Source organism: Triturus cristatus, chromosome 6 (assembly GCF_964204655.1).
Source record: "Triturus cristatus chromosome 6, aTriCri1.1, whole genome shotgun sequence".
Classification (NCBI taxonomy): domain Eukaryota; kingdom Metazoa; phylum Chordata; class Amphibia; order Caudata; family Salamandridae; genus Triturus; species Triturus cristatus.
Window position 1 is genome coordinate 801,903,635 of NC_140589.1, and position 72,089 is coordinate 801,975,723.

A 72,089-nucleotide genomic window follows, 5' to 3' on the forward strand; every position below is an offset into this window, starting at 1 on the left:
TACTGTAGGGGGGTCCCTGGGGTTGGAATGCCTGATGTCTCCCAGCAGTGCCCTGAGACAGGAGGGGTGGGGGCCTATCACTCCCAGCAGTGCCCTGAGACAGGAGGGGTGGGTGTGATGCACAGTGTGAGGCTGGATCATTGATTGTGTAGTTGCCCTCATTCCACCTGTGTCCTTTCAATGGCACGTACTGCTTTTGGCCTTCCCCCAGAGGATCATGTCCCTATGACAAAGGTGCAATGCGTTGGATGCATACTAGGCCTTGTTGTAAACAGTGAATGTGTTCTAATCTGTGTCCCTGTGACATGTGCCAGGTGTATTGATGTAGTGTCACTTGTCCATCCTCACAGGTAGACGCCTCTGCCAAGGAGAAGATATGGCTGGACGCCGTCAGCGCCGTGAGGAGTGCGGATGGTCGGAAGCGGCGCCTGCCCCAGGTGAGGAAACGCTGGCAGGATATCCGGTGCTGGACGCGGAGGATCGCATGGCTCCTGCTGGGGGACTCACCTGAGAGCCACAAGAACTGCGGGCGCTGCCGTCTCTCCCACATCCAGAAACGTGTGCTGGCGGTGGTCTTTCCTGATTTGGACAGGCGTCTACGGGAGATGCAGCAGCCGGAAAGGGGTAGGTACATGTGTGTGTTTGTTGTGTTTCACCAGCATTTGTATGTGCACTGTTCCATGGATACACTTCCAGGGTTTATGGTGCTGTGCAGATCATGTTCCCCTCAGTATTGCAGTGTTCTCCTGCCTCTCTTCCCCTCCTTGCAATGTGTTCCCTGGTCTGTGTGTAGTCACTCCATCACAAGGTTATGTTGCCTGACACCTTCTCCAAGTGTACAATGCCTGCAGCATCATGTGTGGGGGTGGTGTGTAACAGGTTGTGTGACCTTGCCTGTGCCCTGTCCAGTTCTGAACTTGTGGGTTCCATGTCAGTTGGCACTAATGCTGTGTCCAGACATGGGAGTTAATCTCTCGAGTGGCAGGCCTTCCAGCAGGCATGTCCCATGTGGTGGCCTGTGACATGATGTGCATGATTGTGCGTTAGGCCTAGTGCAGGGATGTTAGCATGTGTCGCAGTCATTCCCATTCAGGAGCATGGAGTTGTGTGCCCACTACTGTCCCCAGGGGCATATTTTCCTAGGTCTCATGTGTGTAAGCCGAGAATGTCGACAATCGCTGTGTCTACAGCATAGGTTGTGCTCTGTGCCATTGTCCCCTGCAAACATGTATATTGATGTGAGGTGTATTACAAGTGTCCACTGTACAGCCTGACCTGATTTTCCTATTACATACTCACGGTGGCCATTGCCTTTGTGTCTTGTTGCAATCATCTGATGCTGCCCATTTGTACATGATAATTTGCACTGCCGCACCTTGGGTAGTTTGTGTGCAATATAGAAGTTTAGCATCCCATGTGTATTTCACCCAGACTAAGAGATGTACGTGCTTCCTGTGTCTCCATTGATTTGTCTCATGTAGGGGGTGGGTGGTGCGGGCATGTCCGACATGTCAAGACCTGATAACTCCTTGCTAGGACTGCCCAGTGTGTGATGTTTGCCTGGACATACACTCAAGGTGCAGTGTGCCAGTCAGGGTGGCCATGTTCTCAGTATTTCCTATGCTGCATGTGCCTCTAGTTCCTGGATTTTGTCCCTGCTCATCCCAATTTCCTGCCACGCTGTGTGGTGCAGATGCAGTGCTGGATTGTCCCCAGGGCCATGCTCCTCAGTCAAAATTCCATATCATCTCATTTGCTATTGTGTGATGCTCTCCATGGATTTTCAATGGCATGGTGGGTCAAAAAACTGTGTCTTGCATGCCCTACATATGTACCTAGTGATGTAGATATAACTCTTCCTTTGTTTCAGGCTATGAACTGTTGCCTACGTAGATTTGACTCATGTGACTTATGTATACAGGTGTATGATAACTTCCTGTCTCTTCACCCTGCCCACAGCATCGTCGGGGGACACGGAGGGAGACATGGACACAGAAGGCGCGGAGGGACCGAGCACCAGTGCCAGCGGTGACATCAGTGCTGGCATTTCGAGTGGGACAGAGGCGGTGGAGAGTGACCCCGGGGACCTGTCGACTGGCACAACAGACTACGAAGCTGACGGGTCCGAGGGTGATCACTCCGAGTGGGCGGTGGCTGCACCACCATCTGACAGCAGCCCTACATCTGGCACCGCCCCCTCCATTGGCATCAGCCGCCCCCCACGTGCTTGTGTCCCTTCCCAGCGTGCCCGGTCCCCACATGTCTCCTTCCTGCCAGGCACCGCACCCCCTGCCCCTGTCTCCACTGCTGCCGCCAATGCTGAGTCTGTGGACATCCAGCGGCAGTTGCAGATTGGTCAGACTGCGATCCTTAATGTCCTCCATGGCCACAGCCAGGTCCTCAACAACATGGAGGCATACTTGGAGGGCATTCATTCATCGCAGGCTGACCAACGCAACTTGCTGAGGTCCATAGACTCCACACTGACTGCAGCAGTGGGTCTCCTGCAGCGCTACGTCCCACCCCCTACCCCTGCTCCTTCCACAATTCCCACTCCCATGCCTGTCCCACATACACCCAGACGTAAGCATGCACCCACCACAACAGACACAGGCACCACACCAGCAGGGAAGGTCCGCCGCACACCTCCTGACACGCACACACAGGGTGCAGTAGGCACACCCACTGGGTCGGGGGGCAAACGTGTGACACGCAGCCAGAGTGGGAGTCCACATTCCACCCAATCCACTCCCTCCAAATCCCCTCCCCTCAGCTCTCCTGGCCACATCTCCCCCAAAGACTCGTTCATGGCCGCTCTGTCCCTGAGCCCCACAGTGACGCCACCACGCAAGCGGTCAAGGAAGTCCTCGGTCAGGGTGCTTGAGTCCCCCCCCCTGTCCACACCCTCCCCCAGTGGCGCTGCGACCCATCCCTCTGACCCCCCCTCCTTGGGGCCTGTGGTTCCTTCGGGTGCAGGGGAGTCCCTGGAGGACCTTGCTAAGGTGTGCAGCGAGATCCTGGCCTCCGCCTTTGGCCCTGCCCCACCCCCTGTGGTGGAGTCCTCCATCCCTGCACCCACGACGCCTACCCTTCACCCTCCTGTCCCTGCGGTGCCTGTTTCTTCCCCCCCACATGATGCCCTCACCCCTGTGGAAGACGATGGATTGTAACTGTGCAGGCAAGCTAGGGGACACGCATCCCACTGTGTCCCCCATCCAGCTGGGACTCCTGGACTGCCCTATGGCCTTTGTTATAATTGGACTTACGTCATACTACTTTTTTTCTCATGCTGAATAAAGCTCTTTAATTTTGGCCTTGGAACACTCCTGCATTGCTGGCATTGCTGTTGGTGGGGCTGCTACATGGTTGTGGGTGTTGGTCATGTGTTGGGTGTGTGGGAAATGTAGTAGTGTGCTGCTCATAGGGGGGACCCTGGGATCTGTGTGCCATCACACGGTGTTAGCTACCTTTGTCCATTCATGTAAGCAGTTGCTGCATGTTGCAATAGTCCCAAGGTGTATTCCTTCCTCTGTGTACCCAGACTTCTTCCCTGCAGGGTGTCCCCTGACTTTGGGACAGAGCTGTGTGTCCATTAGCTGGGTGTGTGACGTAGTCCTTCACCTTTGCACATGCATGCTGAGCGATGTCTCCACCTGCATCATTCGTGGCATCCTTGGTAGTCATTGTACTTGTGTATGTGGCCTATTGACATGACTTCATGTGTACATGTCTTCTTTTCTGCGCTATGCATGCGTATACTCCCAGCATCGTACACATGTGGTACATGTACTGCAGGGTCTTTGTGCACCTGACTGACATTTGTGGGCATGGTATCTGTGACTACTCCACCCTTTGCGTTCCATGGGCACTGCTGGGAGTGATAGGCACCCACCCCTCCTGTCTCAGGGCACTGCTGGGAGGACTCTGCACCCACCCCTCCTGTCTCAGGGCACTGCTGGGAGTGATAGGCCCCCACCCCTCCTGTCTCAGGGCACTGCTGGGAGGACTCTGCACCCACCCCTCCTGTGTCTGGGCACTGCTGGGAGGACTCTGCACCCACCCCTCCTGTGTCTGGGCACTGCTGGGAGGACTCTGCACCCACCCCTCCTGTCTCAGGGCACTGCTGGGAGTGATAGGCCCCCACCCCTCCTGTCTCAGGGCACTGCTGGGAGGACTCTGCACCCACCCCTCCTGTGTCTGGGCACTGCTGGGAGGACTCTGCACCCACCCCTCCTGTCTCTGGGCACTGCTGGGAGGACTCTGCACCCACCCCTCCTGTCTCTGGGCACTGCTGGGAGGACTCTGCACCCACCCCTCCTGTCTCTGGGCACTGCTGGGAGGACTCTGCACCCACCCCTCCTGTCTCTGGACACTGCTGGGAGGACTCTGCACACACCCCTCCTGTCTCTGGGCACTGCTGTGAGTGTTAGGCACCCACCCCTCCTGTCTCTGGGCACTGCTGGGAGGACTCTGCACCCACCCCTTCTGTCTCAGGGCACTGCTGGGTGGACTCTGCACCCACCTCTCCTGTCTCAGGGCACTGCTGGGAGGACTCTGCACCCACCTCTCCGATTTCACAATATGTACGCTCATGACATACACGGATGTGGATGCGCTCCATGCATTCGAGGTGAGGGTACGTGTCTTACTTACACTGTTGGGGTGGGGGTACGCTCCATATGTACGCGGGTGGGGGTACGAGTCGTACTTACACTGTTGGGGTGGGGGTGCGCTCCATACGTACGCGGGTGGGGGGTACGAGTCGTACTTACACTGTTGGGGTGGGGGTACGCTCCATACGTACGCGGGTGGGTACGGGTCGTACTTACACTGTTGGGGTGGGGGTACGCTCCATACGTACGCGGGTGGGTACGGGTCATACTTACGCTGTTGGGGTGGGGGTACGCTCCATACGTACGCGGGTGGGTACGGGTCATACTTACACTGTTGGGGTGGGGGTGCGCTCCATATGTACGCGGGTGGGGGGTACGAGTCGTACTTACACTGTTGGGGTGGGGGTGCGCTCCATATGTACGTGGGTGGGTACGGGTCGTACTTACACTGTTGGGGTGGGGGTACGCTCCATACGTACGTGGGTGGGGGGTACGTGTCGTACTTACACTGTTGGGGTGGGGGTACGCTCCATACGTACGCGGGTGGGTACGGGTCGTACTTACACTGTTGGGGTGGGGGTACGCTCCATGCATACGGGGTGGGGGTAGGGTCCGTACATATCCGTCCCCACGCTGTGTGATGCTTGTGCGGGCCGTACCCAGGCCTTTGCCACGTGGGTACGAGCCGTCCCGCCATTGTTGGGGTGACGTGGGTGTGGGCATGGTTCGACTCGTACCCACGCTCTTCAGGCGTGGGTACGGGACGTACATGTCTGGTTGTGTTGCTGGTTCGCGTCGTGACGGACTTCCGTTGTGGCGGTCGCTGGCTTATCTGGACACGCCCCCACCCCCTCGTAGTGACCAGGGTATGGGAGTCAGGTATGTCCAGGGCATGTGTGCTGTGTGACTTTGGTGGGGGGTTTGTGGCCAGCCCTGGTCCTGCCACCCCCACCCCACCCCACTTTCCCCCCTCCCTTAGTTGTTCTGACCTTCTGCGGCGTCTGCGTCCGAACCTGTAGAGGAGGTCGATTGCTATGAGGGCCGGGATGACTCGTAGGTTCGGGTCCATGTCTGTCCGTCGCGTACTGGTCCTCCTTGTTCGCGTCGTCCTGTCGCGTACTGGTCCTCCTTGTTCGCGTCGTCCTGTGTGTCCGTCGCGTACTGGTGGTCCTTGTTCGCGTCGTCCTGATTTCCCGGCAGTTTTTGGCAGCCGGAAAATAATCACCGTGCGGGATGACGTCGGTGCGAATCGTAATTCCTGGTTCGTGAATGGCATGCTGCGAGCGTCCCGACGTCAGGTCGGCGCTTTCCCGGATCGCATTTGTATGTTTATTTGGTTCGGTCGGGGTTTTTTACGATTCTTACGGAAATGGTGTTCCCGTGCGAATCGTAATTCCATGTTGGTAGATTTTGACGACCGGGTACGCGTCGGACGGAGAATATGCTCCGTCCGACGGTTCGTACCCAGTTTTTACAGGATCGTGATCGGCACCAAAATGTACAATGGCAGCGAGAATAAACTTGGTCCGATACCACGTCATGTGGAGCAACTGTAGTAATAGCACATTCTCAGACCTTTGTTATCATGGTGCAGATTTGAGACATTTCTGTGTACCAATTATGTAATACAGAGAAGATGCTCTCCTGATAAGCACAAGCTCTCTTCAATGTGATTTTATTAATGCTGCAAAAATGTACACCTTTTCTTCTTGGTTTTGCCTTGGGACTTATTTATGTGGTGCAAGAGTGACACAAACCTTAAGTCCTATTATTGAACTCAGGCAAAGCCACTTTGTGTGACTTTGAATTGTTTTAAAAATCTGGGGTACGGCAATGCAGAGCAAATTGCTGAATTGCCTTACTCTGCTCCAGGGAGGAGTTTCCTGGGCGTTAAGGTGGGTAGTTCCAACAACTCGCAAAGTTTGTTACACAATCCCGGATTTACAAGGACTTGTGAACCTGGGAATGCGCCAAAATTGTAGGTGTAACGAGGAGAAATATCTTTATTCCTCCTCGTTTTTTCCTCTTTCTATATGTGTCACATTCTGCAGCACACATAGAAAGAGGAAATAGTATTTCAGGATTGTTTTTGTGCTGGAAGGTTCGCCATCCTACACAAAAGCAACCCTGCTAGCAATGGGGGCACCTTCGTACCATGGTGCAAGTGTCCCTGCATTGGTACTATGCTGCCAAACTGTTCCAGCACAAGATAAAAGGACCAAATGTACCGTATTGCATTAATGCAGTGCATTCCTGCCTGTTGGACCAGGCCCTTTTTTCTGGGTTATCCCCAAACATTTTGCCTTTCTCTTCCTATTTTTCTGACCTTCTTTTTGTTGGCTTATGGATTCTGGGAACTTTACTACTGCTAACCAGTGCTAAAGTGCATGTGTGCTCTCCTATAAAACATGGTCTGATTGGTTTACATCTGTTTTTGTAAATTAAATGCTACTAGTGAGCCTGCGGCACTGCTTCTGCCACCCACTGACGAAGCCTTTCACACCTGTCTCAGGCCGGCCACTGCAGAGCTTGCTTGAACAGTTTTGTGCCACTTTAACTTGACACTTTACACCTACTTGCCAAACCTTATACTCCCCTTTTGTTATATATAGGTCACTCTTAAGGTAGTTCTTAGATAGCCAAATGGGCAGGGTGCTGTGTAAGTAAACGGTGGACATGTGCCTTTATGTGTGGCATGTCCTGGTAGTGACAAACCACCTAATTTATTTCCCACTGTTGTGAGGCCAACTCTTCTCATAGGCTAGCATTGTGAATTCCCTTATACAATTTTAAGAAGTCATTCCTGATCAGCAAGGAGCAGTGTTGCCCTGTTTGGTAAGTTTAGAAAGGTAGTGATAAATCCTGCTTACTGGTGTAGTTGGGTTTTACATTGCTATTTTTTTAAATGCCAGTTTTAGAAAGTGAGCGGGAAAATGGGTAACCCAATAAACCCTTGGTGGCTTGGGTAACACAAACTGTTACCCAAGCCACCAAGGGTTTATTGACCGGTGGAGAACTGATCTGTGGAGTAACGGTAGCCAGGCGGACCTCGGCAACCCTTGACGAATGCAAGGGTTACCCTGTGCAACATTACTTGTATCTTGACGTGAATCAGACAGACGTCTAGAGTCTTGCAGTGTGCGCTTGCCAAAAGAAGGGCACTACCACGCTAAACCTGGGGTCTTCAGTCCACATAAAAACAATTCGTACTGGAGATGGTCTTATAGATGTTATCACAGCAAAGCCTGAAATGACGACAATTTAACCCATTTTCATTGTAACCATAATTTCAAGAATTGTTCATTGTATAATCAATGATGATTTGCCTGTCTTTAATGTTTAAAATGTGCTATGGCAAAAGTGCTCATGAGCCAAAATAGTTTTAGTGAAGAATCTCTATGTCAGTCACTTTTGTCTATCTGTGAATTCCCTTTTGTACTCTTTTAAACAACACAGTTTGTTTTACATAAATTTGTATTTTGAAAAGTATACACCCGGTCTATATTGTTTATTCATCTTTGTTGTGCACCTGTGTTGCGATAGATTAGCTTTAGAGTCAAATATTTTACTTTGAAATGTATTTGCAAGCAATCAAAAGGGGCTTAAAACTATTTAGTTTTGAAGATTACTGAAGATTTTCGACATCCAAAAGAATCCCTTGTTGGCACTGTTACCTGATATTAACTTTTAGAAAGTTGGCATTTCTCTGTGCTTATGACTCTTTAGGGGATATTTACAACACAATGTGGGAGCACGGTGTTACTCCAAATTTGGTAATACCGTGCTCCAAAATTTTTTAAATGCAGGGATTTACACAAATACAGTGCACCCCTGCATCTCCCCAAGCGCTGGCGCTAAAAAACCTGCCTAGTTTCAGCGCACGCACCCTTGTTCCATGTTGCATGAGTGCTTGTGCTGCAGGAGTGATTGTTTATGTGCAGGAAAGGACACCTTCCTGCACATAAACAATTTTGAAAGGTGATTTACTGTTTCAATGTGTGCTGCAGAATGCAGCACATATAGAAAGAGCAAAATACAAGGAGAAATTAATGATTTCTCCTCGTATCTCCATCCTAAGACCAGGTTTTACCTGGACTTCATTTTTGGCACTGCTCCATTATTGTAAATAGGGTACAGTGTCGAATAGCAATGGGTGCTGCGGCAGAACACCCCCTGCAACACCCATTGCACACCCCTTTCATGCTAAGTGAAGTGTGAAAAGGGGCCTTATTTACAAGGCAGTGTTAAGCCACTTTAAGTGGATTAACACCGATTTGTAAATAAGGAGAAGGGGAAATCGCCAACAGAACATCACTAAAGGTGATGTTCTGGTGGCAATATCCCCTTGTAAATATGCCCCTCTATGTTTTGCATCCTAACTCCAATACACATCTAGGCCTGGGTGACAGCTATACTTTGTGCATACTTTCCAGCTACAATGCAGGGAGGGCTGGGTATGACAGGGTTACATCTGCATTCATCTACATACCGATTGTCTTCCTGGGGTGAGAGAGGATGAGGATGCTCACACTTTAGAAATGTATAATCTGTGTCCTGCCCACGCACAAAGGGCTGATTTACCTCCCACTGATGTCTGGAGCCAGGGTTGAATGGGAGTGTTGTGGACATCTAAGGTTTCTTGCGAAGTTACCCCCTCCATCAAAGACATTTATGAGTATAAGTACTGGGGCTCTGACTACATGTTTTTAGACACTGAATGGGACTTGTAACCAGACGTTGCTGACTCTACATTCTGGACATTGCCAGAGGATTGCTGCGCTACCAGGAGGAATCGCCATTTGGGCTACTTGTTTTGGGGTGTTTATCTGCTGCCTACTGATTGCTCGGCTGCAGAAGGGACTGACACCTTTCAAATTGCTTTATGAGCTGGCCTGCTGTCTGCTCCCTGATCGTGCCCCCAGTGTTCTCCAAGGGCATGCTGGCTTGCCCTGTGTTTCTGAGGCCAGAAAGCATTATACCCAAACCTCCGATGCTGTGGGACTTTGCCATCTGTGGGTCCGGCAGGAGAGTGTGTCAGTGAGGATTTATGAGTGCCTGCTCTTTGCTTATAAGTACAGGGCATGCAAAGAATGCTATCCCGCCCACGCCTGAAGGGTGGATGCTTTGGAGGGCCCAGTGTGTGTTGATCACTTTTTGTACTCCACAAATGCGGCGTGTATTGCCTCAGTGCCAAGGTTAGCTCTGTGCCTGTGAACCCCAGCAATGGAAACACAAAGTGCAGGCCTTCGGGAAGAGGTGCCTTTCTGAGACACTGTCTCCCTGCATACAACATCTCTGCCAACTGTCAAAATCCCCCCTAGCAAGTCCACCTCCGCCAAGAAAGGCAAGGAGAGCAGGGCTTGCTTACCACTGGACTAAAGGAGTAAATGCTGCCGAGAGTGAGGAAGCAAGCTCTGGTCTCTTGCCGAGCAGAGTAACTGTCTGGGAGAATGATCAGCTCCTCCCAGAGACCCATGTGCAGTCCAGCGGACCACCAAAGATGCCCCAACCAGTGGGAGGACAGCACAGCTCACCTGTCTCCTTGCTGATCTGGCAGCCAGGTACTGTAATCCTTCTGTAGGACCTCCAAGGTCTCGCTGTAGCCAACGTGCACTCCTTGGCAGCAGTCCTGTGTTGTTTCTTTGACTTTACCAAACCTAATCATGGTTCCCCCACCGATAGAGGTCTTAGTGCTGGCACCAGCATAGCAATTTTATTAATCCCTGTGAAGGTGAGGGAGCTTTTGCATTCACTATCTTATGTAGTGCTAGGTAATTGGGACTGGGGGTGAATGTTTTGATTTGTTCTGCATTCCGTCCATCAATTTTGTATCTTTTGCTTTCTTGCCCTAAGTGCGCCAGGTATGCCCAGACGTGGGTCCTGGGCTCACTGTGCCACTGGAATCAAGCTATCCTGGCTGAAGAGGGGTGAAATCCCGAAAACCGGTCCAAGGATGCTTGTTTCCGGTCCAGGGAGGACCTGGCTTGGCAGTTCGGGCTGGACTGTTCCCATGAGGCACAGGGTCAAGACTGATTTGCATATGGCCAGGTTTAAATTGGGGTGGCATGGTGAGCAAAAGAATGATGGATTTAACCCAGGTCTCTTGACTGGGGGTGAATGTTTTGATTTATTCTGCATTCTTTCCATCAATTGTGTGTCTTTAGGTAATTAGGAGGGTCCTAACATTATTTCATCGTGCTGCCTGTATTTACAGGTGTATTCACTGGGATGCCTGTTTTCTCTATAAAGAGAAATAAGTGTGCCACATCCCAAACTTATGTTGTTCTGTTGTGATCCATGCACTTAAGGTGCCATTTGGTGGTCCATGTGTACTTTCATAATTTGATTTGCATTTCAGGCCCTAAGAATTCACTGCTATATGTCATTTTTGACATTAGAGTACTATATAGGAGGCTGCATAATATGTAGAGTGTTTATGATTCATGTTATTTTGGTCTATGTTATGTACAATATACTACATATTTTTATATAATCCTGTGAGGAGTCTCTTTTGTGGTGTATTCATTGTGTTTCTGTATGAGTGTGTTGAGCAAACACCTTACACATTGCCTCTGATGATAAATGTGACTTCTCTGCAACAAGCTACCAGAGGGTGAGAACAGGTTAGCTTTGGTGTATACCTTACTTGCCCTGACTAGTGTGGTGGGTTCTGCCTAGCTCAAGTACATTCCCTAGTCAACCAGAAACCCCATTTCTAATATTGATGATCGGCTGTGATGATAGGACTTGCGTTTGCCGGAGACCACAGTAACTAATTGTTGTACTGCAACTCTGCACTTAGACCATTGCGTGTTTTTCTCCTGTTCTCTCATTGGTCATTTTTATAGTTTACCCCTGCTTCAGCTGTAACACTTGGGACTTTTGTTTATTGGTGCACTCACCTGAGAATGGAATTATATCTCAGCTGGCTATCATTTTGTAGTATGAAGGAGCCGAGGATGCTTTGCAAAGAGAGGGCTAGCTGTGAGGGGACGTTCAGATAGCTTGCACCTTAGGTTAGCCTTTCATGGATTTGAGCTCTAATGCAGGAAAGCAGAGGCAAAAAAGGACCAGGAGGGTGGTGGGCTTAGAAAAGACCCTGAGGAGGAGCCAAAAATTAGTGAGGACTCTGAGTGGAAGGGATCCCAATCCACACCCCAAGTGGGCAGGTACTGCAAAGAGTTTGAGGAGGAGGGAGAAAATGACAGGACAGGGCCAGCAGTAGAAGGAGAGGACCCCAAAGATAGGGAGTCCCTTGCTGGGTCTAGTGCCCGAAGCAGTGTTTCCTACCACACCCTATTACCTGAGGAGCTCAGAGATAGACAGGCCGAGAGGGACCTGAGGTTGCTGCTGGCCCATCTGGCCATAGAAGATAGAATGGCTGAGGCTGAGAAAGCCTTAGTTGAGGAGAGGATGGTTGAAGATGAAAGGGCCTTTGCCAGGGAACAATTTGCTCTTAGGGAAAGGAAATTGGTTCATGAGCATTGTTTGAATGCTCTGGACTCACAAGCATTGCAAGTAAAGTCCAGTGGCAGCAGCAATATTGAATCCAGTGTTAAAAGTACCACGCACATACCTACAGACATGGTGCCTAACTTCAAGGAGGAGGATTTGATTGCAGGAGTATGAGAGAGCTCTGTCAGTGTGCAGGATCCCTGAGGAGGATTGGGGAACTGGCCTGGGGTATTATGTTCCTAAAGATGGGAGGGATGCCCTACTGGCCCTAGAAGGGAGTGATAGGCAGAGGTACACTTCCATGAAGGAGACCCTGAAAAAAAGTATGGATTCATCCCTGAAGAGTATAGGTTGAGGTTCATGGGCAGCAGAAAGCTGTCTCACTAGTCTTGGGAGGAATTAGTGGAGGGTTTTTGCAGATCCCTGGATGGGTAAAGGGTAGCACAGTAAACACTTTTGAAGGGCTGTACAATCTGATTCTCAGGGAGCACATGTTCCATTGTTGTTTTCCAGGGCTACGCAAACACCTCTTGAAGTGTAAGTTCTCTGACCCCAAAACTTGCAAAGGAGGCAGACCTCTGGGTGAGTACCAGAGGGTCTGAAAAGGCATTGGGAGTCATCCTACAGGGAGTGGCGTAGGTTACCTCTAACCGAGGGCAGGAGAGGTTCACAGGGCCCAGACAATTCCAAGTGTAGTGGGGTGGGAAAGGGTCCCATGTTCCTTCTCAGAGTAGGAGGATTGGTGGGGGTGGGCAAAGTCTGAGGGTCCCCTATGCCCTGCCCCAGAGCCTGGAGAGTACCCCAAGGGGGCCCCAGGAAGGAAATATAATCTATACCTGGAAACCATTCCCTGAGGGGGTCCCCATTGTGTCAGGAGAGCTTAGTGGGGACTGATACCAGCGTCCAAATTAGTTCTAATGTCTGGCAGTATCCCACCACAGAGGAGGGTGCAGATACCTAGATCGAGGAGTTTGAGGGGAAGGAAGGGCTCTCCCCTACTTCCTGTCCAGCCCATGGGTATAGACCCTGGGTTGGGGAGCTAGGTTCAGGGTATCACCCCTGACCTGGGGGAAGGGGTTGCTGCCACAAGCGTCCCTACAGTTTTGCCTTATTGAGGCTGCAGAACTCCAGAAGGAGGGGGACGAAAGACTCACCCCTGATCCCTGGTTCAACCCAAGGATACAGACCCTGGGTTGGAAGACCAGTTGCAGGATAGAACCCCATAACTTGTGGGAAGTGGAGTGGAGAGAGGGTGTGATGCACCTGGGGATACCGCACTCTCTCTGAGAAATCACAGAGGACGGAGACCCCTGGATTGCCTGGGACCTAGCTTTGGATGGGGCCCGCAGATAAGGTGAAGGACTTCCCATTGGTTTGCATGGTGGTTCCTGAGAGTAGACAAAGATATCCAACTGGGTTCAGAGATGCGTAGAACTCCTAGAGTGCCCCCAGAGTAGCAGGCCAGGGTGCATGTTCTATTGCCCCAAGCCGGAAGGTCCATCAAGATATTGATTAGTCTACCCTGGCTTTAGGCTTTAAGGGTGTCGTGTTGAACCTGGCTCTTTTTGCAGGGTTATCCTCAAACTTTTTTGCCTTACTCAGCCTGTTTTCTGACCTTCTTTTTGTTGGCTTTAGGACCCTGGGCACTTTAACACTGCTAACCAGTGCTAAAGTGCATGTGCTCTCTCCTCTGAAACATGATATGATTGGTTTACAATCATCTGTTTGGCATATTTAATTTACTTGTAAGTCCCTTGTACAGTGCTATACCAGATACCCAGGGCCTGTAAATTAAAATCTACTAGTGGGCCTGCAGCACTGCTTGTGCCACTCACTGATGTAGCCTTTCAAGGATGTCTCAGGCCGGCCACTGCAGGGCCGGTGTAGGCAGTTTACTGCCACTTTAACTTGGCATTTAAAACCTAATTGTTCAGCCTTAAAATATCCTTTTATTATACATAGGTCACCCATAAGTTAAGCCATAGGTAGCCCTGTGGGCAGGGTGCTGTCTAAATAAAAGGTAGGACGTGCCTTTATGTGTGGCATGTTCTGGTAGTGACAAACAGCCTAATATGTTTCTCACTGCCTTGAAACCTACTCCTCTCATAGGCTAGCATTGGGAATAACCTTACATATTTTAATTGGTAATTTCTGATCAGAAAGGAATAGCTTTGCCATGTTTGGTATGTTTAGAATGGTAGTTATAAATCCAGCTTACTTGTGTACTTGGATTTTACATTACTATTTTTGAAATGCTACTTTTAGAAAGTGAGATTTCTCTGTGCTTATGACTCTTTGTGCTTTGCACCCCGACTCCAATACACATCTAGGCTTGGGTGACAGCTACACTTTGTGCATACTTTCCCGACAGCCACAACGTAGGAAAGTGGTGGGTATGACAGAGGGTACATCTGTATTCATCTACATACTGATGGTCTTCCTGGACTGGGAGAGGCAGAGTGCATTCACTCTTTACAATTGTATAGGATGTATCCTGTCCTTATAGAAAAGGCTAATTTACCCCCACTGATATCTGGAGCCAGGGCTGGGTTGAAAGGGAGTATTGTGCAGTTCTAAGATTTCTTGTGAAGTCACCCCCTACATTAAAGACATTTATGAGTATAAGTAAAGAGGCTCTGACCCCATGTTTTTAGACACTGAGTGGGACATATAACCAGACGCTGCTCGCTCTATATTCTGCACTTTTCAAGAGGATTGCTGTGCTACTAGGAGGAACCGCCATTTTGATTACCTGTTTTGGTGTGTTGATCTGCTGCCTACCGATTGCTGGGCTGCAGAAGGGACTGCTACCCTCCAAATTGCCTTATGAGCTGGCCTGCTGCCTGCACCCTGCTTGAGGCCCAAGGGCATGCTGGCTTGCCCCCAGTTTCTGCAATCTCAGGACCAGAAAAGATTGCATCTTAACTCCATCCGCTGTGGGACTCTGCCATCTGTGAGTTTGGCAGGAGGGTGTGTCAGTGAGTAGTCACAAGTGCCTGCTCTTTTCTTTTAGGTGCAGCACATGCAAAGTGCTCTATCCTGCCCTGAGCCTGAAGGGCAGTTGCTTTGGAGGTCCCAGCGGACGTTGATCAATTTTTGAATTTCACAAAAGCGGCATCAAGGTTTACTCTGTGGCTGTGACCCCCTGTGAGGTAAATGCAATGTACAGGCCTTTGGTGAGAGGTGCCATTCCAACACCCCATCTCCCTGCACACAACATTCCTGCCGGCCATCAGAATCCTCTCTAGCACTGCCCCCTCTGCCATGAGAGACATGGAGAGCAGGGCTCACCCACTGCAGACCTATTGGAGTAAACGCTACCCAGAGGGAGGAAGTCAGTGCTGGGCTCCCGCTGAGCAGAGTAACAGGCCGGGAGATTGATGACCCCCAGAGATCTTTGTGCAGAACAGCAGACAGCTGAGGCTGCCCCCAACCAGTGGGAGGACAGCCCAGCATGGCCCACCTGCCTCCTTGCTTCTACGGCTGCCAGGTACTGAAAAATCAATGTCCGACCTCTAGGGTCTCGCTGGAGCCACCCGTGCTACTTTGCGGGCAGCCCTGCATTGTTTCTTTGTCTTTACTTGATCCTAATTGTTGTGCCCCACCAACCCCAATAGGGGTTCCGGTGCTGGCTCCACCGTACCGATTTTCTTAATCCTCGTGGAGGCGAGGGGGGTTCCGCATACACTACCTTATGTAGTGCTTGGTAATTAGGAGGGTCCTAAAGTGATTTCATCAAGTTGCCTATATTTACAGGAGCATTCAGTGGGATGCCTGATGACTCTATAAAGAGAAATAGGAGTGCAGGTGCACTACACACCATACTTATGGTATTCTGTTGTGATCCATGCATTTATGGTGACATTTGGTGATCCATGTGTACTTTCATAACCTGATTTGCATTACAGGCCCTAAGCATTTACTGTTATATGTTGTTTTTGCCTTGTATTATTCAGGATAAGAAACACTATATAAGTGACTGCATAAGATATACAGCTTTTATGATTCATGTCGTTTTGGTCTATGTTATGTACAATATACTATATAATTTTATATAATCATGTGTGTAGTCTCTTTTGTGGTGTATTCATTGTGTTTCTTTATGAGTGTGTTACGCAAATACTTTACACATTGTCTCTGATGATAAGCCTGACAGCTCTGCACCAAGCTACCGGAGGGTGAGCACAGGTTATCTTCGGTGTGTAACTTATTTGCCCTGACTAGAGGAATGGAGTCTACCTGGCTTAGGTGTATAGCCTAGCCAACCAGGAACACTATTTTTAACACTGCCTTTTCCCTGTGAAGAAGTGCAGCACAGGAAGGTGACTTGCTGAGCCGCCCTGTGACACAAAATACATAGATATGCCTCCTTATGTTAAGGAAGTATTGTTTATATTTTTTCAATATCTGTGTTACATTTTTAGTAGTTAGAAATTTTATTTAAGTAAGTTTAGCGTTTTTTAGTTCCGTAGCGGGTTGAGGGTTTATAGGGAAATAGGGTGGGGAGAAATTAATTATAATAATTTAATGGTTATTTTATATTTATTAATATTTATTTATTTGAGATTTTAGAGTGTTAATTGTGGGAAGTATTTTATCTGTAATTAAATATTAATTGGTTGTTAATTAATAATTCGGGTATTTGTGTACTTTATTTACGGTGCGGGTTGTTGGGTTTATTGGGGTAAAGAGTGGGAAGTAATTGTTTTCTAATTAATTATTAATTGGATGTTAATTAATGTTAATTAATTTATTGGTAATTAATTATGATAATTGTGTAATTTATTTTAGGTCCAGGTTGTGGGGTTTATAGGGGTTAAGGGTGTAAAGTAATTTTAGATTAATTAGTAATTTGTTGCTCATTTATATTAATTTATTGATTGAAAATTAATTATGGAAATTGTGTAATTAATTTTTGGTGGGGGTTGTGGGGTTTATAGGGGTGAAGGGTGGAAATTAATTTATGTTTAATGAATTCATTATTAGTTGTTAATTAATATTAATTAATTGAAAATTAAATATTGAAATTGTGTCATTAGTTTTAGGTGTGGGTTGCGGGGTTTATAGAGGTAAAGGGTGGGAAGTAATTTATGTTTAATTCATTAATAATTAGTTGAGCATTAATATTTATTAATAATTGATATTTAATTAGGGTATTTGTTTATATTTTTGTGTGTGGGTTCTATTTTTGTAGGAGTACAGTGCGGGGAGTAAATTAATGTTACTTACTTTATAATTAGTTGTTAAATACTATTAGTTTTTTTGTTGAAAATGAGTTTTAATTGTGTAATTCATCTTTTTACAGTTTAATTTTAGCTGTGGTTGTGGGGATTATAGGGATAAAGTGTGGGAAGTCAAATAGTTTTTATGAGTTCTAATTTGTTTTTTAATTAAAAACATTTCTTTAATTGGTAATTAATGATGTGCAATAAGGAAGTACATTTAAAAAATGTTTGGGGTGTGGTTTGTGAATAGTGTGGTGTTATAGGGTAGGAAATAAAAAAAGTAAACGTATGTAATAATTAATGTTTTTGTTTCTAAATATTTTCTAATTTAAAATATTTATTTGCTTGAAAATTATTTTTCATTTTATTTATAAAATATGTTTAGGTATTTTTCAAATGTATTTAACATTATAATATGTTTTTTTATATTACATATATTTGTATTTCAATTTTAATTTATTTTGTTTTTTAATTTTGTTGTTAATGTTTTGTTTGTTTTTAATTTTGAACTGACTGGAGTGAGAATATTAATTTTTACCCCTCCGCTATCAAGCACTTTCCGTACTGTTGCACTCATTGGAGTAGGAATTGTAATTTTTACCCATCCGCTATCCAAAACTTTCCCTACTGTTACAATTATTGGAGTGGGAACAGTAATTTTTATCCCTCCGCTATCCAACAATTTCCCTACTGTTCCACTGACTGGTGTGGTAATAGCAATTTTTACCACTCTGCAATCCAACACTTTCCCTACAGTTGCACTGATTGGAGTGGGAAAAGTACATTTTATCATGCCACTATCCAACACTTTCCCTACTGTTGCACTCACTGGAGTGGGAATAGTAATTTGTATCCCTCTGCTATCCAACACTTTCCGTACTGTCGCACTCACTGGAGTGGAAATAGTAATTTGTACCCCTCCGCTATCCAACACTTTCCGTACTGTTGCACTCACTGGAGTTGGAATAGTAATTTGTATCCCTCTGCTATCCAACACTTTCCGTACTGTCGCACTCACTGGAGTGGAAATAGTAATTTTTACCCCTCAGCTATCCAACACTTTCCCTACTGTTGCACTCACTGGAGTGGGAATATTAATTATTATCCCTCTGGTATCCAACACTTTCCCTACTGTTACATTCACTGGAATGGGAATAGTAATGTTTACCCCTTCGCTATCCAACACTTTCCCTACTGTTACACTTACTGTAGTCGGACATTTAAGTTTGAAGATTTTTAAATAGTTTAATGTTTTAATTTATAATAGAATGTTTTTAGATTTTATGTTCTTGGTACACACATATATATATTTATATATACATATATATATATATATATCCACAAAAGAGATGGAGTTCCGTTCGTGCACTCGGATCAGTAAATAGGTTCACCAGCTCACAAGGTAATTCAAAATTGGTTTATTAAATTCATAAACCTAACGTGACGCGTTTCACCCGCTTAGGGCTTGTTCACACACTGTGCTAGTGCAGGACACCGGCATACATATCGTGTCAGTTACAACAACATAAACAGTGACATAGGACTGGGCAGAGCATACTAGGCGCCATCTTGGAATGGTGTACTTTTGGTAAACATTGCAAAGAAATACGCGTAATATTGCATATGTTTTGTACCGACCACTAATAATCTCTCTTTTAACACTTTTTCATTATCAGCATATCAATCATGTATGGAATGCATTTCTCTACATATTATTTTATTTTATTTTATTTTGGTATCCCTGGAGCGCAAGGAGACTCTGATGTCTGTGTGCCCCACGTGGCTGCATTGAGCCTATGCTTCAGTGTAGGCGTGCGGATTGTGATCGATGCATAGAATTTAATTAGTGACTGTTTGCCAACAGACTTAATATTTAAGGGGATATGTTGTTAAGGATCTAAATAGAAATTACATGTATTCCCTGTCTCAATATTCCTTATAAGGACTGAATTTGTAAAAGTCTGTTAGCCCGGCACAGAATACATGGTTAAACCCTATAAATGGCTTAGTCATATGCATCCTTTACCTTTGCTCACATTAGACCTAAGGCAGTTGTCATAATGATCCTTTCAACATTATTTCATGAAACCGTATTATCAACCCTGCTTAGTGGGTGGTCTAGTGTAAATGTTGCTGATTCGTGGTGATGTCACCCTCCCTCCATCTTTGCATACATTCTTATTTTACTCCAATGTAAGCCTCTCGACCTGGTTTTAAAATCTCCTTCCAAAATCTGTGTACATAAATAATATAACAAAAATTATAAAATTAAAATGAATGAGATCTTATCTGAATTCTGGGACGCAGTTGAAGAAAAGGGTAGGGATCACCTGTCACGACCTCGAGACCCCTATATATATATATGTATAGATATATTTGTAAAATTTTATATAATTTTAAAATTATTAAATAACTTAAAATTAATAGTTTACTAATTGTTTTAACGTAAATATATATTAATTATTATGTATGTGTGTTTATCTTTTTTTAATTATCTTTATTTTTTATATTTTTTAAATCTATATTAAATCTACTTTATTTTTTATATGAATTTTATTATTTAAAATATTTAATATTTATTATTTTATTATATATATATATATTTTGAAGGGTACGGCGATGGGCACCTGCTTCACCCCCAGATACGCTAATTTGCATATGGGCTGGTGGGAGGAGCAGGTGCTCAAAGTCGACTATATCAGTGAATGGAAGGACCATGTCATAAAGTGGATTCAATTTATTGACGATCTTTTTATTGTATGGAATGGATCCAAAATCAGCGCAACAGTTTATGGATAGCATCAATGTAAACGATCTCAATTTAAAATTTACTGAACATATTAGTGCAACCAGTGTGACATACCTAGATCTGGAAGTATACATTTCACAGGGATCTATCCAAACACGTACATACAGGAAGCCTACCGCAGGCAATACAATTTTGCACACGGCCAGCTTCCATCCATCAAGATTAAAAATGAACATTCCATATGCAGAAAACTTAAGAATGAAGAGAAACTGCAGTGAAGCAGATACTCTGAGTCAAGCTCAAACTGCCCTAACTGATAGATTCCTGCAAAGAGGATACAGATATGAAACACTGAAACAAGCTAAGACTAAGGTAGATCTCATAGAGAGAAATGCACTGTTGAAACCCGATGTAGAGCAAGCTAAAGAAAAGAAAAAACAGACGCAGAATCAAATTCGGATGATTACTGGGTATAGTGCATACCAGGCCAAGGCGAGAGAGCCTGTGTAGGCACTGGTACCTAGTTAAACAGAACCCGATACTACAAGGGAAGGTCTCACGAAGACCGATGTTGACGTTCAATCGGGCGAAATCAATGAGGGATGACCTGTTCAAGACCAACCTGGAAGTCAAGAAAGGAGGTGGCTGGCTAAAAGTTAGCCCTGGCTTCCATAAATGTTTTAAGTGCAAAGCTTGTAGGTATGGTAAAAATGAACAACAAGTTAGTTCCCCTTTACTTAATAGCCCGTGGAAGCTAAGGAAACCACTGAATTGCAAAAGTGACTTGTTGTCTATATTTTAAGATGCTCATGCCCTAAAATGTACATAGGTAGTACAATCCATATGGTCTATGTCCGTATTTTACAACATTAAGGGCAATCAACAGCAATGATAAAAACTATGTGGCAGCACGTCACATCAATGAAGTGCATAAAGGCAATGCCAATGAATTGGTATACTTTGCCATTGATCAGGTCCCCAAAAATCAGAGACGGGGGGACAAAGAAAAGAAATTGCGCAAGTTAGAATCAAAATACATACTTATGTTCAATACCAAAAGTCCGCATGGATTAAACGCTGAAGAAGACCTACATGTACATTTGGTATAAACCGGTATTCCATTATAAAAGATTTGAATGTGTTTTTTTATTTTAATTTTAATTTTCAGAGGAAGGAAAAAGACTGTGTTTACTATGTTTAAATTTGTGAAATTCCTGTCAAGACAGACTTCATGCCTCTTAGATCAATTAGGGAAAAAAGGTCTTAAACAATATCTTTAATAAGCAGATCAGGTGAATAAAAATATTGTAGAATATTTGCACTTTATTTAAAATATGTTGCACATTATAAGTACTGTGAAGCACTTGCACTTTATTTATTGCGATATTTGCACATGATAAAGCATTTGCACTTTACTTAGCAACATTTGCACATTACATTTTACGGAATTTTTGCACCTTGTTCAACTATGTAATTTTATAGACACTGCTTTATAAAATGTTGACCTATACACATTTCAATATATTTTAACCTCCCTTGATATGGGTCTATTGGCAGATTGACTGGGATATTTTGTAAGGAACTCGCCTGATTGAATAATAAGAAGATGGATTTCAGGCAGGGGCACTGGCCCAGGAGACCCTCTATGTGATCATTTTGTGCGAGAAGTATAAACACAAAATACAGAGACAGAGAAATAACAGCAAATTGAAATAAGCAAACATTGTGTGACGAGACAGTTAAAAAATTGTAAGAAACGATTATATTCCAATGAAGAAGTCTCAAAATGAGAGCAATTGGAATTATATATTGTTTTTATCGGTGCATGATCAATAATGCAAGTTTGATCGATTTTGTCATATTGGTGATTTATGATGTCAATTTTTTTTAAACACCAACATAAAGTCACACAGAAAAAATGAAAGAGAGAAAAAAAGAAAAAAATGTTTAAGAAGTTTTATCTGTTCTCTTGTAAAAACACATGCGGAACTGGCAGTCTTTTTTCCTTGTCTATTTTAGAAGTGATCATGTGACTTATGAGCCTCTGTTTAAATGTGTTTGATTGTTTGCGACTACTCATGTGAACAAGGCAGGTGTGCCGAAACGCGTCAAGCAAGAGAATAATAAACCCGAGCTGGATAGCAGAGTGTACTCCTGTGTCGGTGTCCGATTCGGGATTGGTTGGAATATATACAAGAATATATATGGAAGAAAAATGCAAGCCAACACGATTCGCGGGTGCTCTCTGCCTCCTCACGGCGGCGGGCTCAATAGGTTTGCGCCCTCTAGGCTTGCACACACACACACATATATATATCCGCAACATTCTATTTGGAATAACTTTGGCACCGGTCGACGAATCCTCACTAAATTTTCAAAATAGGTGGGGCGCTACGCTCCGCTCCTACCCTGAAAGTCTCGGGGGGATTCGTCAAGCAGGGGCCGAGAAAAAAGGGGGGTCCCAAAACGCGTTTTCCCCATGCATTTTTCCATAGGACCTTTAGACACAGCTACAGCCCGAACGGCTGAACAGAATTACTTGAAATTTGGCAGAGAGGTAGCCATAAGGTCAAGGAAGTGCCTTTTGCAGGTCTGGTGTAAATCTGTTCAGTATTTCCTGAGAAAATAGCATTTAAAAGCATATATATGTGTGGGCGGAGCCTAACCACACATCTCATCCTGAGATCTGATTGGCTGTCAGCACTTCATCCAAGAAGTGTTGGCAGCCATCTTGGGACCAATATACATGATAGCACCTCATTAAAAAACATTGCATTTAATAGAAGGTTTTAAGACTTTACTTACATTATAAATCATTTGTTGATGGTACCATACTCATTTTAGGAATTGTGGTATGTTCTAAGGTGATTTCACCATGTGAAAAAGCCTTCTGCTGGGATATCATGATTGAGAGAAAAATATTTTCTCATGCTTTTACCACAGAGGTTTGGAAGGTGATCTATAGGCTAAACTGAGAGCTTATTTTCTGTAAATTCACATTATCTTTCTCAGTCATGTGAGAATGAAGTCTGACATTCTCAGTAAAACATGTACATCCAACAAGGGCAGAGACTGTCAGTTGATTCCTTTGTGTTCTACTGCAGCTTCCCAGAGTGTTCCAAAGAACTACTAGAGCGCTAACAGTCCTACTTATGATAAACGTATGGCACACCTGAAGCCATCTTGCTTGGATTAAAGTGGTAACTCTTAAAACATTTAATTTAAAAAGGAACAAAATGAGGGGGTTCATTTTTCCATAAAAAGTATGATTAGTGCTGCAGGAAGAAAAATTAGGGCACATTTTGAGTGACTTCTCAAATCCTCTTCTATTTCATTAAAAAATTCTGACATGCAGACTGAAACATGCACTTTCAATACCAGCAGCAGTTTTCCCTGGTGAGCAGTAGCTTTACTACAGTGATCTAATGAGCAAAAAGAGTGCTAACATTCTGAATTTATGGCAAATGTGTGACACATCTGAATGCCTTCTTGATGGAATCAAAGTAAAAAACTGAAAGTATTTCCTACTGAGGAGACTGCAGTAAATGAGGAAATTAGGAAACTTCATAACAAATAAGTCTCCCAAGATGGCCACCAGAGACAAAAGAGCCCAAATGTAGCCCAAATATCACCCAGATGTAGCCCAAGTATAGCCCAATGACAGAATGTCCCAGAATGTTCTTAAAAACAACTAGAGCGCTTACTGTCTTCATTATGACAAAAGTAAGGCACACCTGAAGCCATCTTGATTGGAATAAACTGGTAACACTTAAAACATTTAATTTAAAAAGGAACACAATGAGGAGGTTCATTTTGCCATAGAAATTATGATTAATGCTGAAGAAAGAAAATGAGGGCACATTTTGAGTGACTTCTCAAATCCTCTTCTATTTCATTAAAAACTTCTGACATGCAGACTGAAACATGCACTTTTAATACCAGGAGCAGACTTCCATGGTGCAGTAGTTTTACTACAGTGATCTAATGAGCAACTAGAGTGCTAACATTCAGAATTTATGGCAAATGTGTGACATATCTGAATACCTTCATGATGGAATCAAAGTAAAAAACTGAAAGCATTTCCTACTGAGGAGACTGCAGTACATGAGGAAATTAGGAAACTTCATAACAAATAAATCTCCCAAGATGGCCACCGGAGACAAAAGAGCCCAAATGTAGCCCAAAATCACCCAGATGTAGCCCAAATATAGCCCAATGACAGAAGTGTGCAAAACACTTATTATTTTGTGTTTTTGCAGTGTTATATAGTGCAGACTTGTCAGGTATTGGAGTGCTTTACATGAGCATTGGTTACATCACACAAGAACAAATTCATTTTGGTTGTAGACATGGGGAGACTAAGTGATTTGACCAGAATCACAGAATGTCGAGCTGAAGCAGAAACTTCAACCTGGTTCCCCAGTTGCAAAGTCTGCAGTTCTGGAAGTAACACCACATCCTCTCCCCTAAGTGCAACATTTAATCAAGTGGTCAACTGGATAAAAAAACATAAAGATAACAAATAATTTAAAAGTGCTTTGTCGCTATTTGAAAACTCAGAAAATATGTCCTTATTTTAGTCTTTTAGAGCACTAACCATAATTTTGATGCCAATAAGACCCTCTCATATATGTAATTTCTAAAGGAAATGCTCTAGGTATTACAGTTTTGATTACATCAAGATGATGTCAGGCGTTCCACACTTTTGTAATAAATATAGAATGTTAGCAATCTAGTTGTTCATTAGGATACTGTTGAGAGGCAGAGGCCAGGGGCACGGACTCTGAAAATTGAAGGCAGGTAGGAGGGTGCAAAGGCAACAATTTAACCACACTGAGCAGGCAGGAAGGGCCGTGGAAGCACAACAGACGATGGAGGGCAGTGGAAAGGGGGGCAGGGGCAACAAACCAACAATACAGGACTTGCAAGAGAGGCTGTTGGAGGGAAGATCTATTACGGGTCAAGGAAGCTAGGGGCGGTCCCCAGATCCCCGGGAGCCACCACAGAACTGAGCAGGAGAGTGAGTCAGGGACAAAAGGGGCACCTTAATTTGAGCCGGGGTGCCTAGGAACGCTTGCTCCAAAAATGAAGAAAACAGACATATGAGACATGGAATTGGAGGCAGAATACAATGGCAGTTTAATGAGAAGATGCAACTTCAAAGAAACCGCAGAATAGAGACATAAAGTACAAAATACAGAATCCAGATAATCATACAGCTGTCATAATATTCTCTGTATCTCAATTAATGTACTGACAGAGAGAGAGAGAAAACACATCTATAAATGCATCATGAGAAACAAGTTACACCAAGGAAAATGTTACCTAGGAACACTCACGTTTACTCTTAGAGCAAGCATTCCTGCAATTACAATACAAAATCTTTTAAATGCAAAAGTAAAGAGAACAATGGTTAAACATAACATGACATTTCATATAGGTAAAATAGAATAAGATACTTCAAGCAAAGCAGAGCAAGACATTTTAAGCAAAGGAAGACAAGAGCTCCCAGCTCTTGGGGAAAACCTGCACTGCCTGTTAACCTACATACAGACGGCGAGGTAGTCCGTCGATATCTGTGGGTGCTCCCTTTTTATATCATTTTGTGGGCTCCTTTGCACGCTACATCTACCTACGTATGCTACCCAAAAGCTTCGTCTGCAGATTTTACCAGACATTTCGTCATTTACCCACTTAATGCTGACAATGGACTGGGTGAAAAGGTCAGTCTCTCAGGCCAATCGCTTATCGTAAGTTCCATAGAGCAAGCAGAAAATAATGGGTATTGTACGGGAATTCAATATATTCATGTATAAAATCTCCTCAGTTCTCCTAACTTGACGCTCTGCGGTTGCCACTTCCTTAAAAGCGGGAAACCTGCCCAGGAAGCAAGTACCAGTCCAGGATGCAGCCTACTGTATGTCGACAGCTTCAGGGGGATGTTGAACTTTGATACCGAGCACGGAGCACTCGGGTAGGGTGGGGGCTACTAGTTTGGATCAGAAGGCCTCGCAGACCTGCCTTCAGACTGCTATACACTAAAATTGCAGAGCTATGGTCAATTTAACAAAGAGGCCTACATATTGAACAGAAGGGCCTACACAGGGGTTTTATGCTGGCTGAGTGGTAAGGATGTCTCAGGATAATTATATAGCAACACAGGACCCGCTGGTCAATTTAATACGGCCTACAAATGCAGCTGGCAGGGCAAGGACAAGGGTCTCATACTTCAGGTGTGGACAGAACGGGCCAGGGGACCCCTGTGATACAAAATCTACCCTCCTTCAAGGCTGTGGCAATGTAATAGACCATTGTGGGCAGAAGGAAGAGGCAATGGTAGTACAACCATACATGCCAACAGACCCGATTCAGCCAGGAAACGTCCAATGTTTTTAAGCTCAAATGGGCTTTATTTGATCTGTCTCCTGTCTACAATATCCTCTTTTTCAATGTAACTCAAAGGGGAAAATCAATACCCCAGTTTTTTTTCAAAATCTCCCTCTTGCCAAGTTCAAAATGTTCGCAAGTATGGTACATTGGATCATGGAAGGAAATGGGATAGGGACATGGACTTGGATAACAGAGGACAGGAGGGACATGGAGAGGTGCACCAAACTGACCCTGCAGGGCAGGCATCAGGGTTTGCAGCAGCACAATACACCACACAGGGCATGCAGGACGGGAGTGCAGCACAACAATCCATAGAAAGCAAGAGGGAGGGGACAGGACTATGCACATGGACAACAGAGAACAGAGGGGCAAGAGGCAATGGTAGCTAGCTGACCATAATGGACAGACAGGAGAGAAAGCTGCAGTATAACAGACCATAAAGGGCAGGAGGGACGGATCAGGGACATTACAATGGAACAGACAAGCCAGGAGGGAGGGAGTAGGGCTGGGGGCAAGGGGGCAGGGCAGGAGCAGCAAGATAGCCATGGAGGTCAGGCAGGATGGGCACTAGAAGCAAGACACACCATGAAGAGCAACAGTGAGACTGTGATGGCATACACACAGACCATGGAGGGAAGGTGGGAGGGGGTCAGGGGCAGCTAACTGACCACACAGGGAAGGTGGGAGGGGCCATGGCAGCACAGAAGACCATGCATGGCAAGTGGGAGGGTTAGTGGCAGCACAATGGCTATGATGGGCAAGAAGGAGGGTGGAGGGGCATGCACAAAGGACGATGGAGGATAGAAGGAAGGGTCAGGACCTGTGCACAGACAAGAAAGTTCAGGGGAAGGGACCTCACAACAGACCACACGGGGCAGGCAGGAGGAGCAGTTGCAGCACAACAGACCAGGGAGGGCAGAAGGGTGTGGCAGTACAATGGACCATGTAGGACAGGAGGAAGAGGATAGGGGCATGGCATGTGGACAGGCAGGGTGGAGGTGGCAGGGACAGGTTACAGTCATCTGACAATGCTAGGCAGGTGGGAGGGGAGTGGCAGCTCAACAGAACACTCAGAGTAGATAGGAGTGGCAGGTCCATGGGACATGGTGGGCAAAAAGGATGGAGCAGGGGCATGCACAAAGACATCGGAGGGCAGGGGGAAGGAGAATAGGGGCAGCAAGCTAAGCACAGAGTTTAAGCAGGAGGACAATGATGGGGCATAGAATTGGGCAATGGAGGGCAGGAGGAGTGGACTGGTACATCATACTAAATTGAGGGCAGTGGCAGCACATCAGACCATGCATGGCAGGAGGGAGGAGGCTAGTCCATGGATTCACACAACAGAGGATAGGGAGGAAGGGGATGGGGCAGCAAGCTAACTGTTCAGAGAAGGCGGGTATTAGGAACTTTATTGTTTTTAAAACATTGTGTCTGTGCGAACTACTTAAAATATGAACAAGTATGCAGCATAATCTCACTTTTATTCAGGAAGAAGAGGACGTTTGTGACTGTGACTCCGGGCTCACTTGGCAGAAACACCCCCTGACCCTCCACCCCCTATCGCAAAATGTAATGCCCGTGAAAAGGGTAGGTGAACACAGTGTTATATAGAACATAGTCCTGAGAGCACGATTGAAAATGAAAACTAGATATAGTGTATGGTATAAACTATGCACCAAAAAGTGTGATATAAGATGAACCGGGCGTGAAATATAATATGCAATACATTGTGCGCAATGACAGATTCATGGGAGAGCGCGAGATAGCACAGGCACTAGCGCGTGCTATGCGATATGCGCCTTGGAGTGTAATATGCACAGGGCAGTGTTGTCTAACCTAACTAGTCTCTAAAGTTGTAATATAAAATATGTGCTGGGGAGTGTAACGTTGCATATGCACTGTGACAAAGATATGGATCCCAGATTGTAATATGTATGGCATAGCACTGTGCGTTATAACATAGGCATCGAGAAAGGCACGTTAGATGGGGCAATATAACCCGCGCGAAGACAAGTGTGGCATGACATATTCACGGGGTGGTGTTACAGTGCACATGGGCTAGAGAGTGTCATAGCATATGCACTAGCTAGTGGAATACAACACAGAGGTGTGTGGCACTCGGCAGGCAATGGTGGGTGTAACACAGCATTGGGCTCTGTCAGGAGCACGCTGTGACTCTCAAGTGATGTTCGTCCCCTTTCCAGAGAGTAAAATAAAAAGTATTACACATCCGGCAGTGGATGTGTGTTTTATTAACCGTGAGGGGGGTTTCTTGCATAGTTTTGGTCGAATTTTTGTCGAATCCCCTTTGAATGGCTTGGTGTGCATGTGTATTAAATGTGCCCGTCAATAGCTACCCATGTTTGTATAAATAAACGACAAGGGTGTCTACCAGAATTAGGCACGGTAGGGCATCAGACATGTCAGAGCTTCACTAGTGGTGTAAATACATTCCACGTGGATTCATTGCATGCATAGTCGCCTTTTAATGAATATCACGCAAATCGTCATGGTGATAGGTACGTACGGTTTGTCCAGCATGTCCTAGGTGTGTCTATAAATATATATTTTTTTAAAATAATAAAAAACAGTGGCCGGCCCTGGGGATTGGGGTCAAAAAAATATAATTAGGAGACTGGCCCTGGGGGATGGGGTCATCAGGGCCAATAAATTAGAATAAGAAGGGGAACCAAACAGCCCCCCTTCTTAAAAAACTAAAATAAATAAAAGACTGGCATCGTGCCGGAGGCCATGCCCCCTCCGTGCAGCACTCTGCAAACGCGCCCCCAACAGGCATCTCCAGTATGCGCCAGGGAGCTGCGCTGCAGCCAGGTGTTCTGAGGCCAAGCCCCTTTTTACACCTCTCTGCAACGCAGCTCTGTGGCGCTTACTGGAGGTACCTAGTGGTCTAGTTTGACCCTAGGGACCCTTAGGATTCAGGGGGACTTAATCTCTCAACTTAGAACAGCCACAGGGCGCGTTTACACAGTGGTGAAGGGAGGGGACGGGGCCTGAGGTGACGTGTGCAAACACGCACTATGGCACGTTTTAAATTGGGGATATAATTTCCCTTCAATACTGAGGGCCCCTGGGGGCTAACTAGCCCACCAAGTGCTTCCAGTAAGCGCCACTGAGCTGCATTGCAGAGAGGTGGTCCAGGCCGTGCCACTTTTTACACCTCTCTGCAACGCAGCTCTGTGGCACTTACTGGAGGTACCTAGTGGGCTAGTTGGACCCTAGGGACCCTCAGGATTCAAATGAACTTAATCTCCCAACTAAAAATGGACACAGGGCGTGTTTACACAGTGGTGAAGGGAGGGGACGAGGCCTGAGTTAACGTGTGCAAAAACGCCCTGTGGCCTGTTTTAAGAGGTAGTTTTAATCCCCATGCCCTATTATACACTAGGGGCTTACAGAGGAGGTCATGCTAATCACAGGGGGACCCCAACGCATAATGTTCCCTAGTGTATGTAGGTGTTTTCACTGTATTCTAAGTGTCTTTTAACATAGCACTGGCTCTAGGACTGGTTAGTCAGACTCAGTTACCACCAGTATCCGTCTGAAAAAGTTGAGGGTACAGGATGATTTTGCAACAAGGCTTCTTTCTGCTCTTCTTTTTGTTCTTTCTGCACGTTATCCTTCTTCCTGCACTTATCTTCGTATTTGAGGACTTCTGTTGCTTCTTTCTGCACTTCTTTTGTTTCTTTCTGTGCATTTTTTCTTCTTTCTTCACATGTCCTATCTCTGTAGGCATAGTTAGAAATTAGCATTTAAAAAACCTTTGAAATTCACAGAAAAAACCATAGGTTTCAGGCACGTTATAGTTAGGAATTAGCATTTAAAAAACCTCAGAAATTCACTGAAAAAACCATAGGTTTCAGGGGTGTTATAGTTAGCTGGACTTTTCACTTGTACAAAACCATTGAAATTCCCCCGTTATAGTTAGTTCAGCTAACTATAACTCGCGCGCCCGCAATGCACTGCTGATGACGTCACATATTACATCACTCATGACATGGTCAGTGACATCACTCATGACATCACTGATGACATCTCAAATGACATCACTGATGACATCACTGATGACATCATCCTTGTGATAGAGTGGCAGACCTCCTCTTCCCCTAATATAACCTTTGATACACACATTCAAAAATAGAAATTAAAATTTTAAAAACAATGGACATACCAATACCAGTTACAACAACCTATACAGTAATTCTAAGATCCACATACACATCCACTCATTCACCAACAGTCCTATACAGTCACTCATACATGTACTCACTCATCATATGTACTCATACACCTATACATCCTGTTACACAATGCCACTCATCCATAGAGGTACTCACACACATAGTCACTCATGCTAATAAAGAATCAAACATACATTTACTTGCATATACAGTTATACACACACCACCACACTTACTTCTACGGAAACTTACACATATTTAGTCTTTTAAACAATCACTTATAGAAACACATACTTATTCATATAGGAACTCTTTCAATCTCTCACTGTCACATATACTCGCTTATATACACCAATAGTCACATATACTAGTTTAAAACATATGTAGTTACTCATAAAGACACTATTGAGACAGTCATTCACTCACTAACACACCCATACACTCACTCATCCACCCATAGAGTCCTGCACACATGCTGTCTTCAACACATACAAAGAGTGAGTCATTCATTCATGCACCTATGCACTACGTAATACCCCCACCGAACCATGCAGACACTCAGACTGATACTCATAAAACCAACTAATAACCTATATAAACACCCATGTAGCTACTCACCAACTCATGCAGCCACTTATACACAAAGTGAGAGACTGATACAGATATTTACATATTTAAACATTACTCACTAAGCCATGTATTCACTATGAAACACTTAATCAGTCAGTTACACAATCAATTTTTCAAAAACAAATCATCCATTTAGACACTTATATACCCATTTATTCTTCCATCGACCTTGAGATATACATATATAAAACATATTTAATTTTCAGAAACACACACATTCACTGGATGATGTCATCAGTGATGTCATCAGTGATGTCATTTGAGATGTCATCAGTGATGTCATGAGTGATGTCACTGACCATGTCATGAGTGATGTAATATGTGACGTCATCAGCAGTGCATTGCGGGCGCGCGAGTTATAGTTAGCTGAACTAACTATAACTGGGGAATTTCAATGGTTTTGTACAAGTGAAAAGTCCAGCTAACTATAACACCCCTGAAACCTATGGTTTTTTCAGTGAATATATATATATATATATATATATATATATATATATATATATATATATATATATATATATATATATATATATATATATATATATATATATATATATATATATATATATCTATACCAAGGTGTATTGAAGAATGAATGCATTTACATGTGCCTAAAAGAATTATTTTGTATGTATGTGACTGACTGTATAAGTGAGTGATTGAGCATGTCTTACTGAATGCATGGGTTAGTGACTAAACTGTGTAAAAAAAGTCTGTATTAGTCTCTCCAGTGGTGTTTAAGCAACTGCATGTGTTGCTGAATACCTACATGAGTGTCTATATAGGTTATTGATTTGTTGTCTGAGTATCTGTATGGGTCCCTGAGTGTCTGTGTGAGTGGATGGGTGTATGAGTCTGTACATAGATGTCTGAGTGGGTGATTCAGTGGTTGTATGGATTAAAAAGTGCATCTGGAAAGGGCTGTATGGGTGAGTTGGTGTGTCTATAAGTGTGTTGGTGAGTGAATAAATGTCTCAGTGGTATATCTGTGACTAACTACATATGTTTTAAGCCACTATATGTGAGTGTTGGAGTATGTAAATGAGTATACGTGAGACTAGGTTATTTCAAGAGTGGGTGTATAAATAAGTGTCTGCTTCTATCAGTGATTGTATAAGACAGTAAATATGTGTTAGTATCTGTATAAATAAGTGATGTGGTTTGTCTAAAAATAACGAAGTTGGTGTGTATACCTGTATACATGATTAAATGGGTATGTGATTCATTCTTTGTATTACTGACTAGGCGTGTGAGTAAATCTATGGATGAGTGGCAGCGTGTGACTGCATGTATAGATGTATGTGTGCATATTATAGTCCTCTATTGATGAGTAACTACATGTATAAGTGACTGGATATTTGTGTAGACCTAGGAAACAGTGAGCGCTATGCAGTATATGGCATTCTTCTCTGTATGGTTTCAAAAATAGCAGTCAGCATTTTAGAATGGGTGTATCAAAGTTTATATTAGAGTATCAGTATGTGCATCAGATTGTCACGTGGATGATGTCATGAGTGATGTCATCAGTGATGTCATTTGAGATGTCATCAGTGATGTCATCAGTGATGTCACTGACCATGTCATGAGTGATGTAATATGTGACATCATCAGCAGTGCATTGCGGGCGAGCGAGTTATAGTTAGCTCAACTAACTATAATAGGTGAATTTCTCTGGTTTTATATGAGTCAAATGTTCAACTAACTATAACGTCCCTGAAACCTATGGTTTTTTTAGTGATATATATATATATATATATATGTGTGTGTGTGTGTGTGTGTGCAAGCCTAGAGGGCGCAAACCTTATATATACATATATATATGTGTGTGTGTGTGTGCAAGCCTAGAGGGCGCAAACCTATTGAGCCCGCTGCCGTGAGGCTTGCATTTTTCTTCGGAAGACGCTCTTTGCCTGCACCCGTGGAGCTGACTGACGACGGACGCTGTTGTGAGACCTGACACCTCCCGTTAAATCGGCGGATCGGCAGTGATGTCGGGAGGTGAGTGGTTTCTTTCCAGTCCCTTGAAGTTCACACAGTAACCGGGCGGTGGCGGAACAGCACGGAACAGCATGGCTGACGCTGTCGGCTGCAGATGAGGAGAAGCGCACGGCATGTCATTTCTTTGCCAGGGGATTGTTTACATTACTTTCTGAATATCAGTGAAACATGAATCCGGGAAGCTGTGAGGCAATGAGAAGGGAAGCAGCTGAACTGCTGTTTATACCCATTAACAGAAACACTACAGATGTGGACAGATTGGGCAACAGCACAGCCAAAGACTCTTTAAGCAAAAGGAACTCTGGGATAAATTGCGGAAATGAGCCAAATTAGAACAAGCAAAGTGGTGGGAGGCCACCGCTCTCCAGAAGTATCTCGATTGCGAATGCATACCAAGAGGATTCCGCATTTTTATAACTCTCACATTCAATGACCCCGATCCGGAGTTGATTGAGAAGTGGGCGATGAATAATCACCAATGCTCAATGGTGCTGTTGAAGTAACTAGTTAAATATGCACTAAAGGACACAGCAAGACTGGCAGCTGAAATCAATTTATTAACCACTCAATTAAAGACCAAGTACTCAGAAAGTGAATTTGAGTCAGAAATGAAGAAACTGACCTTGAGACTGGAGAAGGCAGAAAAAGAGATCAAATTAAAGAAACAAAGAAAGTTCCATAGAGACCAATTGGATTATGAACTTGGGCAAATTTTTATGTTTGGACATAAATTTGATCACTTAAGGGAAACAAACCTGATAAGAGTGGATAAGAGGGAGCAATCTCAACATGTGAACACAGATGATCCATCAGGAGGTGTCATGGTGGAAAGTGTCAACCCAAGTACAAGCACAATGCCTGAAGGAACAGAAAATGCAGCCTCCACTCATCAAGATGAAGCAGGAGTAAAATCCAAAATTTTAAAGGAGTTCACCTTAATGGCGCAAGTCCGACAAGGTGAAGGAGGCCCGGGACCTCAAGAAAAAACAGCTCGCGGTCGAGGCGCCAGAGGAGGAAGCAGAAGAGGTACAAAGAAACAAAGAGTTCTAGACGGCTTCATGGGACTGACAACAAGGGGCAAATCGGCTGCAAAATGAAGGACACATTCACCGTGGTAAATTTGTCAGATACTTTATTGACATTTGATCATATTGATGTTTTATCATTAGGCCTCACTTTCTGTCCCACCAACAAATTTAATTATACTGACGGAACAATTGATTTGCTCAAAAAATGGTTTGAATACAAAGGAAAGGAGACAGTACCGGTTATAAAACACAACACCAATCTAACCATTGGGGATATGGATCTCTTACATACCATGAAGGCATTAGAAAGTGGTGAAGACAGTACTCAGAATCCATTAGAGAGTCTGGCTGATGAAATAATATCACTTGATTGCATTAGTGGTAGCAATTTTAAACCTAAATACAACTTTGTGCCCCAAATACACAATGAGGCCATTGAGGTCTTCGAGAAAGGGGTAAAAAAAAATGCAGCAATCTCACCCTCAAACAACAGAAGGCAGTCAAAGAACTGCAAGAAAACAAACACATTATAATTAAAAAATCAAACAAGGGTGGGAATGTCGTGATTTTGGCCGAGACAGATGCATTTAGATGAAGGCAAAAGGCAGCTAAATGATGCTGAAAGTTACTTTGTTACCAATAGAGCATGTTATGATACCAGTAATGAACAATACAAAGTCAATTTGATAAAATGGAAAAATGAAAATTTATTGAGAGATGATAAGTACAAATATCTTAACTGTGATTATCCCAAACTGGAGGTATTGTATTTATTGCCCAAAATACACAAAAACAAGTCAAATCCCTCAGGGCAACCAATTATGTCATCCATAGGAAGTACCTATGAGAATACATCAAAATATGTTGATTATTTTTTATGTCCATATGTACAAGCCCTTCTATCATACGTACAAGATACTGGGGATTTTCTCAGACTGATGAATGATGTAACGTGGGAGGAAAATATGTTATTAATGACACTTGATGTGAACAGTTTGTACACATGCATACCCCATAACCTGGGTATGGAAGCTAGTTGCCATTTCTTAAAAAAAGTGACTTACCTTATTACATGCATACTGATATTCTTCTCAACACGAGGTATACATGCCTAACAAATAACTATTTCCTATTTGGTCATATAATCTATCGCCAAACCCAGGGAATGGCAATGGAAACCTGCTTCGCCCCCAGCTATGTGGGTCTGTACCTAGGCTGGTGGGACGAGCAGGTGGCCAACAGCATCACGGCATTCACCCAACACGTCGTCCTCTGGGCTAGGTATATAGATTATGTTTTCTGTATTTGGAGGGGGACGGAAGGTGAAGCTACACAGTTTGTAGAAACATTGAATGACAACCAATGCAATCTGAAATTTACTAGCACTCTACATACTGAATCCACTGAGTTTCTGGATGTAGAAGTTAAAGTCAAGGGGCCCGATTCACAGAACTAACTTAAGACAAAATCCTGAACTTACTACCATTTTGTTATTCACAGAAGGCACTTACTCATTTTGGTATTCACAGAAGGCACTTACTCATTTCGGTATTCACAGAAGTTAGGAGTCCTAACTTTAGGACTCCTAAATGCCTTCTGTGAATACCGAAAGTCTTAAAATTAGGATTTTTCTCAGTTTAGTAGAAGTATAGTTAGAGCTCCTAACTTTAGGACTCCTAAATGCCTTCTGTGAATACCGAAAGTCTTAAAATTAGGATTTATCTCAATTTAGTAGTAGTAAAGTTAGGACTCCTAAATGCCTTCTGTGAATAGCGAAAGCCTTAAAATTAGGATTTGTCTCAGTTTAGTAGTAATACAGTTAGGACTCCTAACTTTAGGACTCCTAAATGCCTTCTGTGAATACCGACAGTCTTAAAATTAGGATTTTTCTCAATTTAGTAGTAGTAAAGTTAGGACTCTTAACTTTAGGACTCCTAAATGCCTTCTTTGAATACTGAAAGCCTTAAAATTAGGATTTTTCTCAGTTTAGTAGTAGTAAAGTTATGAGTCCTAACTTTAGGACTCCTAAACTGAGAAACATCCTAATTTTAAGACTTTCGGTATTCACAGAAGGCATTTAGGAGTCCTAAAGTTAGGACTCCTAACTTCTGTGAATACCGAAGTTAGTAAGTGTCTTCTGTGAATACCAAAATGAGTAAGTGCCTTCTGTGATTATGAAAATGGTAGTAAGTTTAGGATTTTGTCTTAAGTTAGTTTTGTGAATCGGGCCCATGGATAACAAACTGGAAAGCAAACTGTTTCACAAAGTTACTGCCGGGAACAGTTTGCTTCATGCAAATAGCTGTCACCCAAAAAACCTGATAAATAGTTTACCGTACGGTGAGCTCGTAAGAGCGAGAAGAAATTGTAGCTCTGAACAGCCGTTCCAGGAGGAAGTGCCAAACGTTAAGATCAGATTTATTGAAAGGGGTTACCCCAATAAAGTGATAAAACAGTCATGTGAGAAAGCTATGGCAGTACAAAGAACAGAGATGTTACTAGTGAAACACACAGATTTGAGCAAAGAAGAACCCATTCGATTCATAACCATGTATAGTAATCAATCGTGGGAGGTTAGGAAATGTCTTAAAAAATACTGGCATGTTCTTAATACAGATGAGACATTAAAGAAAAATATAGGTGGGAATCCTATGATTACTTTTAGAAAATGCACGCAATTAAACGACATACTATGTAACAGCACTTTGCAAACTATAAAAGTTCCCAATCCCATACAGGTTGTTTTTTATGTGGTTCATGCAAAGCTTGCAAAAAGAGCATGAACCACAAAGAGATTAACTTATCCCAAGACCAGAAACCATTAATCATCACTGAGTATTTAACATGCAAATCGGATTTATTTTGTGTATGCTTTGCACTGTCCTTGTTCATTGATATACATTGGCAACACTATCCATCAAGTTAAACAACGGGTCCTGGAACATATGAGGGCCATTGCCAATGAGGATAGGTAATATCCGGTTGCTAGACATTTTAAGGAGTTCCATAATAAGAACAGCAGCCTTTTACAAGTCTGTTCCTTAGATAGAATCACTGTATCAGAAAGAGGAGGTAACAGAGTGAGGGAACTCAGACATTTAGAGGCAAGAATGATTATCAAGTTTGGAGCCATACACCCAATGGGATTGAACAAAGATGAAGAATTAGCGGTCCATTTAGGCTAATAGTACCCAATAACAACGTCCTCCACCAAGCTGGATTTTATGTATGCTTCTCGTATGCTTAGTTTTGTTTGTTTTATTTGACCACATTGTATTGACTGCGCTGTTTTTATTCTTGTAGGAGATGAAAATATCAGCTTGCCGAATGAAAGGAATATAAAAGAGCTGAAATATCTAATCAGTTTAAGATCAAGACTGAAGATATGTTTTGAGTAAGAACTTTGTTGTGATTTGTTCAAGTCCACTTGGGCAGGATGGACAATATATTGGACTGGGCAGGTTTGTGATATAAAATCTGGATAGTTATTGAGCACCAGAACTCAATTGGCCCACTGGGGCAAAATTGACAATCGTTATTATTATTTTTTTTTATGACAAACCTGTTGACAAAAATGTCCTTTAATTTATATTAGATTTATAATGATCTATGTAGGTTGAAATCACATGAAATGCACTCTGCGAATGTACAGTTTAAATAATCACTGCAGCTCTATTGAATTCTATAGAGAAGGTGACCACTTCAAAATAGATAAAATGTTTCCTGTTTATGACTAAGCATTGGGATATGTAGTCCTACTTATATTGCTGTACATATGCACTATATGTAACTGATCGACACAAACAGTCTTTGACCGGCGACCAAGGTGCGGCGTTTGTTTGCCACTTGTTTGATTAAAATATTCATGCTTCAATGGAATTGTGCTTGAAAACTTTGGTCTACTGACATTGGATTCACTGTATATATATATATATATACATATATATATATATATATATATATATATATATATATATATATATATATATATATATATATATATATATAATCTACTGGCGGTCACCAGTAGATAGTTATAGTTAGGACCGAGTTTCCATAGGAAATCTGAAAATTCTATTTTGAATAACTTTGGCGCCGGTTGATGAATCCTCGCGAAATTTTCAAAACTAATGGGGCACTCCGCTCAGCTCCTACCCTGAAAGTCTCGGGGTGATTCGTCAAGCGGGGGCTGAGAAAAAAGGGGGGTCCCTAAATGCGTTTTCCCCATTCATTTTCCCATAGGACCTTTAGTCGAAGGTACAGCCCGAACGGCTGAACAGAATTACTTGAAATTTGGCAAAGAGGTAGTCCTCAGGTCAGGCATGTGCCTTTTGCATATATGGTGTCAATCTGTTCAGTAGTTCCTGAGAAAATTGTAGTTAAAAATACATAAATATCTATAAGCGCGCACCTTGCACGCACCGTGCGTGCACGGTGCGCGCACCATAACGTGCGCGAGCGTAATTCTGATTGGTGGTTACATGTCAGTCAACATTCAAATCGGTCGAAATCAGGAAGTGTCGGCCGCCATTTTGTGCGTTTTGTGTGTGACAGTGAAAAAGAAAGGTGGAGAACGTGAAAAGGGGGCAGGGTAGAGAGTTCCTGACCCCCGAGCCTTTGTCAGGGGGTCCCTGAAGGACCCCGAAGGGTGAAAAAAACATTTTTTTTTTTTTCAAAAAATCGCAGGGTGCGCGCACGGTGAAAAACCTTTAAAAAAACAAACATTTTAAACGAGCCATTCCATATTACAGGATACAGTCAATCTATAACTATATACATAGGTAGTTTATTGTAAAATAAATATATAAAAAATATAATAATACATACATAAATTAGCATTTAAAAAACCTTACAAATTCACTTAAAAAACCATAGGTTTCACACACGTTATAGTTAGGAATTAGCATTTAAAAAACCTTCCAAATTCACTTAAAAAACCATAGGTTTCACACATGTTATAGTTAGCTGGACATTTCACTCGTAAAAAACCATTGAAATTCCCCCATTATAGTTAGTTCAGATAACTATAACTTGCGCGACCGCCACTCTATCACAAGGATGATGTCATCAGTGATGTCATGAGTGATGCCACTGACCATGTCATGAGTGATGTAATATGTGACGTCATCAGCAGTGGATTGCGGTGGCGCGAGTATAGTTATCTGAACTAACTATAAAGGGGGAATTTCAATGGTTTTTTACGAGTGAAATGTCCAGCTAACTATAACATGTGTGAAACCTATGGTTTTTTAAGTGAATTTGCAAGGTTTTTTAAATGCTAATTCCTAACAATAACGTGTGTGAAACCTATGGTTTTTTAAGTGAATATATATATGTGTATATATAACCTACTGGCGGTCGCCAGTAGGACGATATAGTTAGGAACTATTTTCCATAGGAAATCCGCAACATATATATATATTAATATTGGGCGTCATGGATGACACTTGTCCTGCTATTTTCCTGTTTTAATTTGGGTAATAAATCACCTGCTTCACCCACTTTTCAGCGTTGTGGGATTGTTGATTTGAGTTTTGGAGGCGAGAGGTCCGTGCCTGCATTACGCTGAGAAGAGAGCGGAAAGGACTGTTTCTATATATATAAATATATTTATACATTTACATATAAATCGATATTTTGTACAACTATAGGGCATATTATCAAGACAGGAGATAAAATTATCGCCGCTTTAGCGACAGAAAACTGCCGCTAAAACGGCGATAATGGGCTTGATAATATGCTCTATGGAATTCCAATTGAAGCTCAGGTTAGGTGTCCTTCACATCTAACATGGGCTTTAATTGGAATTTCATAGAGCATATTATCAAGCCCATTATCGCCGTTTTAGCTGCAGTTTTCTGCCGCTAAAGCGGCAATAATTTTATCGCCTGGCTTGTTAATATGCCCCTATATTTTTTACATCAATATTTTTTTTCAAGATTTTTGCTCTTACCTTTTTAAGAATAGGGAGTCGATATTTTTGCATTCAATATTTTTTCATCGATAATTTGTCAGTGAACCGTGCTGTGTGGATGTTCCCTTACAACATCCATGGATTTTGACGCATTCTCAGATTTACCAGAAGTGGTAGACCTGGGAATGCGAAAAAACCTACGCCTCTCCAGGTGAGGAATAGCAAAGAGAAATATTTTTATTTCTCCTTGTTTTTCCCTATTTCTTTGTGTGAAGCATTCTGCAGCACACAAAGAAAGAGGAAAACGCTTCAGGGTATTGGTTTTGTGCAGGAAGGTGCCCCTTCCTACACAAAAACAATCCTCCTACCAACGCAGGCTAAACCATGCTGCAAGGGTGCCTGCATTGGCGCTAGGCAGCCGAAAGGACATCAGAGTAGGGAAAAAGACAGGAATGCACCCTACTGAATTAAAAACAGCAGTGCGGTGCATTAGGGTGACTTGCTGCATTGCACTGCATGACTTGGCCATAAATAAGCCCTTAAGTATAATAGGTCATTTACTGCCAGTGTTGGGGGAGGGGCATCATTATCCAATAGAGGCTGCGCTTCTGTGAGTCATGGCCCTTCTTTTCACTCAACAATGATAATTTACAGCATATTCCACTTTGCTCACCTGCAAAAATATATTCTCTCTCTTTCTCTTTCTTTCCTCTCTGTCTCTCTCTCCATATATATTTATTTGAAACATCAGGTGCATCCTATGTTATATACAAACAAATTGGAGAGGAACAAGGAGGGAAAGATGTTTCCTCTTCCAGTAGCCTAATCCTCAGCCCGCCGCAGGCAGCACAATCTGCACTTTTATTATGACAGATAATGGTTCCAAGCGCATGACAATGAGATAGAAAACATTCTTCACGAATTGTTGTTTTCAAGATTCCACCAAGTAGCATCTAAATTCTTCTAGTGAATGATTTAATTTTTAAACACGTGCCTCCATCCTTTCCCTGCACGCCCAGGCGCAGCATCAATTATTAATCTGTCTTTGTTTCCTCAAGGCGAATTAGACATAAGGTCCTTCATGCATATTTTAGGCCTTCTGCAAAATAAACAAAACTTTCAATTTACTTTTAATTGCAGCCCCTGCACCCAGAAGTGACAGATGCAGAAACAACTAAATATGAGAATGTGCTTGACAAATTAAATTGAAGAGAGCCATCAAACACTCACCCAGACACAAGTCACCAAATAAACCGGTGACACCACTGTTGCAGTCCATTTTATGTGCTTTTATGGTGAGGCGACAACAAAGAAATGCAAATACACCTTACATATTCCAACTTTTTTTTAGAAATAAAGATTTTCGAGGGGCCAATTTTTTTGCATTTCCAGAACATGCCATATCAGCACTATCCAACGACAATTTCAAAGCTGGCGTTGTTCCTACACAATTCACTTTGCTGAATGTCAAAACCAATAGGGTCTATTCACATGAGCGAGCATTATGAGCAAAGGAAATAGTACGGAAACAGTAGTATTTTACATACTCTTATACGTCTTTTAGAATCTGTCCTGAAAGGTCCATATTAGTAAAAGTGCAAAGATGGCACAGTCCAATCTGTGTGTACTAGTTGAATATGAATATTCTCTGAATATTTCTAATTGGCTCTCATATTAGATGTTTTGTGTGCCAATTCTTACAAGCATGTAAAAATGGGTGCACTATTGCTACAAAAGTGCTCCAAATGTCCCCCAAATGCCCGTCCGAATATGGGGGCAGATTTACAAGCCCCTTGCGCCACTTTGCGTTACTTTTAACATAGGAAAAGTGACGCAAAAGTGGCGCAAGGGGCTTGTAAATCTGCCCCACGGTTTTGTAGCACAGAATGGCCATATCTTCAATATAACTAGAGGGCTGCTTTGGAGTGTAAAGCTCCCCATTCAATATTTCAACATAGCAAGGAGATTCCTTTCCATTCTTTTAAGGCAATGCTCTCTGTTTCAAATATCAGTATGTTACATACATTGCCAGAATATTGAGTACTCACTGTTGTGTGACAAAAAATATGGTAGCAAAAATATTGACAGTCAAACTATTGCAGAAATGGATTTTTGTACTCAACACCAGACCCTTCGAACAATTCCCCGCCACAAACAGCCTAATGCCATGCAGGTGTGTGGGGCATTGTTGGACACGTGAGAGTTTGGCACAGGGCTTGGCTGGAGGAAGCTGTCCCTATGGCCAACCCCACACCATGCACGGAGATGGACATCTTACATTACATTAAAAACATTGAAATTCAGGGGACATTATAGTTGGAAATTGCATTGATGTCTTACTTTACATCTTAGAAATTCATTGAAAAAAACAATGGTTAAAGGGATGTTATAGTTAGGTGAAAATGTCAGTTGAAATATGGTATTTTAAACTAACAAACCCACTGACATTCACCAGTTACAGTTATCTCAAGTAACAATAACTTGTTCCCTAAAGTTACTATAACTTGTGCCTCGCCATGCACTTCTCACATATGACATCACTCATGGAATTTTCAGTGACTGTATTGTTAAGATCCCTAATGACACCTGAAAGCACATCATTGATATCAACACTTAGGATGCTAAGGGTGTGAGTTATAGTTACTTTAGTGAGCTATAACTGGTGAATGTCAGTGGTTTTTAGACTTTTCTGAGTCCAAAATGTCATGCTGTCAATTAAATTTTCACCTAACTGTAATGTTACTTCAAACTTAATTTTTTCAGTGAATAAATATATGTAAGGGATATAACTCTCACCCTCGCCATGTACTGCTAAATAGCTCCCATATTACATCATTCATGTGATGTTCTAAGACATTACAGAGAGCATCACTGCAACATATGAAATTACATCATTGATGACAACACTGTGCACTGCTGGGGCGAGAGTTATAGTTACTTTAGGACACACGTTGCAGCTACTTGAGATAACTATAACTGGTCAGTTTCAGTGGTTTTGTTAATTAAAAATAGTAGGTTTTAACTGACGCTTTCACCAAACTATAATGTCACTTTATCCTTTGTTACATGTTAACCGTAAAAGAAACGGTGAAGGTTGCAACTGAAAAGCGTTACATCAGGTCACATTTTCCATAGGAAGAAAGTCTTTTGTTTTGCTAAGAAGTTTGGCACAGTTTGTTGAATCTTCATAAACTTTTCAAACAAAAAGGTCATGCATCTCAGCTCCTTCCTACAAAGTTTCAGGTTGATCCATCAAGTGGGGGCTGAGAAACTAGGGCCTCTCAAAACACTTTTTTCCACATGCAACATCCATAGGAATTTTGGGAAGCAATACAGAAAAAACAACTGAGCAGAATTACACTAAATTTGTCAGAAAGATAGATCTTTACTCAGAAAGTGTGGTTTTTGTGGTTTGGTGTAAATTTGGTCAGCTGATTTGGAGAAAGCTTCAAAATATAGTGATATCTGGATAGTTGGTACCTCAGTACACCTGTGACCCGGCAAATGTTTAAAAAAGACCGTCCTGATAGGCCAAAAGGACTTTTTTCCCTTCAGACTTTTCAGTCCCACAGGTCTAGCTATGGTCTCTTGGTTTAGAGTGCTCTCATTGGCCAGCCACAAAAAAACACAGAAATGCAGCAGCCGTCAGGAATTGGGAACTCAGTCCACGTGTCCTTTGTTTAAAGAAATAAAACATATAAGGGGAAGGATCGGGGTTACCCTGACCCCCAACCCATGTAGAGGAGTGGCCCAAAAGAAAAGAAAAATTGGGCATCGAGTCCTGCAGTAGGATCCAGCGGGACCTCCCATGAGGTCACACAGGACTCCTGCAGGACCTAGCACAAACCTTCCTCAAATATTCTGAAGAACAAAAACACAAGGTTTAAAGTGAAGATATAGTTCGGTAAGGAACTAAGATTTTAGCATATATTAACAAAATCCTAGAAATTTGTAGAAAGAAACAAAGCTTAAAGTGACATTATAGTTAGGCCTTGAAATAATATAAAAACTAATGTTTAAACCCCCAAAAAACACTACAAATTAACCAGTTATACTTTATTGAGCTAGCTAAAACTTACTTCCTAACAATGCACGGCGTATAACCTCAAATATTACAGCACTCATGACATATTAAATTACATCATTGATGACATCACTGATGAGGGGTCTCTCCTTGCAACTCTCCTCGCATCTTAAATCTCCCTGGAGAGCACAGTTCCTGATATTATAGTCCTTCTATAGTGTTTACTTTCTTTTTCTTTCTTTAGTTTTTCTTCCATTCCTATTACTTTCATTAAAAGTTCTTCTTCTCATTTATGTTTCATTCAAGTGCTTTCCTTTCATCAAAACTTTTGCCCCTTTCCTGTTTCGAAAGCTCCTGTTGTCCGGAGAGCAGAAACTGGATGTGGTTGGAGCCTTGTGTTTCCCCAGGTAAGTGCCTCCAGCCTCTGGTAACCCAATCACATGCATTCCATTGCAAATTTGCTTGGTGTATTACGCTTCCTTTTCTTTGAGGAAAGCCATGGGTTTGAATGTGATTGTTTTAATTCCCAATGGATATACACATTCCATTGCATATTTGTGGTTTACAAATTAGGACTTCGATTTCCGAGTTTGCAAATATTATTGGAGCTGACTTTGAAAATTCAAAGATATATTAGAAATGTAGCACATGGAGGCACTATTGCCTGAGTACCATCTCCTGGCAGAAGTGGAACACTAGAATACCTCTTATTCTAAGGTATCCCATTAGCAAGTGCTCTTCAACCAAGTTGTCTATCAATCTTGAATTGAAACACAAGCAATTCACCTAATCACAAATGCCAACTTTCACAACTGTGGTCGCCACATGTTTAAGTTGACCTCCAGTTCAAAACCAAATCTTACAACTCCCTGATCCCAGTCTATCAATTTCTACATATAGGGCAAGACTAAAAGGGTAAAGCTTGAGAACAACATAGACTAATCAAAAGAGGAAGAGGCACCTACCCTCAGTATAGCAAGTACCCATTTTTTAAATTACTTTTATGGCCCTGACCACAACTTTTACCTGAGAAAAATTGTTGGTTTAATTAAAAAAGATGTTAAATTGATCATATATGAAATTCCAAGGCAGCTGTCCTACCATAGACCAGAGAAATGTATAGTTCTTCCACATTGATAATGATATTACCATGTGTGATAAGTACCCCGATCCAGTGTGGTCAGATTAGATCAAATACAAATTAAGATTTTCAAAGAATGTAAACTGAACTATCTACTCCACGAAAAAACAGACAGTAGATGGAAAGAGCACTACCTCAGTAGTAATGTATTAGATCTGACATCCTTGGTGTGGTATTCCCACAAATGTTTTGCCTTCGCCGCTCCTGCCGACTGAATTTGGTTTTGTTGGCTTTATGACTATGTGCACTTTGCCACTGCTGACCAGTGCTAAAGTGTTGGTGCACTCTCTCTAAAACATGGTAAAATTGGCCTACACCTAATTGGTTTAACCACAAAAGAGTACGAGGTAAAAAGAAATACGAAAATACATTCTACCATATTATTTATCCCTAGGCAAAAAACCAGATCCAGTGTTTCTGGATGAAAGAAGCCTTACCCACACAATGTGGCATGCTTTATCATAGGCTTCCTCACCCTACCCCGGCAAGATAGTACTACCAGGGAGGACTCAACCACAAAATTATGAAGGCGTTCTTGATAAATATATTTTCCTGGATAAATACAGTGATCCAGCTAAAAATGCCTTAGGGAAACCTTTTGGGATATTCCTTTTTTTCACAGGTACCATAGGCATGATTAAAAAAAACAGGGCATATATTAGGGTAGTAGGACCCTCACATCCAATAGTCCATTGAAAGGAATATAATCTTCACACCTATCATACTGCTGGAATGCCTCTGCCCCTAAAATAGCCTAACTAGAGGTCTTTGGAATTTGTTAGGGTGGTTAAAGGTCGTGCTAAGGACCCTTCCTAATCTAGCGCAAGAACAACACATCTACATGTCGATAAAATAAACATTGCATGCCTTACTGGCATGAAGGGGATCACCTAGGGAATATCAGTAGTGTAAAATAAATATGGTTGGCAAAGTTGGAGTAGTGAAGTGAAGTCACCACACATTACTTTTAAGGTGACACTGCAAGACATTGCACACTGCACATGTGGACTCTTGATTTGGTAGAGATAAAGAAAGCCATGCACTCAATCATGCATCCTAAGTAACCCAACTTGGGCGAGTACTTCACAACATGGTCCAAAAAAAAGGGGGATGCCTCCTATAGTCACACTGCATCTGAGGAACAAATTTGTGATACTTGGATATAATTAAAAATGAATTGGATAGTCAGACATAATCCAGTCAAAATTGAAAAACGCTGTCTATAGTAAGAGTGGTGCTCAAAATATCCTTAACACGCTTCCTAAAAACTTCTGCAATGATTCATATCTTTGGAAAGTCAAACGTTATGAGTTCCAAAAGAAAAAAGGTGCATCATGCCCATCAGCGAGTAACTCCCAACACTTAATTTGTCAAGGAGTGGCATCTATCCTTACACCTACTGCGAAACTCCCTGGTCTGCCAAGAGATAAACAGAGATTGCTGGAGAAGTCGTAATAAGCAGTGGTGGATGCCATATTGGGGCTTGGCTACCGCTCACAACATAGTCGCTTACCTGTCAGCCGCCAATTGTGGCTGTCTCAAAGAACAGAAGGGCTTACCTTTGGATGGCGATAGAATGAACATGCCGGGCTTCATGGGAGATGTAGTCCTTTCCCTCATTGTGCCCGAAAATCACGTAATTTCCAAGATTGAGTAAAGCATTCTAGATCGAGAGGTGAACTAGTTGTAAATTATTGGCCTATAGAAACAGGGTATATCTGCCTTGGACTGGTCACAAAATGGAGTATAGTTCATATGTACAAAGTGCCTATTGTGGTTGTATCACAGGAAAAAAAGAGCTTACCTTTGGGCGGAGTTAGAACAAACTTTATAGGAAGCATAGGAAATGTAGTTATTAATCCTGCCACTCAGAAAACATGTAATTTCCATCACTGAACCATTTGTTCCTGGTAGAGAAATATAACAGTTGTGGAAAATTGTCCTATAAAGAAATTGAAAAACATTTTATTTTCTCTAGTGGCACCCATTGATCTTATATTTTATAAAATCATAGAAAACTTATAGTGCCCAATGGTCTTTACTTATATGCCTGAGGAATTTTTTTCCATCGGAAGTTATACTTGGTTATTATTGATAGTAGGGACCATGAGAGAAATTTTATCTGAGAGGGGCCAAAGGTTGTGTTCCATCTAGAACCCATAGAATTCAGAGACAGTCCTTAGACAGCATGATGGTTGGCTAAGGAAGCATCAGGGGAGTTATAATAACCCCAGCATATACCTACATTTTCCATGAGCACATGGCCTGGAAACAAACTTAGGGGCTCATTATGATGGCGGAAGGACCGCCACTGCCGGGCCGGCGGTGAGGTCCGCCAGCCCTGCAGACTGCGATTCTCACACTGCCATATTACAATGGCGGTGGGATTCAGACCGCAGCGGAGGAAAAGCCTGTCCGCCATGGAACCGCCACAGGCAATCGTTACGATTGCCCGGCGGAGCGGTCTGTATCCACAAAATGGTGGCGGTGCCTAGCAAGTACCATCCGCCAAATTATGATGAGGTCTCCAGCCAGCCTTTCCGTGGCGGTGCAACCGCTGTTGAAAGGCAGGCAGAGTTTGGTTTTGGGGGCACGTTGTGGGCCCCCCTTGTGTTGAGGGAGGTGAGGGTGCACTGGGGGGGGTACCCATGGTACACCCTGACATTTTAGTGCACCAAGCGGCAGGCACAGTGTAGTGCCTGCCACGTAGTGCAGTGAAATGCACAACGTTCTCATTTTGACATTGCGGAGGTGCTGCTGTCAGCAGCCACCGCCTCAATGTTAAGGGTGCGGAACAGGACCGCCACGGTCCCATCATAATAGGGTATGCTGGACCGCCACATGCATGGCGGACGGTCCCGGTTTCCACCACCATGGCAAACGGAGCCAGTCCGTCAGCCATCGTAATGAGCCCCTATGTTTGTAATGAACCATGCTCGCATTTAGTGGGGATAACCCATCAAATATAATCAAGGGGAAAATTGAACACAAGTGTAGTGTATGCTCCCAGGGTATTTGCTTCAGAAAGCAGACATTTTAAATTGACTCCATGGAATGTCTTCATTGAGACCCTTACTTTCAATCCCCAATCTGTAAATCTAGTGATTTGTATTTCATAACTGAGAGGAAGTCATGTCAGAGTGTAGTATCTGTAGTTTTTCAATGACAGGCCATTCAACGTCATTTGCAAATTGTTTCTTTTGCAGAAAATGTCTGGTAAACTTTGTAATATCTTTCTTACATCCGATGGTGCTGTGATGTTCATTAATCCTAATCTTTATTTTGCAGGTCGTCTTCCTGATATATAAGCGGTTGCATGGACATTTGATGACATAAATGATATTGGTGGAGTTACAATTCATAACCCCCTTCAGTTGCCTGGGGAGACCTACCTCCAGTTTAGCTGTCTTTTCTGTGAATGGCCCACACTACAATTACCACATGGGAAATGGTCAATAATGGGTGCCTAATTCCAAGGAGTAAATGGTCTAGTCATTCTTTCCTGTTTCTTTGGGGAAGGGTGAACCAAATTATCATGCAGACTTCTTGCTTTCCGAAATAAAAACACTGGATTTTCAAAAACCAGGGTACCTGAGCTCAAGATACTCCAGTATTTATTAGCCACTTTTTTTTACATTCAAATGAACATGGGCAAAAGGTTGTAAGTTAAATTAGTTTCTCCATATTCTTCTTAACCTGTGGGGTGAGTAGCTGTTCCCTGTTGTTATTAGCTGCCCATTTCCTAACTTTCATATTTGTATTTGATAGCTTTTTCAACCAATGTTTTGATAAGTTTATCTGCATGTTTCTCGTAAATTCCTTTGTACCATTCCATCTCAAGCATAGGAATCGGCTGAACTGAAGATTCTCCCTTAGAGAGCAGGGGTGCAAACAGTTAAATCTTAATAAGCTGTTCCTATCAGTGGCTTTATAGAAGACCTCCATTTTCAGTATCCCATGTTTTGGGTACATTCTTAAATCCAGAGAACCCAAATCTGGTTTGCCATTGCCATAGTAAACTTCAGATGTGTATCAAGGGCATTTATTAATTCCCCAAGCACTCTTACATCCTCAACTGTGCCTCTCCAAATCACCTGATGTATCAATATATCTTTTCCATTTTCTATGAATGGGTCATCTCACTGGAAATGAGTTCAACCTCAAAATAATACACATACAGACGAGTCAGGCTTGGGGCGAATGTACTCCCCATGGAAGTACCATGTATTTGCAAAAAGTATTTCCCTTCAATTTCTAAATAATTTCTGGTTAAATCCAGGTGTGCACAGTCAAGTATAAACTCGGGTGGGGTAATTGAGTCCCATTCAGTGTTATTCAGACGTCTCACAATCTCCTGCAAGGAAGATTCCTGTGGAATACTGGTATATAATGATTCAACATCCAGACTTACCAGTACATATTTTTCAGGGTCAATAGGTTAAGTACATCTCTGGTCTTTTAGAAATGATGGCATTTTTTGGAGCAAGGGTCCTAAGAAAATGTCACAAAATTGAGAGAGCAGTTATAGTGCTGAAATGATGCCTGATACAATGGGGTGCCTATGAGGAGGAGACATGTTCTTATGGACCTTTTGTAGAAGTATGGAATTCTTGGTTGTCTGTTGATCAACAAGTCCATTTCTTGTGTCGTAATGCAATGATTGTCCAATCTGATATTTACTAGAATGCGGGCTTCTTCAATGATCTCTGTAATTAGGTCTTTGCGAAGACCCAATTATTTGGGCAAACATTCAGTGTGAGAGATAGCTCTTGGATGAAGAATGCCACATTATATGGGTGTGGTTTCTTCATCCAGAAACACTGGTTCTTATTTGTCACCTAGGGATAAGTATTACTGTATAATGTCTTTCCGTGTTTCTTTTTGCCCAGTACTCTTTTGTGGTTCAATGTGTTAGTTTGGAGAATGTACAGTGCATGTTTTGCTCCTCTCTCTATCCCCTTTTGTGATTAGATGATTTCAAACAATGGCTCAACTGTGAGATATGTTAAGGTTTAAATAGCATGCCCTTGAGATTGTTCTTTACATTAGTGGATTATCAAATTTGTAAACCGCTATGGATTGATTATAACTTGATGATGAGGACATCTTATCAATTTTGTCAACACCGTCACTTATTGGGGACACATCACTCACACAGATACTCACCAAACTGAATGACTGGGAATCACTTACTGACCTTAAGAGTAGACCGGTATAAACCTTACTGCATGGGGCCATGATAACAAGCACTTGAGAGGAAGTGCAATCCCCAGTGGATTAATAGTCACCAACGACCCAATGATCGTTCTAGAAGACAAGGACTTCAGGAGGGACAAGCCGCTTATTGCATGGAAATGCACATGGGATTGGTAAGTCTTGATTATTAACACTACGTAAAGACTTTCAGACTCATTGCTGATCAGAATCAAGACCAGCAAGAATGCACTTAAGTCCTAGATTTGTATATCTGTATTTAACAAGAAACTTGATACAGTCAATACAAGCACCACTGAGTACAAAGACTTTTTGACACAGTCCAAACATAATACAATTCCAGAAAGATCTTAAGAAGTTTTCCCATGAAACCATATACCCTTATTCAAAAGAGGACTGACATCAAAAAATTTGGTTACTCTGATTACTTTTTACAAAGCAGTATCTCCTCTGATTCTGATACCTCTACAAATGAGAAAACAAGAATCAAAGGCAGACGTTTACAAATGCAGAAGTTTCCTATGGGCAATTGCACACCCGAACCTCAACCCCAGTAGGATTGGAGATCACCACAGGCATATGAGTTCACACTTTCCCTGTCTCATCAGGCCTTCCTATGGCACTACCGGAAACACCCCTTTTCTAACAGAGGCAGGGGCCGTGGAAGAGAAAGAAGAAAAGACAGAGGGATCTCTTGGAAGGATAAAGATCAGGAATTGAATAGGCCACAACAGAAGGAACCAATCACGGGAACAAGCAAGTTGCAGCACCCGATACGGAAATTGTGATCAATTTGAGTGAGGGAATTATCAGGGAGGCTGAAAGTTGAATTCTGAATAAGGGCATTGGTTTTGTTCCAATACTGAATGATGACCCTTTTAAACTCAAGACTAAAGTGTCAGACTTTTAAAGGGAAAATCAAATTGAGTATTTTTTAACAAACAGGAGGTGAATGCCATGGGAGACACTCCTGACACAATTACTGGCCTCCGCACCTAATCTACTTTTAAGTCAGCTACACATGAAACACGCCCTGAAATTCTGACATTCGAACAAGCAGTTGATCAAGATCTTGACACCCTCAAGAAGAAAAAAGTGTTCCAGAACATCAAATAGGAAGAAAGAGAAGCCTTACAGACATTGTCCAATGACTCCTCTATTGTCATCAAACCAGCCTATACGTCTGCATGTTTTGTTCCCTCTCTCTCTCCTTTTGAGATCAAACTAAACCTAATTGACACATTTAATATACTTGTAAGTCCCTAGTAAATGGGTAAGACCTATACCCAGGGCCTGTAAATTAAATAACTTTAGTGTGCCTTTCTCTAAAGTAGGCCTTTAAAACTCAGGCCTGCCATCACAGCCTGTAGTGCAGTTTTAAACTGTCATTCGACCCGTCAAAATAAACTTTTTGCCAGGCATAAACCTTCCTTTTTGATACGAATAAGTCACCCCTGAGATAGGCCCTAAATACCTATAGGGAAGGGTGCATTTTATTTAGGGCATGCATGTTTACATTTACATGTCCTAGTCTCCCATTGACTAACTCTGGGTTACTGCTTACACTTAAATGAATTGTAATTTAATATCCTCTTTAATGGTGATGTTGGATTTTATGTTACATTTCTGAAAATGCCCCTTTTCGAAAGTTGGCATTTTCTTGTCCTTACCATTGTGCCTTCTGCCAGTTCCCTGGGTCACACAACTGTAAATGGCTCTGCTGTTGGGGTTTATGAATTCCTTTTTGGCAGTGGCAGTGGGGCTTAGGTGTGGACAGGATGGCCATCCTGGCAGGGTAACTGGAAGGAGCTGTACCCAGATTCATGTGCACTTCACAGGGGTCTACCACACACACAAATGACTCTGACACCAGGCCTGCCTGCCTTTGTCATCCCCTGACAGTTTAGAGCCTTCATCATGGGAGAACTTCCCAGAACCAAATGTGGAGGTAAGACAGGAAGCCTCCCACAAATGATTGGCTGGCATCACGTATAATTATTGGACCTCATATGCCTCTCATTTGCACTCCCCTGGACCTGTAGATATTACAGAAGAAGGACTGCCCTGCCACTCAAGGGCTGCCTTGCTGTCTTCGATGGAAGACTGTACTTTCCTCCCAGGCTAACCTGAGTGACTCCAAGAGTCCCTTGGCTGACCTCCTGTATGAATTAAAGGGACACAAAGATCTCCAGGGGCCTCCGCATTACTGCCCAGCTGACCTGCTTCACTGGATCTGCATGAAACCCTGCTGGCCTCTGCTCGAGTGAGTCTCTGGGCCCCAAGAGGTGCTGGATCCTTGGCTGGTATAAGTGTGTACTCCCCCCGGTGCAACTGAACGTTTATCGGAACCGATTAAACACAAAGCATCCGGACACAGGACTCATCCAATAACCCAGTTTCTTACAGAATGTACTGATTGAAAATGGGAAGCCTCTGTTGTCTAATAGCTAAAATGCTGGGTTCATATATTCTCATTGGTGCTGCTCGTTTGACTTTTTCCATAATTCATAGATATAGCTGAGGCGCTAAATGAAAAACATTCATATCTTGTAATCCAAAAGTTTGCAATTTATTTTTTTTCATTCAATTATTCAATGCTTTTCTCTTTTTCGGGGAAGTGAAAATCATTTGCAGCTGATTTAGCCTTAAAATAAGGTTACGGTAAACTAGAATAACTTGTGGGCTAGCTTTGTCAAGAACTTCAGGAGCCCTAGCTTATCCTAAAAAGAATATCTCAGCAATCCTTGATGTGCTACTGATGTGTAACTTTGTCATTGTAAAATTTTAAAATATCTCCTTTGTAGGTCTTGCCTAGACAGTGCATGCGCTGTCTCTTTGATACTTTTTGTTTACTATCAGTGGGCTTACTGCCCACCCATTGTTTATCATTGGTCTGCTTTATTGTCCCTCTTATATACCTGCTTGTATGTGGTCAGCGCGTGGTAGCTTGACCTGCTGAACTCTTCTATGGAGCATGGCCAGAGTACTTGTGTCATTTCACTGCCTTTCTTGTGGGTGCTAGGTACTTTTTTATTTAGCTTTCACCTGTATTTGTGAGTGCATCTCAGGCACAACTTTCTTGCATTTCTTTAACTTTAGTGTATTCTGGACAGATCCAGCATGTTATTTATTTAGATTTCACCAGTGTTTGCGAGTGAATCTTGACCACATCTTTCCTGCGTTACTTTAACTTTACTGTACTTTGTACATATCGAAAATTTTATTTTTCATTTATATTTAACCAGTCTTGGCAGTGGACCTAGGCCATGTCCTGGATTTGAACTATTTTTGGTTTATAAAAAGCCAGCATATGCTTTCATGTTTGCAGTTTACAGCAGGTACACGCTAAATTATTTGCATAGAGGAGACTTCAATTATTGTTAAACATTCACTCCAAGTGATTGGTAACGATTCTATGTCATTCACTTTAAACTGTCTTTGATACTGCATGTTAACTTTGTTCTCAGTTGTATTACTTGTTAGATATTGCCTGATTATTTTTCTATGCCTGGTTTGTGAGTGTAATTTTTATTTTTATTTATAATTAGTTTTGTCCTGACATTTAACTATAAAACAAGCATATATTTTCATGTGTGTGCTGTTTACATTAGGTGCACTCCACATGCTTTTCAAAGAGGATAATTTATTTATCAGTAAGCATTCAATCCAAGTAACTGAGGCTGTTTTCCTTTTATACATTAATGCCTACTTATCATTATGCTTCCTTCAGTTTGATTGTCTTTTCTTCCCAATAACAATTTATTTATTTCTTGAACCACTTTCTAGGTAATACCATCACTTGGTTTCAAACTGGGTGTCAAACATTAACTCAAGTGGTAAATGTGAAACAAATTACTTTGGAAAAAAGAAAAAAGTGCTTTCCCCATTACTTCTCAATGATTAATATTATTATTTTTAAACCACATTTAGCAACTCATGTGTGGTGATGTTGTGGCAACATCAGGACTTGACCCTCATTTCTCAGCTTCAAGACCAGTACTCTGCCCGTTACAATATGCATAACAATGCGAGCCACAGAGGTGGTACTCCAACACTACATTAGTGATTGGGAAATAAGTTATTTTCTCATAACCATATTTCTTACAGGCACACTGACATTTATTGTTTTGCACAAGATAACAGGGTGTTGAGCCGACCTTGGAACGTGAAGCTGATTTTTAATTGTATGCTTACTCTCCTTACAACTCCAACCATACTGAGCCCTTCACGAATAGGCAGTCTGAAGACAATGATACCCTGATGAACCTTTTATCCGCTGATAGGAAGGGTAGAAATTAGGATGACCAAACTCAACAATAGCTGTCAAATTAGGACCATTAATTAAAAGACAGCTCACAAGTTAGAAATCAAGTTTAGATACACCGATCTTAAAAACTATGCTGTAGAAATGAAGAATAGTGACTGGTAGACCCAACCTCCTGAGGAAGTTAAGTCGAGTGAGAATTATACAAACCAAAAGCTCTGCAATCGCAAAGCAGAACGAAAGAAGTAAAACCAGATGTTCTAATAGGGCTCGCTGATTCTTTCAACAATGCATTTAACTGAAGCACAGTTTGAATGGAAGAATCAACAGGACACAATGATAGACTCAGATAGATATTTGAGGGCATTTGGGCATTGCATTAATGAATAAATTTCATTAGAATAAGCACTTTCTTAAGGACTGTGGTCAAAAATATCACAGCTTGCATTAAAGCACCAAGCGTTTTGGAAAACTTTTATAAAGTAGTTTTAAAATTCAGAGTTACAAAGTCCCACATCCCTTTAAAACAGAAGATTCTATAGGAAAAAGAGGAAAGTTCAGGCTTAAAGTCCATTAAGGGCAAGTCCATTGGCTTAGTGCTAAAGAAATGTTATGGAACAGAAGGTCTCAACTCATCAGCTACCAATTGTAGCGCCATCAAAAGTCCAATGTAAAAGATCGATCAGCATAGCATCTGGATCTACAATAGGAAAAATCAGAATGGTGGTTGTTGTCACTCCTTTGGGGTTTCTTCTTTTATAGAATTTTAGCAGTGTCCAGTGGTGTAGCATCACACCACCATCAAAGGACTATCACATGTCCCTGTTCACATCATGTCATCTGACATGACTGAAACATCAAGTTGGTTTCCAATGCTTCTCATGAGAAGCGAAAGTTTGTGAGTCCCCACAGGCCTAACATTGGTTGAAAAGAAATACAAAGTTGCATCTTATAGACATAGCTGAAACTCTACTCCCATGGGAATATTTAACTGTGAACATCAAAAATGCACAAAAGACTGTCAGGGTGTTGTCATGTGCGGGACAAAACAAGCAACATTTTACTTGCAAAGAATGATCCATTGTATTAAATAAGTGAAAAGGTCAGCCCTAGAAAAAAAGTATTTCATGAAGGCCTTTAAGTTAGCATTGCACGTTTAAATGATATGCACTTTAACTTTACTTCAAATATAATGAAATTAAATCACTTCAAATGAAGTATGTATAAATTTATAAGGAGTTTTTACAAAATATTATTACATAGAAATGGCTAACATCAGAAATACCCTACTACCACAAAACTTTACGATAGTCTTATAAAAGCATGTTTTCAAATTACATTCTACTAAAATCATTTAGTATAAATTTACAAAATCTCAAGCCTGTACTTCATTGCTACACAGCTTTGCACGGACTTTTCTAACGGGTAAATTCCCAGCAAAAAGCATAAAAATCACTAATCCACTTCACACAGCAACAAAATTTCCATCAATATAAGTTAATAAGCACCATATGAACCAAAATGTCATTAGCGCAACTTGTTTATATGTATTGGTGTCATCTTATAACTGTGTTTTCTTCATCGCATGTTTTAAAGCATGCTTTTACGGTGCTTCCACTACACTTGTCTCTGTTTCATGTATCATTGTGTCTAACATGTGCAACACGTACTTTCAACTTTTTGTGTTTTCTGTGTAAATATGTGTTGTGTATTATAATATTTTTAATCATACTGGATAAAGCCCCCCTCTGATGGCGAATCAAGCCATCACCTTATCTACCGCATCAGATTTCTTCACAGATTATGGGTGTGTTGTCTTTATCCTCTTTCGTCTGCTCTCCTCTAAAGTTTTCAGTTCATCATAAAATTACCATTCTGTGTCCTCCATTTCAAGCACAGCGCTCGTTCTTTTCACTCCATGTTTTTTACTCTTTTGATATTTGCAAAATGTGATTGACAATATCAGCAGCATTATGCAAAGATCACCACTGAAGGTCTCAAGATGAAAATCACTAATCCATTTCCTAAGATTCCCAACCAGCTAGTAACAGTGGGGAATCCCTTACCTATGGTTTGCCTGGCACCATCTGCTTTTAAGTCTTTCAGGTCTTTGTTCAAGTCAGTAATATTTTAAATATAACCTTGTAAATCTGTGCTATTGTCAGGTATGTACGTGCAACAGTGTTGGACTATCAATAATTGGCAGACTCCGCCCTCCTGAACGAGTAGAATATCAAGGGCAAGTCAATTTGTAATCACCATTTCTTCATTCAGAATAGGGCCCCCGCCCCCGTTGTACTAGTCGCAAGTTTATCAACATTAGTAAAGAGCTTCCTAATTTTTTGAGAGTTTAATGCAACTCCTCCTGAAGGTATCAGAACTCCAAATATGTCACCTACAATTTCACTCACTTCCTTTGATTTCTCATTTGTTTCCATTAACTCTTCTTTTATCCTTTAAACATAATAAATCTTTGGAAAACTATTACCATATTACACCTTACATACCATCTTTTCAGCAATTTATAATAGGCACTCTTCCCACACACATAGTATATTCCAGGGAAAATAGGATCTTCTCCTTCTCAATACCTTCACAAGTTTATCATGCAATTCAAAAGTATGCTCACATTAACTAAATCTTACAAAAACAGTATTGAAGTTCGATTTATATGTTGTAACTTCAGGATGTGGATTTAAATGTCAGCACAGAAATTTCAGAAAAGATCCGATCTTGATTTGAATAATTAATTAGCAATTTATCAGTACCATAAAATAAACTAGCTAACACACTGCAACACATTCTTTAAGTCTGATGTAAGTTGTGGTAGGCCACACCCTCAGCAACAGATGAAAGCATTTGCATACAAATGTAGAAATCACCAACATCCATAGTATCCACATACTCTTTGAGTAAAACAGCATAAGTTTTTGAATTAAAATCTATTTTCAAGGTAGTATTGGGTAATGAATTTTAGTGGCTCCTGAAGAAATAGTCAGTTTTTAAGATAATAAGCATTAGAATCAATATCAAAACAGAAATAGAAATAAATCGCAGTATAGACACATGCATTTGGAGGTGATTCTAGGGCATGGTTACTCAAGAGTCAGACCGTCTTACTAAAGAAAAATCTAAAATAACAGCAGTAGTTTGAGCATTTCAGCAAAGTCATGGCACAGAAAAAGAAAACTTTATGGCAGAGATAAAAATCGTCTCATATACAGAGATTTGTTGATGATTACAAAACAATAACACAGTGTGCTTCAGGGAGGTTCAAGTGGACACGTATTATCACAACAAAAATTGTGGAACTCGCATTCACACTCATTAGCAGCCAAATAAGTCTATTCAGGAGATGCATGCCTTTGACTTGGCACTTTTGCTCTCTTTGATCACCCCACAGCTGTTTGGTCATCAGCTGTGTCACTTTGATCTGATGGCTCAGAGCTTTCAGGAATAGTTGGTAGTACCTTTCCTGTGGTCAGTCAGCTTCTCAGAATATCACCTCTTTTGGGGCTATAGTCTACAGGCACAACTCACTTTCTTTCAGCACTATGCCCTTATATAAGGGTCTGTACCACTCGTGGCCAATTCTACTGATAGTGACCATTCAGTACCTACAGTTAATTCTCTCAAACCCCCCTCAGGCTGAATGAGTGCTATGCCAGTAGCTTGCTGGTCCCCAAAAGCTTGACTGACCTGATCCCTCTATCTCACTAAAACCACCAACACATCAGGAACAGGTGCTGTCACTTCTGAGACGTAGAGGCACACACTTTTGCCAATCTGGATTTCAATGCGCCGTTAACTTGTTCAACCAACCCAGAAGCCTCTGGTCGGTAACTGTAATTAAGCTTCTGCTCAACCTGTAGTGCTGCAAAAACATTTTAAGGACATCATTGTTAAAATGAGTTGCACGTTCTGACTCGAGAGAAGCCGTAAATCCAAATCTCGGAATCAGCTCTCTTAACAGCAATTTGCCACAGTGAAACTATTGTTTCTATGAGCAGGATAAGCTTCAATTCATTTTGAGAAGATGCACACAATGACCAAGACATATTTCCAACCATTGCAAAGGGGCATTTCTATGAAGTCCATTTGCATCCAGCTGAAAGGACCTGTAGATTTACCAATGTGACTCCTAATAACCTGGATTCTTCTTCCTGGGTTTTGTTGCTGACACATTGCACAGCAATGGCATAGCATCTCTGCAGTTGCTCTAAATCTAACATTGTACCCCACCTGTGGATAAAGGAGCATCATTGTATCTCTCCCAACATGTGCAGGATCATGGTAGTGCATTGCCCTTGACGAAAATAAGCTGTCCGGCAATACCCATCTGCCATTTCCATGAATCCACACATAAATCCTCTCTCTTGGCACAATCTGTTCGCTCCCAACCCTGCCGCTCTGCTTCTGCTACCTCATTCTTTAGCTTCCTAACCTCCTCCCATGTGTCTAAAGCTGACAACATCAGGGTACAATCTGTGATGTCAGATGTGTTTGTGAAGATCTACTCATTAAATGTGTGTTCATTCAGGGCACAGTATCTAGCCATTTCTTCTCTTTGGCAGGCAATTTTAGGGACTGAAAAAGGTTCCTCGTGCATTTGCCATTAAGAATGGGAAAACCAGAGGATGTCATAAACCCATGCTGTGACCCCCGATCCCCCAAAGTCATGTACAACTCCAAAGCCATACTGACTATCGTAAATTATAACTTGCAGCTGCTCTGAAATGGTTCATGCTCATGTCAGAGCTATATGCTCGGCAACTTGCACGGAGAACACTCCTTGCAACCATGACAAAGTTTCATTCTGCTAAAATCGTTTCTAACGTTTAATAAATTATAAAGTCTCTAGCATCAATTTACAAAATCTCAAGCTTGTACTTCATTGCTACACAATTTTGCACTGACTTTTCTAACAGGGGCATTCTCAGCAAAAAGTATCAAAATCATTAGGACACTTCACACAGCATCAAATATTCATCAATATACATTAATAAGCAACATATGCAATAACATTTCATTAGCGCAACTTCTTTCTATGTATTTGTGTTATTCTATAAAGGTGTTTTCTTCATCTCGTGTTTCAAAGCACGCTTTTACGGTGCTTCTACTACACTTCTCTCTGTTTCATGTATCACTGTGTCTAACATGTGCAATGTGTACTTTCAACCTTTTGTGTTTTCTGTGTACAAATGTGTCATGTATTATGATTTTTTAAATCATGCTGGATCAAAAGAATACTTTTGATGTTTTCCACTGTGGCGGTCCTTCTGTAGGACCGCCACTGCCATTCCCACAGGAGGACCACCAAGACTGTGGTGTACCGTTCGCCAGATTCCAAGTTGAATCCAGGGAGGGTTGGTGCGCTGTGGGGCGGAGGTCTCACGGTGCTGGTATGTTAGGCTCATAGGAGAGGCTAACATGCAGACTGCCGCCCTGAGAGCGCCACCTGCACATTCTTGCACATTGTGGTATGCACCATGTCGTGCATGCCACATCGTGCAGAAACAAACTCTCCAGATGTGTCGGGGTCCCTGTCAGGGCCTCCTTACCTGCATCTCTGCCACCCTTTTCATGGCAGGCTCCCCATCATGAACAGGGTGGTGGAAAGACAAGTCGTAATATGCTTGGCAGTGCCGGCATCGGCAGCAGCAGCATGTTACTTTCCCTGGCTGCACCGCCACTATCGTGGGATCCCGCATCCCAGTGGAGGTGGCAGTCCTGTGGCCGTCTGACTGCCACACTCAAAATACTGTTGGCAGACCTGGCCTCAGGACTCAGGAGTGCCATACTCATAATTAGGCCCATAGAGTTGACCAGACTGTACCTCACTCACAACCTAAGTTTTCATTTCAATGTTACTGTGCCAAAAACAAGAGTTTCAAGCTAACACTTTTGCTGTGCTTTCCAAAACAAACAGCATTAATTTTCAACTCATGTACACATGCTAAAATATTCTGGTAACTATTTACCTGTTATATACACACACACTCCTGTTCCTTTAACTTGCTATGTCAGAGTGGAGGTTTAATCTTTGTTTTTACCTGCCCACATTATGTAATGTGGCACCAATCACAGGAAGTTGTAGCGAAGCCGGAACTTGAACCTCACTCCCCAGCTTCAAAAACCATGCTCTGCCTATTACAATATACATACATTACAAACAACTTGCTTCCAATTTCTAACCAGGGATAAGAAAGGATTTTTTTCACTCACCTCTTACATTTTGCCTTTTAATTGAAAATATCATTTTGAAAGTCTACTTTCTTCCAGACGAGCGATTTTCATTAGAAATACCCTTCAATGTCATATCAGGAATTTCAAGCCAATTATTTGTAGTTTAAACATTTCATCAAACTATAAACACAATTTAAACATATTTGGAGTTAAATAGCAAAAGAACAATCAACATCAGCTACTGAATGAGGAGCATTTACTTTCTCTTTTTCTGTTTGTCTACCTAAAGCATGTCCTTATTACTGGTGTGCTTCCACTATGAATTTGCACACACTGCTTTACACATATGAACACAAACGTACATTGACTAGGAATTAAAATACATTTAATTTACTACAAAAGCCTTCAATACCAACAATAAATATTTTTTTTGTGTCAATATAAATATTATTGGACACAAATGTAATTAAGCAGCCCATTCCACTTAATGTGTTGCTTATTTCCTATCAACCTGCCCTTTAGCAGCAGGTTCCTTCTTCCCTCACAATATCACTACTGTTGTCTATATTACTCACCCGACATTCAAAAATAATGAAACCTCTGCCAATGCTGGCTATATCCCAATACAATTTTAAAACAACTTTTTTTCCATGTTGCTTATCCCCTCTCATTTTCAAATTTCATTCTTACCTCCCACCATCACTGCCATCTTGACCCGTTAATTAAAAAACATTCCCATCAATGTAAATATTATTTCATAAATTATAATTAAACTAAACATCGTGCGAATTTACTATTGCCCTTCTTATTATCCAGATTGCTTATTCCCTACCAATTCCCATCCCGTTCTCTATTTTAAACACCCCCTACCCCACATAAAAACAGCCAGTGTTCCCTATATCATATTACATATTTACTATAGCCGCAGTTTGTATTCCTTCTTCCCTTCCAGTTCACATTTTACTTCGCACCTCACACCATCCCTCATGCCTTAATAAATAATGAAACAATAATGGCAGTGTCATAGCAAATTTTAATACATTTGTAAACATACTTCTGTACAACACAGCTAAAACAGTCTAAATGAATAGCTTTGCAGAGATGAGACCTATTGGACTTGCTAATGCTTTTTTCTATTCCAGTAGACAAGAGAGTCACAAATATGTGGGAATGAAATGTGCAATGTCAGTGTCACTGTTTGAACATAGATGAGAAGGTGTGTAAGAAGATGTTATATAATACTGTGAAAAAATTAGGTTTATCATTTATTTCAGGTCTGGGCTAATAAAAGCGGTGTCCTTTTTTCAGTAGTATTCCACAAAAGAATGTACATTAATATTAACGTTGCTTTTTCAAATCGTTATGCAATTCCAAAGAAAGTTTTTGATAGTCAAAAACTTTTCAGTGCTGTAATAAAAGCATCCATTCAAACAACCAAGATGGCGTTATCATGTTGACTTGTTTGGTGGTGTGTGTCACTGAATCCTGAATCCTGAAGTGCCTCAATACCCTGCTGCTGGTCCTGGGTAGATCTGGCCTGACTTCTTTTCTCTACCATCTGCTGTGTCTGCTGTGTACTTTATCCTAGAGCTTGGGAGCAAATAACCCTGCCAAAATGTAAAGAATCTGTTCCAAATAAGAATTCTTTCTCGTCCACTTTGAATGCTACCATAAGGTTCGCTGCCGCGAGACAAGAAAGACACATGGTGGGCATGCACCTGTTGTCATTTACTAACAGTTACAGTTGGACATAAAATCCAGACAGAGCTGCATTAGCTCTCAGTAATGCCAGCCTCACGTACAGAACTTGGTTTAAAAGGAATACGAAAAACTGCAGCATAGAGAGCGAAAAAGATGAGACGTAGCTCAGTGGCATCTCATTAGAACCAAGCAACCTGATCGGGGTGCAACACAGGTCCCTGCGGCCCCGCAGCCTGCTTCGCAGGGTGGGCTCCACCCTTGAGGGGCCCAACAATCCTACAGTGAACCCCCATTAATCCCAAGCCCAATGAAGATCTGTGAGAGACAGAAGACCCTTGGGCCTGCTTCATGTTCTGCATGTTCTGCATGTTCTGTGGTAAATATTTCATTACCGGTACTATTTTTTATGCGGTAAAGTCTATGAAGAATAACTCAGTAAATATAAGAGGCAGAATCCGTGGTATTAGAGGTTTAAAAAGGCTTTATTCCTATACAAAGGAATGTAATTCGAATTACAGGCTTCTATTCCATCACCACGAAAGTTCAGGAAGGAAGGGCATACATTATTGACAGGTAATCACTTTTATAAGAATTACATTATAGTGTAACAGATGCAGGAGGCGTAACAGCTGATAAGAGAGATAAAATATGCATACGTAACCAAAAAAGGCGTAAACATGGGTGTAACTAAAATACGTCATTAAACATGATGTCACAAATGGGTGGATCCATAAGAGAATCCTGCAATGTCAGCAGAAATATTTGGCAGAGATGCGTGCGCAGCCGCATGACGTGTGATTGACGTGCAACTAGAGGGTGAAGGGGACTTGACATTTAGCTCTACATGTGGAGACAGGAGTCTGAGGGTCATGTCAACCTAATCCCAAATCATATCTAGTATCCTATGTTTAAAGAACTGTATTATCCAAAAGGAAAGGTCTCTCGGACGGAATCTATTCTATACTGACTGTTAGTGCGTGTACGGGCGTCTAAATGTCTACATGAGATGCGAGGGGGCAGGAATCTTCCATGGTAACGGGGGCTATGAATTACTTGCACGAGGACAGTGAGGCCTGGCCCCTTGCACGGTAGCTTGGAGGAATGTTTACCTAAACTACTAGACAGGAATGCATCGGATGAGGAGCGAAGCAGATAATCTTGAAGGTGAAATACAGTTTTTGGCAGGCAACAGGCTGGATCAGGCACCGTTAGCCGCGCAGGGAGTAGGGCAAAGTTCATGGATACAGATGCAGGCTCAGACTGGAGCTTTCAGAGGCAGAAGGCAGGAAAAGGCTTGATGACAGAATTCAGGGCCTACTCGCCTGAATCTGTAAAATGTGGAAAGTGAACCACATAAAGTCGGTGGCCTTTCATACTTAGGAATGGAATATCTGACCCATTCATGGTGGATCTGAAAGAGGACATGTTGACGGTGGACGCACATGTATTTGCGTCTTCAGAGCTGGAACTGGAGGGAACATACATGTACTTATAGCATGCACATGGAGCCGTTGGGGTCTACGATAGGGGACATAACTGATCACAAAATTCATATTTCCTCATTCCCTCCTTGTCCCCTACGGACCCTCAGGAGATATCGATCTTCATCAATCCATCGATCTGTTCATATAGCATCATTTGTTCTTCTTTCTTCTTCCGGGCTCTTGAACGAAAACGTGGAGGTGGGATACACGATGTGGCACACAGGCCACAAATCGCTGGCCCACATTGTAGACATAAGCAGCAACTGAATAGTATGAGAAAGCCAATACCTAGGAAGGATAGGATTCTCCATCCCCAGGCTGACAACACGCCCCAGAACCAACCGGACCAAGTCCAGGTGCCTGGACTCTGGTGTATCTGGCTTATAATCTTATGAAGGCGGGTTATGGCTTTATATACTGACGGCGAATTTTCTGGTATGAAAATGCAGCAACTTGATCCGATGACCCTACAAGCTCCGCCCCTATCGGCCAGGATGACGTCAAGGACAAGACGATTTTGAAGCACAACAATCCGCATAGCAGACTGCTCTTCTGTTAAATTGCCTAAGGCGGAAATAGTCTCGTTCACTACTGCTTCAAGGGTTCTGGTTAATCTACGTATCAGCTTACTATTAGTGACTGTACCTATATAGGGAAAGAACCCTTTATTGAAATCTGTGTATTTTTCCCATGCTGTTTCAGTGTAATCGACAATTGGGAGATCTCTCTGTTGTCTATTGTGTACTAAATGGGTATTTCTGTAATAATCAGGAGGAGCTAGGAAAACAGGTGGCAGAAGGAATGCTATGTAACAGGTACCATCCCAATCTAAAGGTAGACATATATATGCGGTCTGACCACATATGAAGTAGGAATGACGTGAAGCTCTAAATGTAGACTTGCCTTGATCACTGAATTTTATTACAGTGGTGCATTTACTATGGCCCATGTGTATGGAACCATTTTTTTGTACACATAATTCCCCTTTTACTGGGAATACTGACATGGCGGGCAAGATTGGTGTAGCTTCGGATTCAACATTCAGGATCATGAGGTTAAGTGTAAAATTACCTAATCCATATACTTCATTTTCTAGATCAGTTCCTGTTCTTCTGGGAAGTCCCTCCTTGTTAGGGTAGCAGACTTTAAGCAAAACTAGGTTCAGGTTTCCCCATACCCAGTTGTCTTGATAAACTGCGGAATTTGAATCTAAGGAATTAATCAAACTAAACCATGCTCCACAGGAGCCATTGTGTGTGAACGGATATGGAAAGAGGGGCAAAACTCCTTTATAGTTTTGATAGGGAGGGAGTCGGCCACATATCCAACAATTGGTAGCATTGCTGGTCTGATGAGAATGATGTAACATACTAATGAATGTGTTGTTGTGCAGCGCAAATCTATAGGACAACTCATGCGGAGGTAATTCGCTAAAAGAATGTTCTGCAGTTACATTGTAAGCACGCTTAAGAATAGGGTAATACATATGCAATAGTATGCTGAAAATAATGATCAGAAGACTTAGAAAAAACAAAATTAATAGTGTTACTGTGCAGTGACTACGAAGTGATTTACAATACGCATGTTTTTTAAGCTGCATCTGCTGATTTCTTTCTCTATTCCGGTCTAGAGGATACATGTCAGAGACAAATTCAACCGATTCACCTTGGAGAGGACTTAAACAATCAAATTGTCTGACTTGCTAGACCTCAATTTTAGTTTATAAAGTTCTGGTTTTAACAGCTCAACCAAGGGGAGCTTTGAGTCTGTCTGTGAGGGGATACAAGGTTGAGTATTCACACTGGATGGTAGTCCATAAAATTTCTTGATATGACTCGAGTGCAACCACCCTTTGCGACCCTCAATCTTCACGGCTGTCCTTGTAGTGAGTAGAACCAACTTAGGCGACTTCCACCTAGGCTCCAGTTGGGTCTTCCGGTCGAAATTCCTGACCAAAACCAGGTCACCAGGAACCACGTCATGGGGCTTCCCCTCAGTATTATCGGGAAAAGCTGCGGTTACCTGTGAACGACAAGATTGTAGTGCAGACATCAAGGAAGCCAGGTAATCTGTCAGCATATTACAGTCAACATCAGTGATTTTGCGAGGTATAGGCGTCCCCCACATATTTGGTGGTCTACCGAAGATCACCTCATACGGGGATAGCCCTGTTCGAGAATGTGCTACCATTCTCATGTAAAAGAGCGCAACTGGTAAGGCTACTATCCAATCGACACCTTTTTCTCTACATATTTTGGACAATCTAATTTTCAGAGTTTGATTATGACGTTCCACGAGACCTGCTGCCTCGGGATGTCGGACACAGTGGAATTTCCATTGGTAGCCTAACAAAAGGGAAACGTGTTTCATTAGTTCGGATGAGAACGGCTGGCCGTTATCTGAGTAGACAACACGTGGTAAACCGTACCGTGGGAAGAATTCTCGAACTAACTGTTTGGCAGTAGTCGGGGCGGTGTAATCTGAAACCGGGTAGGCTTCGGTCCAACGGGAAAGAGCACAGACAACTACGAGAACATATTTGAATCCTCGACATCGTTCCATCTGGATATAATCCATCTGGAGGACTTCAAAAGCATGATCGGGAGGTTGAAATCCACCCTGCTCTACGGGGATACTTTTACCTGGATTAAACTGACAACATATCATACAGGTACGAACTTTTTGTTTAGCTGCTGCTCGCAAGTGTTTGTTGAACCAAATGTGTTGAATGCTGTCTAGCATAGCTTTCTCTCCTAGGTGCGCTGGACTATGTATTGTATTAATGATGACTTGAACCATAGAGTCGGGAAGAAACCATATAGATTTTTCCTTCGTCATCCATCCTTGATCCGTTTGGATCCCTCCTAATTCAGTCCATTTCTTTATTTCTTCTGGTGTAGCATGTGTCTGTATGTCAATTACATCAAGGGCGGGATCCTTAACTGTCATGCAATGTGTTGGTGTCGGAACTATTGTCTTTGTCATGTCAGTTGTGTGAGTCTGATTCTGAGCAGTCTGTTTAGCTGTTCTGTCAGCTAGGTCATTACCTTGAGAAATGATATCGGTAACTTTTGTGTGGGCTTTGCATTTCATAATCGATATTGCAGTAGGTAGATGAATCGCGTCTACTAGGGCTTGAATGAGGGGTCCGTGTTGGATGTGGGCACCGTGAGAAGTTAAATAACCTCTCTCTCGCCATAGTACGCCGAAGTCATGGACGACTCCGAATGCATAACGTGAATCTGTGTATATGTTGACTTTCTTATTCTTGGCTTGAATACAGGCTTGTGTCAGAGCGATGAGCTCTTCTGCTTGAGCTGACAAAGTGTTAATACAATTTGTTTCAATGACTTCAGTGACTGTTGTGACTGCGTAAGCGGCCACTAACTCTCCTGTACTTGTTCTCATACATGACCCATCTACATACAATGTCAAGTCTGAATCTGACAAAGGGATATCTGTCAAGTCTTGTCTGGGTTTCGTCGTGATAGTAATGACTTCGACACAATCATGTGCCAATGGATCTGTTCCGCCCACTGGTAACAGTGTGGCAGGGTTTAATGTATTACAACGTCTGATTTCTATATGTGGCTGAAACAATGTCAGTTCGTAACCAGTGAGTCTCGCTATAGTCAAGTGTTGTGTTTGTGTGCGGTTCAAGAGAACCTCTACTGCGTGTGGTACTTGTACTGTCAATTGATGTCCTAACACTATGGCATCGCTTTGTCTGATAGCTAAAGCTGTTGCTGCCACCGATTTCAGGCACGCAGGAAGAGCCTGAGCTACTGGATCTAATGTACTAGAGAAATAAGCACATGGTTTGTGTGATCCTGCTTGTTCCTGAGTGAGTACTGACAAAGCAGTACCTTCGCGTTCTGTAACAAAGAGTGTAAACCGTTTACTGTAACATGGTGTTGCTAAAACAGGTGCTTGGCATAAAGCTTTCTTTAAACTTTCAAAGGCATGTGTATGTTCTTGAGTCCAAGGGAGGACAGTCGATGTGGCTGCCTCCTGTGTTGTTAACTGGATGAGTCGTTTTGCTAGAAATGCATATTGAGGGATCCACTGCCTACAGTATGAAGTGAGGCCTATAAAAGCCCGTACCTCTTTTTGTGTCTTAGGTGGTGGCATGTTAGCGATTAACTGGATACGGTCGGGTGTAAGCTGCCTTCCCTCCTTGGACAGCGAGTGCCCAAGGTAAACAACTCGCTGGACACAGAATTGCAGCTTAGAAGGGGACACCTTGTGCCCCTTGTCGGCCAGAAATTTTAAAACCGTCAGTGACGCTGTTTCACATTCAGGTTCGCTTCGGGCGGTGATCAGCAGATCATCGACATATTGAAGCAAGGTAGTGTTAACTGGCATGTGGATACTGTCAAGTTCTCGTTTCAGTGCTTGGCTATAGATGCTAGGGCTTTCTGTAAATCCTTGAGGTGCGCGTGTGAATTTAAAGCTTCGTCCATTTAAACTGAATCCGAACAGATATTGACTTTCCGGATCTATTGGGACGCTAAAGAAAGCATTCTTGAGATCAATTACAGTGAAGAACGTTGCTTCTGAATCAATAGCTGTTAGTAATGACGAGATATCTGGGACCACAGGGTATTGTGGTACAATACATTTATTTAATTCGCGCAGGTCAATAACTAATCGATATACTGGTGGTGCTTTTGGATCCGTTCTTTTAAGAATCGGAATTATCGGGGAATTACATACATTGGAGTCGGTTTCGACAACCACTCCTTGTACAATGAGCTCGTCAATGATTTGCAGCAAAGCTACAACAGCATCGGGTGGTAATTTGTATTGTCGTATTCGTGGTAGTATTACTCCTGTTTTTAGTGTGACACGATATGGTGTAATATTCATGCAACCAACATCAGTGGGGCCTTGTGCCCATAAATGTGTAGGTAAATTCTGCAGTCGGTGATCCATGTCTCTGGACACGTAGTGACCTTTGAAGTCACGTAGAAATAGTCGTACTCCTTCCGGAGAACAACATATTATAGCTCCTAGAGCTTTCAATGTTTTTATACCTAACAAGTTTTCTGGACAGGATTTGGTAAGCAATACATCTGTAGTACGTGTCAATGGACCAATCGTGAGTGGAAGAGGTTGTGTTACGTCATTTATTATAGGTTTTCCTGAAAATCCAAGGGAAATATTCTGTAAGCCTGAGAGTGGTGCCCCTGGAACTTCACTGCGTCTTATAGTTGTTCTGCTTGCCCCTGTATCAAGTAAGAACTTTCTGTCTTCCCCTAATAGTTCACTATGTACATAAGGTCCCTCTTGGTCTACAGGAACCTCAATAAGGGGTAAGCCAACTTCCCTCTCTAGGCTATTTCATGTGTATCGCTGATACTCGGGATAATCTGCTTGTGCATACTGATACATTTGTTGTGTGGTTGCTTGTGTTGCAGCAATAGGCTGCGCTTGTGGTGGTGCTACGTTCTGTTGTGGAGCTCCTTGTTGCGGAGCTAGTTGTTGCGTAGCTAACCTAGGTTGTGCATGCTGAGGGATTGGTTGTTGATTCTGATCCTGTCTAGGTGGACGTGGTCTCTCCTGGGTTCTACCTGTAGCAATATTATGTTTCAGGACTGGACAATCGTGTATATAATGACCTGGTTGTTTACAATAGTTGCATGTCCCTTTTGTAGGACCTGCGGAATCACCCTTTTGATGACCATTAGCTGGGACTGACTGAGCAACAAGCATTTTCATTTTTGTATCTTTCATACGTCTTTGTTCGTGGTCTTGTTCTTCTTTAATTCTATTGTGGTGATATTGTAACATCTGTAACATCTGTGATGGGGTATTACCTTGCCAGGTACTTTCGAATTTCAATACTCTATTCTTGACTTGCAGCAGGGAATTTTCAACTAATTTTGTCACAAACAGATGTGGATATGACTCACTACTGGCTTTTATGCCACTATTTATACCAAAACATTTTTCAAATCGGGAATAGAAATCACTAGTGTCTTCATCTGGTTTTTGTTTACAGGCTGAGATTGCACCCCAGTCTTCCTTTTTCGTAGTTAATAAACGTGGCAGTACCTGCACTAGTAGTCCTGCTAGTGCTGTAGTCTTTTCCCCAAGTCCTGCTCCTGCAGCTCGGGCCCTTTCTTCGTTTTCTAATGCTGTCCAATCTATCTTTTGGTCTCCCACCTCCCATTCCTTTTCTTTAAGTTTCTCATAAACACCAGCTGGTAATAGGATTTTTAATATTTTCATAATGTCGGGGTAGGTATACTCTCCCATGAGTAACATGTCCTTTATTTCACGGTGGAAACCTGCTGGATCCTTGTCATGGCTGGGTACTACTTTCTTCATTTCTAATAATTCTAGTTTAGTTATAGGCGTGTACACAAACACGCGTGTAAAGTTATTACCGTCACCTCTGATTGGGTGTACTTCGCGTAACGGGTTCTGTCTATCTATGTGATACATTTTTCTTCCTATGATGGGAACTGGAACGTGTTCTGGGCATACGAAAGTTAAATATTGGTTTCGGAATTCTAGAATCTCTTTAATCAAATCAGTACCTGACCCTCTCCATATATTCGTGAGTAGTTCTGTCAATATGTCAGGTAAGGGTCCTGGATTGGAGTGTTGGCTTTTATACAATATAAGGAGGTGTTGAATCATGTATATACTAGCTAAACGCTGTTCGTATGGGTCAAGATTCAGAAACGTGTGTGCAAGTACATCATCATTGTAGTCGCTGGGACTGTCAGCCCATTGTACTGCTGACCTAGCTAATTCTTGTTCGTCCATGGAATCGAGCATATGGTACCCCCTTCGATCTCGGAGTAATTTATCAACGGCTTGGAATAGGTGTTCAGGGGATTTTGTATTTAACATAGGATTTGGAAAATGCCTATTATATTCTGGACGTATTGGACGTATCTGATCATTAAAGCCTCTAGTATTATTATGGGGTCTTCCTCTACCTACGTAAGCTATTGTTTCTAATTGTTCTGATTCTTGCTCCTCCTCTTCTTCTGATTCTACTCTGTCTGTTTCTCGTCTTTCTTTATGTATACGTTCTACTTCCTTGCGGATTTTTCGACACATGGCGATTATACACGCCTGTCTATCATGTTTCTCTTCTGATATGTTCTGACCCCATTTGACAAGTTTTTGCATGGTATCGTGATCTGCCCCGGGCCTGTCTTGATTCCTAATTACACAATTTATGAAAAAACGTAGTAGTTGTCTTTGTACATCCACTTTCTGGTATTCCATAGCTTCGTTAATACTTTCTGAACCTCGCCCTGTTTGGACAAAGCGATATATATTGTCTAGGTGTTCAACCATTCCTGGTATCGTCATTAAATATAATGTAGCTCGTCGTATACGTAGTGATGATATGAGCAATTTGTCCTGTCTACCTGGCACTGGATCGTATCTACAATCCACAAGTTGTTCTTTAAACATGTCGGATGTCGCTAATTGGGGTGTACGTTGGAGTGCTAAATCTCTAAGGGTCTGTTTATTTCTCGGCGGGGTAGCAAACATGTCTGTCGTACCTCCTGTAGCACCATCTGAGGCGCTAGGCACGAAAGGATTCGTTGGACGTAGGATAGAGATTGTGGATGTGGGAAAGACTGTAGAAACGGACGGACCTGTGGGAACTTGTGTAGGAGTTTGTAGTTGCGGGGATACAGACGGATGCTCTTGGTGTTGAACACCATCGGCAAGCGGTATGGGTGGCATGGCATTAGCATACTCGGGAGCTACGTCATCTAAATAGGAGGAAAGGAAAACGTCCTTTGCTGTTTTGGGATGTGTTTTGGGATGTGCTTTTATCGGGAGTAATAGAGAAGTTAAGTCTTTTGGTATTTCCGGGATAGCCTTAGGTAACCCTTCGG